General features: G+C 41.0%; 1 protein-coding gene across 1 annotated transcript; it reads right to left on the reverse strand.

Moving 5' to 3' along the window:
• Nucleotides 1-7237: 7237 nt before the first annotated feature.
• On the reverse strand, nt 7238-52486 carry elp3 (elongator acetyltransferase complex subunit 3). The gene is made up of 15 exons (XM_079571815.1): nt 52336-52486; nt 50638-50737; nt 49839-49977; nt 49677-49747; nt 49129-49192; nt 48959-49027; nt 48249-48403; nt 40310-40471; nt 37652-37778; nt 19865-20058; nt 15580-15670; nt 15090-15155; nt 11104-11331; nt 10949-11030; nt 7238-7671 (listed from the first exon to the last, which is right to left on the reverse strand). Exons 1-15 carry the CDS (start codon nt 52355-52357, stop codon nt 7580-7582), a joined length of 1662 nt encoding a protein of 553 aa, XP_079427941.1. The 5' UTR covers nt 52358-52486; the 3' UTR covers nt 7238-7579.
• Nucleotides 52487-52818: the final 332 nt, after the last annotated feature.

Genomic DNA, 52818 nt, shown 5'->3' on the forward strand with positions numbered 1-52818 from the left:
TTGGTAATTGATATTATGCATTGAATCCTATAATATAATCAATAATCGGAATGGAGACCAAACACAAACACGTCTTCCCATCCGCAAATGCACAATTATTCATAAACATTTGCATCTCAGCCCTGGCTTTTGATGATTTGCTGGATTTATAAGCGTCAAAGGAATATAGATTACTTAAACCTGCAAAGTTATCAAAAGGTTGTTAATTAAAGTGACCTCATCAGGGAGTTCACTCATCTCCAAACTCGTACAGAAGTTGTGGAGAAGGTTTTGAACTGTTGTGTACGAACTCTCCCATCATCGCTCCACTTCTCTTTAACTCCGCTTGCTTTACTTTTAGATTAAACCAAAGTTGTGCCTCGACTCCGCACAAGGGGAGGGAGGAGGAGGAGGAGGGGGGGGGGCAGGCTGTTCCGATTTACCGGCTGATAGCACCGGCGAGTGTGGAGAGGAGAGATAGAGGAGGAGGAGGAGAGCGATGGAGACGGGGTCCACACACACACTGCGTCAGGAGGACCGCAACGAGCAAAAACCCACAAGTCACGATTCAGGGGCCGCGTCCGGGAAACGATCGCGCTGGAGCCTATAGGAGGGTCCCCGGGTCAAAGCGTGGTGACCCCCCTTTCGCCGAGCAGTGATCCCTCACATAAATGACAGAGCCGGTTCCCGCAAGTTCATCATCAGAGACGAGGAGAGGAACGATCGGGGTAAATGAGGCTTTGCCAGAGGGCGGTGATCTCACGAGAGGCGTGATGAACACAAAGCCAGGGGGTGATTCACGAGCAGATGAGAGTCTTTTCTATGCATGGACTTCAGGACCAGGAATGTTGGTCAAAGATAGAATAACAATATAAAAAAAACTTGCCAACTGGATGACAAAGAAAGCAGCTAAATCTTTAAAACGTGTTGATTTTCAAGGGAAGACAACAATAAATCTACATTTTGTGGCATTTGATAACATTTCTATTCTTTTGTGTGCTAAATTTTGACATTTGAAGAGTGGAGCGGCTTCATGGGATTCCAACCTGGATAGACTCAAACAGACAAAAGCAACGATTAGAAATGGTAAATGGTCTCAAATTATATGGCGCTTTTCCACCTACATTAGGCACTCAAAGCGCTTTACAGCAAGGATCCACTCACCCATTCATACTCTCATTCATACACCAGTGTACGCAGACACTGGGGGCAATGTGGGTGAAGTGTCTTGCCCAAGGACACAATGGCAGTGTGCACTTGTTGGCATATGTATATTTTTGGTGATCAGACCCCGGCAGTAGACATCGGATATATGAAGTGAATTTATAATGAAGGGGCAGGTTAGAACTGGAGAGGTCTTTCCCCGGAGCCTGGACACTAGTGCTGGCATGGGAGGCCTGAAAACAGTGTTCATTTCGTCGACTAAAATATTTAGTCTTAATTTTAGTCAAAGTGATATTTTTGACGACTAAAATTGGACTAAAACTAAATTAAAAGTTTCTCATGAGACTAAAACTGTGACTAAAATGTCCAGATATTTTAGTCGACTAAAATAAGACTAAATAAAAATGAAAAGGAGAGACTAAAATCATCCAAACTTCTATTGAGCGTCTGAAAGAGCCTCAGATCATGTAAATTCTCTGCCAAATGATCAGCTCTGAGCTTTGTTCATGTGGAGCAGCTCCATGAAGCAGAGGAACAACATTAAATATGATTATAATGAATATTATCAATGCAATGTCGACTAAATTAGTCTTAAATTTCGACTAAAACTAGACTAAAATTGAAAAGTTTTTTTTGACTAAATCTTGACTAGAATTAAATTACATTTTAGTCAAAAGACTAAAACTAAAATAAAATATGTCGTCAAAATTAACACTGCCTGAGAAGATGCAGTAGATTGAAGAGGCGGAGATGGGGTGGAGGTGGGTCGCAGCACAGCTGGGAAACGAGTGAACCGTGAATGCTGTAGGCTTAAAGAGGGGGTATTCTGCTTTTGTCAGTCCCATAGCACCAGTCTATATCACACTACAATGATGACAAACCTTCTGTTGGTCTGTAAATGCAGTAAATTAGAAAAACTGCCTTGTATAAAATGTCTCTCTCAAAATGGCTGTAGTGAATGTCTTGAAATAGGCCTCTGTCTCTTTAAGAACCTCTGAGCCTTTAGACACGCCCCCTCCACACGCTGTCTGTGGCATCAGTGGGGAGGGGGTTCTGCTGAGGAGCAGTGGTTGGTTACTCGGCTGGTGACGAAAGCTCGGAGGCGTCTCCAGGAGGTGGGGGCGTTCCTAGGAGGACTCAGGCAAACCTATCCCTAAAATGGCCGCCATCAGAGTTTTTACAGATTACTCAGAAATACGTGAATGTGCCAAGGCAACACTTCAGGCATGTTTTAATGAGGGAGTGACAGAATAACATGATGGAAAGCTTGAAAAAGTCCATTTTGCATAATACCCCCCACTTTAAAAGCAGAACCGACTGCGATGATTGGCTGCTATGAAGGTAAAATTTACGCCTAGGCTTCATTAGGTTGTAGCAATGTGGGCATAAACAAGATGAGGGTATCTGTCACATCAACAATTAGCTTCACTCTCCTTATTGGTGGAGTCGTCAGTAGTGGTTCTCAACTGACCCACTTTAGACGATTCATGACAAGTTGCGACCCACTTTTTAAAACTTATTATTAAAACAATTAGCAGTTTGCCCTGTTTCAGTTGATCTCATAATACTGTATTGTATAAGCTTCATTCATCGAGTCATTTTCCATCGAAGACAAGTACAGGAACAACTCGGTCCATTTGCCGACCTTGAAAACCTCTTGAGAACAAAACGTCAATAGCGGGTTCAGGCAAAGTATCACAACCTGCCAGTCGAGAACCGCAGGTCTATAGGAAGCAAAGGTCAAGGCACGGACCTTTTGAAAGCAGCCCACAAATGACAGGGCCAGTGCAGAGATGAGAGAGGAACGAACAGATCCCACAAGAGGTGCCTTCACACTGCAGCACATTAACACAAGCATTAACTCGAGCCAGGGGTGGACTGGCCATATGTCCTGTAGTCTGGAAGAGCACAGAAGGGCCACTGGCTCTCGGGCCACCGGGCTGGCCTCTGAATTTTCTCCTCTACCTTTTACCCGTGTGTTACGGCCCCAGGCCTCCAGGTTCCCTCCTTGTTGTATATTTTTGTTTGTGTGGCCTAAACCCGCTTTTTTCCCAATGTAAATTTGCTGCTGTGGTCCTGGGCTGCGATTGGTGGAGTGCATTGGGGTCCTGGCCGCCTGATTGGGGGAGCAGCTCAACACCTGCGGGGAGCTCGTCAAAGCCACCTGTGCCAGCCACGCCTATAAGAGGACTCCACCATGGCTCATTCGGGGCTGCTGGTCTCTGTGTGACCAGTATGCCAGTTGTACTCTTGTTTAGGTAGGCTGCTGGTCCTTGTCACCAGTACGCCATTTGCATTTGCTTTTGTGTCTGTGTTCCTTCGTGTCTGTCATGACTTTGTGTTTTCCAGGAACACTCGTTTTAGTTTGTGTCTCATTTTGCTTGTCACTCGTTTTGTTATTAGGCCTTTTGTGACAAGTTTTGGAGACACTCGTAAGCTTTTGTCTAGTTGGTTTTGTACACTTGTTTTAGTAACTTTGTTTTGGTTAACCTTTTGTAAAAAAAAAAAAAAAAAAACCTTCGTGTCTGTCATGACTGTGTGTGTCCAGGGAACGCTCGTGTTTAGTTAGGCTGCTGGTCCTTGTTGCCAGTATGCCGTTTTGTGTTCTGTGTCTCTTCGTGTAAACTTTTGTGTTCAGAGACACTCGTTTCCAGTTGTGTCTCTCGTTTGTGTTTTTTCTGTGTCACTTGTTTTTGTGTAGGCCTGTTTGTGACACTTCTTAGTTTTGTTCGTGTTGTGTTTTAGTCTCAGTACCTTTTTTGTTTCGGTTACCCTTTGTACTTACTGTAAATAGCCTTTGTTCTTATGGTTATTTTTGCCACTCCTTTGTTAAATTTATCTTGTACACTCCTTTTATTAAATTACAACTTTATTTTACCATTTTACATCTTGGTTTTTGTTAGGTCCTTAACTAGCAGAGCCGGGTCGTAACACCGTGCCTTAAGGAGACTAGATGCAAGTTGGTCATTCTTACACTCACTACTGCCACCTCAGGTCTTATGCGTAACTGCAGCTTCTATATTAAACTTGTGCATGACGGCACTTCAGACCCAAAGTAACACCTTTTTGATTTTAGAGGCAGTTGTGGTGAACAGGTCTGAGCTCATTCTACACATTAGGACCCTTTAACCGAGCTTTACCCAAATCTAAAAGCCATGTAAAGCGTCTTCGAGTGTCCAAAAAAGCGCTATATAAGTTTATTATTATTATTATTGTTAATAAAAGAAAAGCATCAAAATAGCGACAAAAACGAGGAAGAAAACAGAACAAAAATGTGCCGGAAAAGCAATAAAAACGACACACACAAAAAACAGCAAAAAAGAGACTAAAACACGACGACGAAGCAATGAAAAAAGTCACAAAAATGTGACAAAAACGCGGTGACGTGACAAAAAGTTACTATCTCTTTTGTAGGTCTCACTCTGGCGTTACTCTTTCGAGAAGCTTTAGATTTGGGTAAAGCCGAACTTGAGACAATGCGCTCATTAACATATGTATTTGTGAAGTGTCACATTTACGCTAATTTGGGCCAGGCTGGTCAGAGTCCAGGCCTGGTTTTCAGTCCCAGTCCGCCCCTGACTCGAGCCATGGCCTTTCCCGTTCCCCAGCCTCTGCTCTCCTTCAGGGCTTCATGTTATGTTATTATGGACACGATTTCAGCAACAACAACAAAAAATCCAGGACAGACATACCCTGATATACTTTCTTTATTATAAAAGACAAAAATATGCCAGAACTGACAAAAGAAAAAATAAACAGGATTAAGTGGATCGGCCTTGAAAAGCGATTTATGTAAGATGTAATTTCCAGGCTCATAAAGGGATTACGCAAGAGCTGCCCAGCGAGGACGCTCGTCATTCATCCGCAGACGGACATCTTTGAAGACTTTTATTTTTAACATCAGGCCCAATTGTGATTTTGAGTAACGTTTCCAATGAGGGTGTGATTTACAGGGGACTCGGTTTCAGTTTGTTCATTGATATTTAGACATGTAAAGTCATTTGCAGTTCGAGTAACAAAAGATGATCAGTTTTAGCAAATTCCCTCTAAGCCAGGTGTGTCCAAACTTTTGAATGAAGCGCCACAAACCGAAAAACATCCAAAAGGACAGACCATAGTTTGGACGTCCCTGAGGTAAGCAGTTCAAGTCATTTGGAGTCACAGAAATTATGAATAGAGCTTCATCACATTGCCCCTCATTTCACACAACAGATGTATTTCATTTCCTGTCAAAGTGAAATTTTGCACTTGCACCACTATTTGGATGCGAGCCAGACAAACAATACTTTACAACTTAATGGTGCAATGCTTAAAGGAACAGGCCACCGTTTTTACATACTGAGATATGTTCTTACCTTAGCTTTGACGAGTTCTTTAGGACCTGTCTGATCTTCCCCCGTGCCTTCAGTCACGTAAACACAGCGCAGACGGCGTTAGCATTTAGCCTCTCCCTCTCTCCTCTATAGCTCCAAAACAGGTCAAGATAGAAGCTACCAAGCTCTTCCACGTTTTCCCTATTTAAAATATGGTTTTATAATTACACAAAATTAAACAATGTGGATTTTCTAAGCGGAAAAAAGGGGGAACTATATTGTAAGGCGTAATAATACCAGGAGTAATTTGGCATCTGCGCAGTAATCTTCACTTTACTGTGCGGATGCCAAACTACTCCTGGTGTTATTACGCCTTACAATATAGTTCCCCCTTTTATCCGCTTAGAAAATCCACATTGTTTAATTTTGTGTAATTATACTTTGTAGTGGAACACTTCACGTAACCGTATTTAAATAGGGAAAATGTGGAAGAGCTTGGTAGCTTCTATCTTGACCTGTTTTGGAGCTATAGAGGAGAGAGGGAGAGGCTAAATGCTAACGCCGTCTGCGCTGTGTTTACGTGACTGAAGGCACGGGGGAAGATCAGACAGGTGCTAAAGAACTCGTCAAAGCTCAGGTAAGAACATATCTCAGTATGTAAAAACGGTGGCTTATTCCTTTAAAGTACCATTAAAAAAAAAAACATTTCATCCACTGCCCTGATCACCTAAGTATTTGCAGGTGGCTACAGGTCATTGGCCGAGAATGAGAGCCACATTTCAATCATTCTGCCCCAATCAGCAGCAAAAGCATAAAATTGAACAGCCTCGACAGTAGATTTTGGTGTAACAAAAAGGGTTCTCCTCTCGACTGGGCACAGCCGGCGGTTTAAGGCGAGACGCTGCAGGTGAATAGGGAAAAAAATGTTTATTCACAGATATCAATTTGAAGCTTTTGCTGTCGATCACTGGCATAAATGTGTGGGAAAAAAATACATGGCAAGTTTTCTGTCAATTTATCTTTTCATATAAGAACAAGGTGTTTTATGCCTAAAAATGCCCCAAATTTCCCATCTTTTCGGCGACGAAATCTGAATTATGGAAAGAGCTACATTCAAATGTATGGTTTCATTTTATTGATGAATGAGTTACCAAGACTTTCTCAGAGGGGATTTTGGATTTCTTGTTTAGTTTTAAAATAAGCTGTTTTTTAGTGGAAAAATGTGTAAAAATTCAATTTTCGCCTTATTTTTTGACATTCAAAACTCAATAAATGGGGCTTAAGGGATTAAATAATAAAAAATCCCTCTGAAAAAATCTTCCAAATATTGTTCAGTCCAAGGCTGGAAAATGTGAAGTCTTTAGGTCCGACTGACGTGGACATAGTGTCGCCACAATGACAGAAAAATGTGTTTTGAGAAAAAGGCCCTTGAAATTGCATTCTCCCATATAAGTCTATGGGGGAACATTGAATCAGCGCAATATTGAAACATGTCATTATGAAGATTAGTCATGTTTTCTGTTTCCGGGTGAAAGCTTGTATGTTCAGAGACCAATTTGGCCCAAAAACCTGAAAACTGAAAAAAAAATTGAGTTTCGCCTGTAGTGGTTGAGGCTGCCGACCTTGGCGTTGAGGGTTCGAGTCCTGACGCCAACGGTTTGCTGAACATCTCTCCCCGCTCTTCCCCACCTTTCACCACGAGCTGTCCTGTCGAGCAAAGCCTACGAGCGTAAAAATCCTTAAAAACATTCCAACAAAAACCTGTCACTTTCGCGCTGTGGTAGGAACATCCTCGTATGAGATGCTTTCACAAAGGGCCGAGGCACTGAGGCGCCTCTTTGTCATCGCCTGAACCCATTTATCCGAGTGTATCAGTGACGTGGATCCCTTCAGAACACCTTTAAAACCCCGCTGACCAATAAACATCCCCATTGTGTCTTCATCCGCTCTGTCCCATATAAAAATACCTGATGCACTTTCTAAAATAAAACCGCAAAGCATGATCGTCACGTCCCATAGAGTCCAAGCCAACAGCCTCTTTTACGGCCGCCGTCAAACGCAGTGTGAACAATGTCCCATGATGCATCTGTCCAGATAAATACAATGATTTGCGCATCATCCTTTCACTCCATCTCCGCTCCATAGAGATCCTTGACCATATAAGGGCCTTCCAGCTCGTAGCCCATCTTCCTGTAGTAGTTCCTTGTGCCGACACCTGCAGGACAATGACGGAAAAGAAGATAAATCACATTTACAAATAAGTATGAAGATTTTTGTCAACTTTCAAACTTTTAAAGATGTATTCCTTCAAAAAACATTGGAATAACGGAAAATAGGTTGCGTTCACGTGACGTCACAACAGCCTACAGCAGCGGTAGGCAACGTCAGGCCCGGGAGCCAAATACGGCCCCCCAGCACAGAACCTCCGGCCCCCAATATGATTTTGAGAAATATGCAAATAAGGGATCAAATACCTGTTAAAGTACTCTAAAAAGTGTCTTTTTATAGTGTATGTTTTAAATGTTGGTCATATATAATGTAAAACAGTGATTCTCAACTGGTGGGTCGGGACTCAAAAGTGGGTCACGAGCCTACAGGGAACCTTTTTTCAATATTTTCCATGTGAAACTACACAGAAACACACTGGAGGCGAGTATTATTGGGTTGTTTTGATCATTTGGTCTTAAAAGCAAATATACGGCTTCTTCAAATGGTGGTAAATGCAATATTTTTTGCGATATATGACAAATTACAGTTTTATTTGGGTCGCAGCTTGTCATTAAAGGAACAGGCCACCGTTTTTACATACTGAGATATGTTCTTACCTTAGCTTTGACGAGTTCTTTAGGACCTGTCTGATCTTCACCCGTGCCTTCAGTCACGTAAACACAGCGCAGACGGCGTTAGCATTTAGCCTCTCCCTCTCTCCTCTATAGCTCCAAAACTGGTCAAGATAGAAGCTACCAAGCTCTTCCACGTTTTCCCTATTTAAATATGGTTACGTGAAGTGTTCCACTACAAAGTATAATTACACAAAATTAAACAATGTGGATTTTCTAAGCGGATAAAAGGGGGAACTATATTGTAAGGCGTAATAACACAGGATTAATTTGGCATCCGCACAGTAAAGTGAAGATTACTGCGCGGATTTCGAACTACTCCTGGTATTATTACGCCTTACAATATAGTTCCCCCTTTATCCGCTTAAAAGAATCCACATTGTTTAATTTTGTGTAATTATACTTTGTAGTGGAACACTTCACGTAACCATATTTAAATAGGGAAAACGTGGAAGAGCTTGGTAGCTTCTATCTTGACCTGTTTTGGAGCTATAGAGGAGAGAGGGAGAGGCTAAATGCTAACGCCGTCTGCGCTGTGTTTACGTGACTGAAGGCACGGGGGAAGATCAGACAGGTCCTAAAGAACTCGTCAAAGCTAAGGTAAGAACATATCTCAGTATGTAAAAACGGTGGCCTATTCCTTTAAGGTATTGGCAGGTCTCGGAGCCGGACCACTTTCAAACCACTGATGTAAAACATTGGCATTTGCAGAAAATGTCTTTTAACTACTATAGTGAGGTTCGGCCCTTGGTGTTTTGGCTATGATGAAAATCGTCCCTTCGTGACGCAAACTTGCCGACCCCTGGCTTATAGTTTAAAATCGAGGCGGAAGGCAACTGAAAAGTCCATGGTGGTAACTATGGTAACGATCGAACTGCAATTATTTTTGTCTTAGCTTTTGGCTCATATTCCTGTCGTTATTGGGAGAATCAACGTCCATCGTCTTCTCTGTCAGGGCATATAAACCAAGGTCCAATTATTGTCTCTGAAAGGTGTCCAAAAGTGGAGACAATATTTAAAAAAAATACAGTATGAGTGAGATCTCTGAGATCTCTGATATAAAAATAATATGACGGGTTTGTCGATCCAATCACAACCAAATGCTCTTCATTTTCTTTTTGGAGAACTGTATTTCTCTCATTGAGTTGCACCGGCCCCTGCCCTGCCCTCCACTTGACATAATGACATCATCAAATACTAGAACATGAATTATTCCTGTTCAGGGTCAAGTTTATCTATATCAGTGGTTCTCACTTGGCATCACTCCAGTGTGACAAGCCGTGATTTGTTATATAAAGCACTGTAATTTCCAGACAGATTATAATTGACTAAGATGAAGATGATCAAAACAACTCGATAACAGTAATTTTCCCAGACTCCGGTAGTGTTTCTGATAAATCAGAGGGGAAACATTGAAGGAACTGCTCCCTGGGAAAACCTCACGACCCACTGATAATGGTTATGAAGCTCATTTACAGAAATCTATGGAACTAAAAACGGTCTGAATCAAAGATAAAACCACGGCTAGTCTGTTCTTTGCATTTATACTGTCTTTAAGTTAGAGTAAATCAGACTTGAACTGCAACGAAGCACCACAAGGGGAGGCCTGCGTACCTCCTGTGCTGTGCCACAGGTTCAGAAACATTATTGTAGAGTATTGATCGACCAGAAGAAAAACCATGTCTTTACAGAAAACAATCAGGTCTGAACCGACTTCTATTATCAGACAATTTCAGCACCTCACGACCCGTAATGGTACATGTTACAACTAAAAGAACAAGACGTTTCATTATGCTGTGCAATCTTCTGAAGGGTAGGGCATCTTTGTCCTTAGGAGGGACATTTACTTCTATACCGTAAATTCTCTAATACTGGCCTGTATTCCATTAGTGGCCGGGTCTCTAAAACAGGCCGGGGCTTTTATTAGAAACTATAGTGGTAGAAATATTCCCCATGTTAGGAATTTGTCTCATACTGGTGTAAATGAAAACTCGCTGCGGAGGAGCTGATCCGAGCGTAACTTTGACACAGATTTAGCCACTTTTCAAACCTCCTGTGACGATATTTGGAAACAGGGGGAGAGTTGTGTGACCCTCCAGGGTTTTAATAAAGTCTCCATTGCGTCTTCAAAGCACGTCCAGCTGCTCCGTGTGCAGGTCAGTCCCACGCCTCAAAATAACTCCTCCCATCAGCGCGAGCGTCTCGTCTTCTCTCGGGTCAGTCTCATGATCGATCACAAACACAAACGCTCCGTCTAAACTCGCCTTTTACACAAGATAACAACAAATAATCCGGTCCGCGGTAAAAACGAAACAGAAACCTGCAGTGACATTGATGTCAAAGCTCCGCTAACAGCAACGACACACTTCCTGTTGTCCCGACAAAATAAAAGGCGTCAATGTTCCGGCCGCTGGGAGAGGGTTTGAAATGTTAATTAATAAATGAACCTAATATTTTAGGTGCAAATGGACACAAATCTCGTTTTTCTTCGTTTTCCTGGTCGTCCGTTTTGCTCAAATAGAAATAAAGGCCTGTCTCGAAATTGTGGCCTGGTTTCAATAAAGGCCTGGTCCGAGATGCCCTTGAGTAAATAAAGGCCCCGGCCTCTATTAGAGCATTTACGGTATTTGGACAGAGAACAGTATTTTTTACCTGAGATGACAGCCAGTTTATTGGAGCCATGTTCATCTCTGGCGATCCTCTCCGCCTCCTCCATCAGCATCATCCCAAAACCCTACACAACCAAGACACAGTTAAGAGTGAGGCACTTTTTTCGCCGTCCTGCATTTCTCGTTTAGGCCCCAGACCTGATGCTGGAACTTGCTGGGGTCCCGGCTGCTGACCGGGACCACGCTGCCGTACACGTGCAGCTCGCGGACAATGGACACGCCCCCCTTGAGCTCGGGCCTGAAGGTCTGGGGGGAGCAGCGGCGCAAGCGCAGCAGCCCGATCAAAATGTCCTGCTCCGGATCCTCGTAGGACAGGAAGGTCTCCCAGCCCCCGTTGGCCACGTAGTCCCGCCTCACCAGCTCCACCTGAGGGTCCAGGCAATAATGCAGTTTAAGGAGGCGACAAGAGAAAACGTGAACAATAACAATGCCAAGAATAAGAAGCTGGTGAAGACAAAGACAGCTGCAGAAGAGGCACAATTTGAAGTCGTTTGGTTTTCTTTTCAACTTCTCATTGATCCAAGCAAACAATGACAGTGTAAGAAAAGCTATGATTGTACAATAGAAAAGCTATTCATCCCCAAGAGAAACACAGACATACATTTGAAAATGCTCTTTATCTGCTTGTGTTTGGGGAGTGAAGAAACTTACCTTAAACTTTCCCTTCAACCCCATTTTAACATTATTACATTAAGATGAAAACTTTGTTAGTTATCTGCAACTGAGATATTTTGTTTGGTCTAATTCTGATTGTTTCCCTATGTGTCCCTCTCGTTCACTGGTGGACAAACTTTTGGACGTTCGGACAGACACCAAAAAGGTTTTAAGCAGGATCTACTCTCTGCTTTCTTCTTACCACGAGACCAACCTGGAGGATCTTAAAGGGGGGGTATTATGCTTTTTTCAGCCATATAGCACCAGTCTCTAGCACACTACAATGATGACGAAACCTTCTGTTGGTCTGTCAATGCAGTAAATTAGAATAACTGCCTTGTATAAAATTGCTCTTTCAAAATGGCGGTAGCAAATGACTTGAAATAGGCCCCTGTCTCTTTAAGAACCTCTGACCCTTTCCGACACGCCCCCTCCACACGCTGTCTGTGGCGTCACAACACTGCGCTCGTTGTCTCAACAGAAACTACGATCGGTGCATTTAATTTTTATTGTTGGAAAGGAGCTACTGTTTATCACTTTGTGAACAATGGCCACACAGGATATTATTTGGAGACGAACCTTCCACACCGGACGCTTGGAAGGGGCTCTTGCCTGAAAAATAACTGCTGTTTGGAGGCTCTCTCTTTGCAACTGCCATGCCCTATGGATCTCTAACTATACCCCCATGGACGACACCAGGATCTGCAGGAGCCCATACGATTCAAAAGACGGACATTATCTGTGCAGGTGGACAATGGTTTTTCGAGGTTACCCGTTAGCTTGTTATAATCGACTACAGCTCATTGTTGATGAAAAGTCTGCAATAAACCACAAATGTGTAAAGCCAGGCTCATTGTGTGATCATCGTAAAGGCTGCTTCGAGTAGTTGCTGCTTTATAGACGTTATTTGTGCATAATATGCTGCCTGTTTTCAATGAATGTTGTGAAGGTGAAGGTTGTTAGCTTGTCGCGGCTAATAGTGCCTTAGCTCCGGGAGAAAACCACTCGGCTACGACTCACTGTAGATGAAATGTGAGCAATAAACTACACAATCAACAAGCCCGGCTCCGTGTGTGATCGTCATAAAGGCTGCTTCAAGCAGTTGCCTGTTTTAGTGACGTTTTCAATGCATAATATGCTGCTTGTATTCAGTGAATTTTCCCGTTAGCTTGTCGCGGCTAGCTTGTTAGCTCCGGGAGAAAACCACTCGGCTATGACCCATTGTAGATGAAATGTGAGCAATAAACTTCCAAATCAACAAGCCTGGCTCCGTGTGTGATCATTGTTAAACGGTTCTTTATGTGTGCGGTGGTTTTATTGACTTTATTTGTGCATATTTCTCGTTTTCACGTGATGACTCGAGGTTTAGCTTAGCATTAGCTTTCTCCGGAGGCTCTGTGCATCATCAAGGCCCAGCGCAGAACCAGACACTGAAATAAGTGTTCTTGTCACCGGTTTTAATCCTGGGTGTTTCGGTAACAGAAACACTGATGTGTGTCTTTGTAAAAGTCTGCTGTGGCTCCGGTTCACAACACATGAAGCTAATCCTCCATGATGACTCTGTTTACATCTTAGGGCTAGACACTGCGGGGAGGGGGTTCTGCTGAGGGGCAGTGGTTGGTTACTCGGCTGGTGACGAAAGGTCGGAGGCGTATCCTGGAGGTCGAGGGCGTTTCCTGAAGGAATCAGACGTTTTATCCCTAAAATGGCTGCCATCAGAGTTTTTACAGATTACTCGAAAATACGTGAATGTGCTAAGGCAACACTTCAGTCATGGTTTTAATGAGGGAATGACTTACTAACATGATGTAAAGCTTGAAAAAGTCGATTTTGCATAATACCCCCCCTTTAAAAGGAAATGGGAAACTGATTTGAATGACACTATATCAGACACAGTGTGGCAAAAAGTCATACAGAACATCCATTCCTCTTCGGGCTTCACTTAGACATGCGGTTGTGCAGTTTAAAGTGGTGCACCGACTGCACTGGTCTAAAGACAAGCTGTCCAAAATCAAGCCTGACCTGGATCCTTCATGCAACCGTTGCGGACAAACACCCGCTACGCTTTTTCACACATTTTGGACTTGCCCAAGACTTTGTGGTTATTGGCTTTCTATCTTCGAAGCTTTCTCCAGCCTTTGTGGGAGATCAGCGCGCCCCTGCCCTCTGACTGCTTTTTTCGGAGCGATATCTGTAGACGCTCCTTTTGAGAAGCGTCAAATAAGCTTGATTGCCTTTTGTTCACTGTTAGCTCGAAGGCTTATTTTGTGCAAATGGAAAGATCCATGCCCTCCAACATATGGACATTGGATGAGAGAGGTTATGGGCCATATACATTTGGAAAGGATCAGATACACCCTTAAAGGTCATACTGGTAAGTAGGGCTGCTCGATTATTGAAAAAATAATAATCACGATTATTTTTGTCATAATTGAAATCACGATTATTCAAACGATTATTTGTTACCTTTAAAAAAATCCATCAAAAAGTGACAAAAATCCATCAAAAAAGTGACAAAAATCCATCAAAAAAGTGACAAAAATCCATTAAAAAAAATGACAAAAATCCAGCAAAAAAAATGACAAAAATCCAGCAAAAAAATGACAAAAATCCATCAAAAAAATGACAAAAATCCAGCAAAAAAAAGACAAAAATCCATCAAAAAAGTGACAAAAAAACATTAAAAAAATGACAAAAAAACATCAAAAAAGTGACAAAAAAACATCAAAAAAGTGACAAAAAAACATCAAAAAAATGACAAAAATCCAGCAAAAAAACCATCAAAAAAATGACAAGAATCCAGCAAAAAAGTGACGAAAATCCATCAAAAAAAATGACAAAAAAAACATTAAAAAAAATGACAAAAAAACATTTAAAAAAAAGACAAAAATCCAGCAAAAAAGTGACAAAAATCCCAAAATTAAAAATTAGGAAAAAAAATGTGATAAAAAAACAAAAAAATTATAATCGATTTTTTGCGATTATGCTAATTTTGTAATCGTTTATTGTTGTAATCGAAATCGTAATCGAATTTCGATTAATTGCACAGCCCTACTGGTAAGTTTTATGAGCAATGGCTGCCATTTATGCAATATTTTAAGCTGCAAACCACTGTAATGTACAAATTAGTGTTTTGATCCGGTATAGCAGGGGTGGGAGGGGGGACTGTTTGTTTGTTTGTTTTTATTTATTTGTTTAAATGTATCAAAGTATGTTTAAAAAAGACACACAAAAAAGACCTTGATCAAAAAAAAGATGAAAACTTTGAGATATAGCGCTTTTGTTGAAGTTCAGCCCTTTGATGAGGTAGATCGTGTGTCGTGCCCCAGGACACAATCATTTTTTTTCAATCTGATCGGATGGAATCATCAATGTCAATTCAAGACCACATGGCTAATTACACATGATGAAGCCACATTCATGCCAAAGTTCTGCTTCCACTCTAAGAAGAGACAGATGAGCGTGGTTACCTGGTACGGCCTGACTTTGTGGTGGATCTCCTGAATGCCCACCTCTCGGGTTCGAACGTCTCGACACTGGGCAAAAACACAGCAAGTGACATAGTTTTAGATAAGTGTTTATTGGCTTTCAAACATGGCAAGAGTTCAACGAGTTTCAAACTCTATGATGAAGCTCAGGGTGAGTTCATGGAGGGGTCTTTATGTCATTGGAGTTTCCTGGAAAGGGGTCCTTTTATGAGGTGGTGTGTGCTAAATCTAATAAACATATGCATAGTGTGACAAAAGGTGCAAATATTCTGTGCTCCAGTGGCTATAAGCATCTCCACTGTCCTTCATCTCCACTGCATCAGCATATACGGACTATAAAATAAAATAAAATCCTTAGTTAGGGGGAATCTCTTTGGATAACAGCGGCATTCACTCTGCAGGAGTTTCCCGGACCCTCTTTGGCTCTCGTCCCGGACTGAAATGAGCTGAGTGGCTGTTCGGAGGGTCTCACCTCAGTGCCCAAGTCCTTCATCCGGGCCAAGGCCAGCTCCCGGAGATTACCATGCTCCACTCCAGAGCTCACCAACGGCATGGGGATATCCCTGATGAGCCAAAGACGAAAGTGAGACAGAAAAGCACAATGTGTTTTGTGAGTCACAGGACAAAAACAACACCAGCGGCCATATTGGACAATGGTTCTCATGCAAATAATGTCAAACTGAACCTCAAAGCTACAAACTGCTCATCCTGCCTTTCCACTTTTTTAACAGAGAGGCAACAAGAATGACTTCAACCATGGGATACAGCGACGTTATAAAGCATAAAAGCAGCAATATTCAAAAGTATTTTGCCTAAATGCTAACAAATGAGTAGCAACTGTGATTAGCTCACAGTTCTAATATAATGGAAAATATAAAAGTCTTGTGGCGACTAAGATGCTACATGTTTTGTCCGTTTCATGGCATTTATATAATTTCTGTGGTTTCTTTATCATCAACTGAATTTGAGCTAGCACTTAGCTCAGAGGACACTTTTAGACGCTAATGCTCACGAGGCTAACGGAAAGTATCCCGGACTGCTACTGGCTAACTGTCCACGAACGGCGCTTCTCCACTTTTATTTCTATGGCGCTGACTGGCTTGCATTACCATGGAGATTAGACTGAATTTGAGTTAGCATTTAGCTTAGAGGACACTTTCAAACACTAACTTTTATCTAAAGTAAAATCTCGAAAGGTCAGTACATTCGTAGATGATTTCTAACTAGGCTGACCTAAGTGTGGTCGATGGGTTGACAGCTCATAATTTGTGATGTTTAATGGCTAATGCTAACGGCTATAGGAAAAATACATTGAGCAGGCTAACGGAAAGTATCCCAAACTAGCCTACTTGCTAACTGTCCACGAACGCCACCTCTACTTTTTATTTCTATGGCGCTGACTGGCTTGCGTTTCCATGGAGATCAACGCTGATAGGTCAGTTTAAAAAGACCTGACAGGGATACCCAAAATCCGCTAAAAATCATGCAAACATTATCCTACAACTGTCACCGCTATTACTGTTTTAAAGAGTATCCCAATCCCACTGAGAAAAAAAGCTTTGCCTCGCGGTGTAAACGATTGTGGATCTTAACCCGGTTTAAACGAGGACTGGCCCCACGTAGAGAAGAAACACATTCAAAACGGTTGAGGCCACACCACAACTCAAAGACGCGACTCACAAAAATGCAGTAAAAATTCAAAGTTGGAAAAACCTCTAGCGAGATAATCGTCTAAATGTGTGGCCATTTGAGACCAGCATGAAATGGTCCGAGCGTTCCCCGCAGCAGTGAAAACAAATTAGCTCTGATGGTTCCATAGACTCGGGCTGATTACTTACGAAGCCCCTGAGAATAAAAGCAGTGAACTCGACTACACCAACGCAGTAAACAACTCGCGTCAGCGGCCTGTGAGGAGACCGTGTTCGTATGCAGTTACAAAGCAATAAGAGAAAGCAACTGAATATTCAATGAAGGAAAGAACAGACAGGGCTCCACAATATGAGGAAAACATTTAAACAGATTAGGAATTAAAAACCACAAAACCGGCATCTTAACAAAGCTCATTGAGATGCTTATTTTTAGCTTTCTTTTTGCAAGACAAAAGGTATGAGTGCGCTTAGCATTTACCTTGCCATGTTTCAGCGTTAGGCTACTCTGTATAAGGTAATGCAATGATCATTAAAGGTGCATTATGGAACTTTTTATGTGAAAAAACAATGACATTTATGCTTATTTGACCTTGTAGTGACCCAGTGGCTGTATGAGTGGTCAGTATGGCGCATTTACCTTCCATCACAGCGGTTTCTAAGACGCTCCAGGATCAATTGTTTGGATGGTTTTCTCTGCTGACGCACCCTCTCGCCAGAAAACCGACAAAACAAGTGATCCTGGAGCGTTGTAGAGACCGCTGTGATGGAAAGTAAAGGCGCCATGCTGACCACTCAAACAGCCACTGGGTCACTACAAGGTCAAATACTCACAAATATCAGCTTTTTTCCACATAAAAAGTTGCATATTGTATTGTATTGTATTGTATTATAAGATTTTATTCGGACCATGAACAAAACATAAAAACATAAACTCATACGAACTCAAAACACAACCTGCCATGATCGTGGCAGTTCTGAGCTCAATATCAGATGTGCAGCTCAAGACATTTACGTTTTAGTACAAACAATTTTGTTTTACCTTTTGCACATTTTAAATGAGGCTGTCCGAAAAGGAGTGGGGGGAAGTAAACACTTATTAAGTCCCACCCCTTTTAAGTACTGTCAGTATCTTGTTCTATTTACTTTTTAGGCTTCCTTAAAACAATAATCTGAGCACTGTGATCTAAAACAAGTTGTCATATGCAGTGTGAAAACTCCCTACCGATCAACATCAGGTTTACAACAGCTGAACATGAAAAGTCAGAGATTTTCTTCCGATACTTAGAGAATATCCATTCGTTGTATTGATATTTAAACTGTCTGATATTTGGACATGGTTTGAGGTCTACGTGTCATTTATTCCATATTTTAGGACCACAAACGGACACACACAAACCTTTTCTGGATGTCCGGGGCAATTTTAAAGTGATCCAAGCCCCTTAAATGATATTTTCCTTCTCTTTCAGAAATCAACTGCTGAATCTTTAGAGGTCGTTGCTTGTTTTTAGCTTTGTACATTAATTGAGCAGTTTTAAACGTGTCTTGAAGTTTTAGAATCTTGGCTTAAATAAACAGTGGATTGGTGTGGTCTCGGTAACCAGCCCCTTTAATGCACCTTTAAGCAAAAGGCCACAATATTTCTACATTTTGCACACAAAAAAAGAAAAAAAAGAAAAAGAGAAACTTAAAAACATGCATAAGTTCAGCATTAGCCAAATCAGTTTCATGTGTTGTCCCTCATTTAGTGTTTCCATTGACCTTTCTTTTAGGTAACTTTTTCTTTGTTGCTTTGGTATTAATTGTTTAACTATTAATGCTATAATAGACAGACACATTTAATCCCACATTTGTGACACAATATGACTCATCACCATTAACTCGCTGGGGGCAACGGAGTCAGAAAATTGCTTCAGAAAACTCACACCGTTTACCGTACATTGCGTCTAAAGACATACATGGGTCGCCCTGCGTGGGTTTAACACAGTGTTGTGTTAAAGTCTGTTAAAGCGAAAGCAATTATGAGCTTTGATGAGAATTCTATTAGTCAGTGGAAAGAAACTCAGGACTTTTGTTCATACTCAGTCTTTAAGTTATGAGAAATCTGGTCATAAACTGTTTTCGTGCTCATTCTGCTCTATTCCAGTGTTAATTTTGACAACATATTTTAATTTAGTTTTAGTCTTTTGACTAAAATGTAATGTAATTTTAGTCGAGATTTAGTCGAAAAAATCTTTTCAATTTTAGTCTAGTTTTAGTCGACTGAAATTGCATGTCAATTTAGTCGACTAAATTTAAGACTAATTTAGTCGACTTTGCATCGATAATATTCATTATAATCATATTTAACCTCTTAACTCCCGCCTGAACCGAGAGCATTTTCTCCAGTTCAGCTTTACCCAAATCCTGTAGGCCAGTGTAACACCTCAGTTGAAAGACCTACAAAACTAAATTGATCTTTTTCCTCACATTATCAGATTTTTTTTCATCACTTTTTTTTGTTTTGTTGGGAAGTCATCTCATTTTTGTCAAATTTTCATGACTTTTTTGTCACTTTTTCGTCAAATTCTTATCACTTTTTTGTCCATTTTTTCTTAATTTTTCGTCAAATTTTTCTCACTTTTTTTTATCAATTTTTTGTCACTTTTTCGTCAGTTTTTTCTCAGTTTTTTCCACATTTTCATCCTTGTTTTCGTCTCAGTTTTGTTGCTATTTTCACACCTTTTTTCCCAGAAGCTTTTAGATTGGGGTAAAACTGGAGAAAAAGTGGTTCAGGTGGGAGTTAAGGGGTTAATCTTGTTCCTCTGCTTCATGGAGCTGCTCCACATGATAAAGCTCAGAGCGGCTCCAATAGCAGAGAATCTACATGATATGAGGCTCTTTCAGACGGTCATTTGTAGTTTAGTAGTAGATGATTTTAGTCTCTCCCTTTCATTTTTATTTAGTCTTATTTTAGTCGACTAAAATATCTGGACATTTTAGTCATAGTTTTAGTCTCATGAGAAAGTTTTAATTTAGTTTTAGTCCAATTTTAGTCATTCTTGTTACTTTCATCGAAGCTTCATCAATATTTCATGTCTTGAAAATGAGTTTCACCGTTTGGTTCCTCACCTCTGCACCCTGTACACTCTGGTCCAGGGGGGAACCAGCGCCAGGATGCGAGCCACCAGATCCACCAGGGCGCTGGGGGAGTAGCTCTTGTAGCGCCCCGTCTTCCACAGCTCGTACAGACCTGTCCCGCGGATCACCAGCGTCGGGTACAGCTTCAACCCGTCCGGCCTGAACGCTGGGTTCTCGAAAAACTCCTGCAGAAATGTAGAGAGAAATGGTAAGGACTAACATACTCTGGTCTTGTCTTTTTCTTTCTGGCTTGGACCCATCCTTCCATAATCCACACTGCGGGGACAAGATACATGTTTAGGTACGTCTTTGGTGCGTTCCAATGACTGGACCCCCAATTTCAAGGCTGCTGTGGAAGATGCTACTTCAAAAATGGCCTAATCCTGGTCTAAACTAAGGCAACAGCAACACAAATCAAGTTTAAAAGTGGAGTCAAGACGACATTTTCATTTTTTCATTGAAGATGGACAACTCCTGTACGACTGAGAGCCCACACAGACAAGACAAAATTAACAAAACATAATATCAGAATCTCAAATCATGGGACCTTTTAACCAATACTGTGACAGTTTGGAGAAGCACTATAGAGTAGCATTCATTAATTGTTTACGCTGGGTATGTGGAGATTAATAAAATGGAGTTGCCATTTTTGTCCGTAATATCTGTGACCGGGTTTTGCCCTGATCATTTTTAGAGCGGGACAGCAAAATTCCCTTATTGGCTGAAATTAGACAGTCATTCCCACAGTAAATCACGAGTCACGTAATCAGGATAATTGTCTTCAGTCTCGTGCAGAAATGGAGAGAATCGGTCTTCATTTACTCCCGCAGCAGCGAATTCAAAATGTATTTTTAACTTCAATATGCAAGAATTTAACAAACACCTTTCAAATTCCGTGGACACTGTGGAGAAGGAGGTGGACATGAAGAGGGTCTTGTTGTCGTTTACTGCTCAAAGTTTTGTGATCTTTCAAACTCCCCCACATGTTTTGTCACTCCTGCCAATGCACGTGTGGAAGAGATAAACCTTAGCGCCAACACCATTCAGCTACTCAGCTCCACTTTCTGTCCACTGTCATTAGTTTTGTTTCCTCTGCCCACTGACACAACTGAAAACAGCCTAATTAAACCAAACTCCAATATTTAAATTAACAAAAAGAGCTAAAATATAAAATTATGCTTTAACGTGCAACCAATGGAAATATGTTAAATCAATGTTTACTGAAATTTTGATGAAAGAATCTTGAATATTTAAAAACTTCTGGTCATTTCTCTTTTGAGGTCACACTGACCTCCATTCGTTTCAATGGAATGGGCGGGACTAAAGAGAGATGCTGATTTTGAACGAGAAACCGCTGTAAAGGTTATTGACGGAAGTGAGCGGGGGAAGTCTTTAGGAGTTACTGCGCGGACGTTTTGCTCCTCGTATCATTACGCCTCACAATATAGTCCCCCTTTTTATCTGCTTATAAAATCGACATGTTACATTTCTGTGTAAATATACTTCGCATGAAAACACTTCACGTAACTTTATTTAAATAGGGAACACGTGGAAGAGCTTGGCAGCTTCTATCGTGAGCTTTTTTGGAGCTATGTGACATGTGGGAGAGGCTGCGTATGTGCTCCGTTTGCCTGGCAGAGCGCACGGACAAAGACCAGACGGGGATATATTAACTCGGCTAAAGTGAGGTAAGAACATGTCTCAGTATGTAAAAACGGTGGCCTGTTCCTTTAAAGGTTAAACTCTACTAATTCACAAAATGTCAGTGTTTTTAGTTTGGAGAAGCACTATAGAATAGCATTCATTAATTGTTTACGCTGAAGTCTAAAGCAGCACATATAGTATACAGAGTGTAAAAGAGCAATACATCTGGAGATGAACTTGCACTAAACCAGGACAAAACAAGGACAATTTCAGGAAAAATCACGCACAAAACAGGATGTCTACATTGAGAATGAGAATCAGAAAAAAAATCATGTATGACCGTGGTGGCTCTGTGGTTGGCGTGGGGCATCGATGGGGCAGCTATGATTTTCCATTCTGCTCCAGCCGCCGTCTGTCTCAGTGAAAACCATGACGATTAGGGACGCTCGCTCACTCTCCAAAATAGGCCACTTTATTTGTAACTCATAATCCCTCCTCTCCTTCACGGCTCACAATCCCGCCCGGGCTCAAACCAAAGGAGGCGCAGAAGCTATATTCTCAGATAGAGACAGAAGAGGAGATTGTACACCTGCCGCCACCTTGTATAGAGTAAAATAGCTCCCAACGGTCGGTGAAGAGGAACCCAGTTAAGGAAGCCAACCCCCCCCGGGATATAAAGCGCCTGTCCCTGGCAGATAAGTGAGACAAGATCGGGGAACGGGGAGGAAGTTGTAATCGAATTTCATTATCGGGGCGAGAGTGATGGACGCGGGGAGCATGCAAACGCGCCTCGCCACTGCCCCCTGCCTGCTGTGAGGCCACAACCTGCTGCACATTAGGCGGCTAATGGGCTGTGGTCGGGCCAAGACACACATGACGGAAAGGCGGAAAGTTATGCTAAAACATTCGGCAAACATGGATTCCCATCTTGTCTACAGTCGTTTAATGTCTTATATCTTTTTCTTTTTATCAACTTGGACGCACAAAAAAGGTCACTTGCTCGGATGTTAGGTTGCTTTGATTACAAAACACATCATGGGCCTGATCTTGTGTGTCTAAATAGCTAAATAGCCTTCCCACGCAGACAGTAGCGGAACCTTTTGCGTTTAGTAGGAGAGCACTTAAGTGGGAAAAACGTGTGGTGGACAAACACCCATGGCCGATGGCGACGCTATGTGCAACAGCCTTTTTCTAGACCAGGGGTAGGCAACGTCAGGCCCGGGGCCAAATCCGGCCCTCCAGCACAGAACCTTTGGCCCACAATCAATATTATTTGGATCAAATACCTGTTAAAGTACTCTAAAAATGAGAGAAATAGTCAATGATTCTGTTGGCGATTTGTACACAAGCCACGACTTTCTCCGAGCTGCGGCTGCAGACATGTTTTTTTTAATTTTTTGATCTGAATTTATTTATTGTTATAAACGTTTATTTTATGAAACAGAACGACTGTTTTGGCACTTTTACAGGCGTTACTATCATCACAAAAAAAGAAAAAAAAATCACCTCAGCGTGAGCTCGAAAGCCGTGCCGAAAGTCGGTCAGAGCCCGGTGTCCGAACACCAGCAGATTGAGCGACGACATCTGCTAAAAGTTTGCGAAACTCCGGGAATAAAGTATTTCTGTGATAAAGACCAAACTCAGAGACAGTTGGAATATTTATGGATAAAAACGAGTCAGATGCGCTTTTACTTCACATGGATTTTACATGAATGGCTTGGATTATTCGAGAGGAAGCTGTCGGTCATTTAACAGCTGAAGCTAAAGGTTAGCAGCTAACGTTAGCATCTTTTCACCGTAACCGTTTATATTTAGGTCGTTTATTCATGAGAAACACAAACACACGACTGAAACAGCTGATTTACTTCAGTCGTGTTTAGTTCAAAGACCCGTCTCTGTCAGGCTTTTCTGCGACTCTCGCAATGCATTGTGGTCTATATTGACCCGTTTAGTGACCATCGATGCTCACTACTTTTCCAGATGCATTGTGGGAAATTTCGAGTGGACTACTTTTTTCTCACTGGGGATTCGGACACCCCTACAAAATGTGACCACTATATAGTCACTATATAGGGGATAGTGTGGACATTCGGATACAGCCAGTGTCTTTTTATAGTGTATTTTTTAAATGTCCTTGCAAAACATCCCACTTGGTCATATATAATGTAAAACAGTGATTCTCAACTGGTGGGTCGGGACTCAAAAGTGGGTTGTGAGCCTACAGGGGACTTTTTTTTCAATATTTTCCATCTGAAACTACACGGAAACACACTGGAGTCTGTTAAAATTAATAATATTGGGTTGTTTTGATCTTAATTTCAGTCTTAAAGGAATAGGCCACCGTTTTTACATACTGAGATATGTTCTTACCGCGCAGTAATCTTCACTTTACTGCGCGGATGCCAAACTACTCCTGGTATTATTACGCCTTACAATATAGTCCCCCCTTTTATCCGCTTAGAAAATCCACATTGTTTAATTTTGTGTAATTATACTTTGTAGTGGAGCACTTCACGTAACCATATTTAAATAGGGAAAACGTGGAAGAGCTTGGTAGCTTCTATCTTGACCTGTTTTGGAGCTATAGAGGAGAGAGGGAGAGGCTAAATGCTAACGCCGTCTGCGCTGTGTTTACGTGACTGAAGGCACGGGGGAAGATCAGACAGGTCCTAAAGAACTCGTCAAAGCTCAGGTAAGAACATATCTCAGTATGTAAAAACGGTGGCTTATTCCTTTAAGGCGTCAGGCAGTGTATTTGAATATTGGATAATAATTTATTCTTGAAAATATGGAATTGCAATTTTTGGAAAGAATTGCAAATGAGATTTTCTTTAGAAATGTTGATTACGTTGGCAGAGTCCTTTCCTAAACCAACAACACTTGACTTAATGCTGACATCTTGAATTGCATCTCGTCCTTTTCTTCTTGTTTGAACTTGCTTGAAGTACAGGTTCTATTTCATTTATCCCTGCCTAATACCGACGGCCTTTGTGATCTTCCGGTCCAACGAGCAAACACGCCTTGTAAATTCATCCACGAACCACAGGTCTGAATTCATTTAAATGCCACTTATACATACTAACGGTCTGGGATTGTATCTTCTGTCGCCCATTTTCAGAGGAGCGTCATGCATTACGGATGGCGAAAAGTCCCGCAATGCTTAGTTTAGTTCCCGGTGTGAAGACGACTTTTAAAGCGCTGCATATTTCCGCCCTCCCTCACTAGAAAGAGATCTGTCATGGAAGATTAGATTTGATGAGGAGGAGCAGAGGGGCGCTATCTTGTGGAAGTGTCATAGCGATAAGAGAGGGGAGAGGGAGAGGCGGCGGTGAAGCCACGGTGGAGGGGAAATAGATGGCGAGACGATCGGGATGAGGGGGACGCAAAGAGTGGGAAGTTATGGCAGAGGGAAGAAAGCAATGATGGACATGATTTAAAGGGGGGTATTATGCAAAATGGACTTTTTCAAGCTTTCCATCATGTTATCATGTCATTCCCTCATTAAAAACATGCCTGAAGTGTTGCCTTGGCACATTCACGTATTTTTGAGTAATCTGTAAAAACTCTGATGGCGGCCATTTTAGGGATAGGTTTGCCTGAGTCCTCCTAGGAACGCCCCCACCTCCTGGAGACGCCTCCGAGCTTTCGTCACCAGCCGAGTAACCAACCACTGGGGCGTGTCGGAAAGGGTCAGAGGTTCTTAAAGAGACAGAGGCCTATTTCAAGACATTCACTACAGCCATTTTGAGAGAGACATTTTATACAAGGCAGTTATTCTGATTTACTGCATTTACAGACCAACAGAAGGTGTGGTCATCATTGTAGTGTGATATAGACTGGAGCTATGGGACTGAAAAAAGCAGAACACCCCCTCTTTAAAAAATAAATAAAAAAAAATCTGAATTACAAAACAAAACTATACCCTTTGGCTGAAAAAGTATACACCTTACAGCACTTACAAAACTGACCTCAAAATTTCAGATGCGGAAAGGGCTGACCCATTTTGGAAAATATTTAGATAAAAGGTTTTCTGGTCCATAGGCTTTATTAGATTTCATTTCATGAATTAATCACGGAGCCCCAACAGTATACAATAGTTAATGAAGTCTATTTCAACCTGGATAGACTCAACCAGACAAAAGCAACAATTAGAAAGGTTTTTTGGCATTTGTAGTGTATATATTTTTGGCGATCAAACCTCGTCAGTAGATCATCAGATATATGAATTAAATTTAGCATGGATGGGGCGGGTCAAAAAATGCCGGTCGCGGCCACACTATGTCTCCGTACGCGCATTCATTGAATTCAGTCACAACTTATTCCGCCGTCTTTACAGCAGGTTTTTGGCGTAAATATACGTCGGATTTTCATAAAACAAGCAGCGTTTTGCAGCTTGTGATCCAGAGAACGCTTTTGTGGAGCTCATGTCTCCTGTTTTCCACCGTATGTGCGACTTTGTGTGACTTCGCGTTAGGCCGACCTCTGCTCTCTTCCTCTCTCCCTCTTGCCCAGCGCTCTTCGGAGGGAGAGAGAGAGAGAGAGAGAGCGCGATGGTATGACACGCCGGTGCTGTTCATACGGATCATATTTGTAACGTGTAATATTTACTGGTTGCGGGGCGGGCTGTAAAAATAGAACAACGTTGCGGGGCGGGCTGGGTCGGGTTTAGGGCTGAAACAACTAAACGATTAATCGACAACTAATCGATTACTGAAATAGTTGTCAACTATTTCAGTAATCGATTAATCGTTTTCTAGTGAACACAGACTAAAATAGAGCAAAAATGACATGACAATTATGTATTTTGGATGAAAACCTACTTTGTTTTTAAAGTGAGGGTCTGCAGTGTTTTGTACATTGTAAATTTCCTAAATATCTGTCTTTGCCTCGTCCAATCAGAAAGCAGAATTAGCACAAAGAGCCTCCTACAAATGTTTACTTTAAGTTTACTCCATCAACATGTCCTCAAGCGGCGCCACTTCAGCTTTAAGTGGTCAAAAAATTGAAAAAATACAATTCCCATGCACCTTTCACAGCCAAGCGATTAATCGATTAATCTTGAAAATAATCGGTAGATAAATCGATTATCAAAATAATCGTTAGTTGCAGCCCTAGTCGGGTTAGAACCCGCTCCAAATGCGGGACCCGCGGGTTGGAAAAAAAACCTGACCCGCGCATCACTAGTGTGCAGGTTAGAGTTGGAGAGGTCTTCCCCTGGAGCCTGGACACTGAGAAGGATGCAGCAGGGACAGCCGTAGATGGAAGAGGTGGAGACGGGGTGGAGGTGGATCGCGGCACAGCTGGGAAGCGAACAAACCATGGAATGCCGGCGGCTTAAAAGGAGAACCGAGGGCGACGATTGGCTGCTACGAAAGTGTGGCTCTGTGCTGATGGGCCGAGGTGAAGGTGTGATCCTTACGGGCGCGGTCATTGGCTGGAGGTAGGTGGTCTCCCAGGTTGAATTGATGCCAAGGCTTCATTATTGGTTAAATTAAGTGCTTATAGCAGGCATGAAGTGAATTAACAAGTCCCTGCTCATCCAGAAAACCCTTGCAGACAGGTCCAACCAACATTTTCTATAACCTAAACGCCCTACGCTGACATAAAAGTGAACAGTAATATGTGGAAAACTGTGAAATAAAAAGTTTCTCTACGTGAGCTCACCAGTCAGCAGTGGCAGCAAAGGGCAGACGCCGAAAAGAACTGTCTAAATCGAAACTGTCTGTGGGCAAAACTGCAAAACTGCAAAAAAAAAAAAGCAAATTGCTGTAGATAAGAATATGGTGGGAGTTACACAAACAAATGAGGACAAAGCCAAGGGCAGAAATAAACAAACCAGATGGAGAGAACATGTTTGGACTCAGCAATGCAGGAACAGAAAGAATTTAACTTTGCCTGTTTCCAAGCGACGCCGACGGACAAAACCCACTGCTGACACAGGGTGGGAAAAGTTGTAAAGACGTTCGTACAACACTCATCATGACTGAGTTGATTCGATTGATTAATTTGCACGGTGTGAGCTTATTGTGAACTGCTCTTTATACCAGGGCTGCAACTAACGATTATTTTGTAATTGACTAATCTATCGACTATTTGTACGATTAACCGATTAGTCGCTTGGCTATGAATGGTGTAGGAAAATGTAATATTTTCAATTTTTTTATCACATGAAGCTAAAGTGGATCCGCCTGAGGACGTGTTGATGGAGTAAACGTAAAGTAAATGTTTGTCGGAGGCTCTTGATGCTAATTCTGCTTCTGATTGGATGAAAAAAGGGCCTATTCTGACTAATTTGTTTGTTGCTTTGTTTTACTATGTGAATGTTCTTTTGTTTTTATCTGATTTTATTCTTCTGTTGTAGTACGGTACTTTGAGGTTTCATTGAAATGTAAAGTGCAACATAAATAAAATGTATTATTATTATTAAATGGTAAATGGTCTCAACTTATATAGCGCTTTTCCACCTACATTAGGCACTCAAAGCGCTTTACAGCAAGGATCCACTCACCCATTCATACTCTCATTCATACACCAATGTACGCAGACACTGGGGGCAATGTGGGTGAAGTGTCTTGCCCAAGGACACAACGACAATGTGCACTTTCAGGAGGTGGGATTCGAACCCCCGACCTACCGATCATGAGACGACCCTCTCTACCATCCATGACACAAACCGATTCATGAAATTTACAATGTACAAAGTGCACTACATACACTTGCTATAAAGACAAAGCAGGTTTCCATCAAAAATATTAAATTTTCATGTAATTTTTGCTCTATTTGAGTCTGTGTGAACCAGAAAACGATTAATCGATTACTCAAATAGTTGTCGACTATTTCAATAATCGATAATCCATTCATCCATCTATCCATCTTCTTCCACTTTTCCGTTTCCGGGTCGTGGGGGCAGCTGTTGGAGCCGCCCAAATCACATTGCACCAGCCCACTATGGCTCCTCCTGCAGGTGGTGGGTCCACAGAAGGACGGCCTCACGATTAACCGGGCCTGTTGGTCTCTCATAAGGGGCTTCTGAACCGTTCTTTGTCTGACCCGTCACCTATAGGACCTGTTTGCCCTGGGAGACCCTACCAGGGGCACGAAGCCCCCGACAACAGAGCTCCCAGGATCATTCGGGTCCTCAAACCCCTCCACCACGATAAGGTGGCGGCTCCAGGAGGGATCGATTAGTCGTCGATAAATCGATTAGTTGTTTCAGCCCTACTTTATACATGATTCAATCAATCAATCAAATTTGATTTGTATAGCGCCCAACAACAACCAGAAGGTGCCCAGAGCGCTTTCCAGGATAAAAACAAGAATCACAGTAGACAGCAATAAATACAAAAACACATAAAAACAGCAGTCGAGTCGGTGGCTCTGTATCGAAGGCTTTTCTGAAAAAATGTGTCTTCAACTGTGATTTAAAAACACTCAACTCAGTGATGTTTCGAAGCTGTACCGGAAGTGCGTTCCACAGCTTTGGGCCTTGCGCGGCAAATGACCGGTTGCCCGATTGCCCTTTAGATGTTTTTTTTTCTCCATGATTTGAAATATTCAAAGCTGAGCGATGGCTGTTTTGTAACCTGTGATCATGTGTGTGATGTGGCCTGAATTTCTACCGGGCTCAGTCAAAAAGAAAGGGGCTTACTTTTTAAAATCTCTGTCTACATCATGTTTCTCAAATACAAAATGCATCCGATTACATGTTTAATAGAGCGAAATATGTAACATCTCTCAAGTCTCATTAACAATAGAGTGTTTCTACTTATTAATGCACAACTATGCACATACACTGCAAAAGGTAATTAACTAGATTAGTATAAACATCTCAATTAGAGCATAATAATCCAAATTTTAGTTGTTTTGACTAGTTAAGAAGTTCTTGGGCATTTTTCCTAGATTATTTCACTTGTTCGTCCTTATTTCAGGTAATTTTCTTTGCCAAAGGGGGGTAAGAAAAACGGTCTGATCTCATTGGCAATTTTACTTTCTTATTTCAAGCGAGATTTACCCGAGAACTGGTCTGAAAAGTCCTCAAACAAGCAAAGTAAACTTGGTCCGATCAGGAAAAATGTCTTAATTAGCGAAAAACGCTCAAAACAAGATACATTTCCTCAATTCAAGTCATTTAAGACAATGCTTGATATCTACTTTTTGCACTTACGCACTTTATGGACTAACTTCCGTACAGAAAAGGAAATGAGTTGGTGCGAGTGGCTACGAAACCACACTTTTGAGGGTGAGAAAATGGCAGGCCAAATCCTAGTGAGACATCGGTTTGAAACACAAAGAGCCACAATCGATGCCAACCTGCCGCCGCACTCCATCTTAAGGACGTTATTGTGCAGAAGCATTCAGGGAAAGGTAATGAAATGGATCCGAGCAGAGACACGCGCGCCCTCCACCAAACTAAATCCAGCGAGGGACGGTATAAAGAACAAGAGCGCTGACGGGACAGGACGACAGGCCGACGAGGACATCAGTATAAGCAAACCGAGCTACGACTGAGTTAAGAGCCAGTCCACTGTATTTATATTGAATGTGGCTCTATAAATGCAGAGCGGAGGGAAGCCTAACCTTTCTACTGCTCTACTACAGTAAGAATCTGGGTTGGATGATATTGATAAATGAACATCTTAATAAATATCATTTGCATTATTACTCAGATCTCCTAATCTAAAATCTCCCACTTAAAAATGCCACAATTCAATCAGACTGCATATTGATAGCTGCATATTTTGGTCATTGAGGCGAAACCTGGACAAATGCTGGCCTAGTCTTTAATTGTTTATTGATATTTCCTTTCATGAAGAGGGTGTTTTCTGCCTGAATAACACGGAGAACAAAGTGAAGCTGCCGCGGGGCTTTTTAATAAGAACATGATTCTTCAAAGTGGAAAAAAGACCCGGTTTCTTTTATTTAATGACAATGTTTTATAACACACGAGTGGCCACTAGCAATGAGGTATTCGCTTACATTCAGACGAGAAACTTTTCAAACTTTTAAAGAGGGGGTATTCTGCTTTTTTCAATCACATAGCACCAGTCTATATCACACTACAATGATGAGCAAACCTTCTGTTGGTCTGTAAATGCAGTAAATTAGAAAAACTGCCTTGTATAAAATTGCTCTCTCAAAATGGCTGTAGTGAATGTCTTGAAATAGGCCTCTGTCTCTTTAATCTCTTAACTCCCGCCTGAACCGAGAGGATCTTTTTCCTCACGTCATCAGATTTTTTTCCCATCATTTTTCAACTTATTTCTGTAACTTTTTGGTAATTTTTTTTTGTAATTTTTTCGTCAAATTTTTGTATTTTTTTTGTCAAATTTTTAGCACATTTTTGCCATTTTTTTTGTCACATTTCTGTTTTTTTTTTGTCACATTTTTGTCATTTTTTCTTCCATTTTTTGTCAATTTCTTGTGACATTTTTGCCACTTTTTCATACATTTTTCGTCACTTTTTTGTCACATTTCCATCATTGTTTTTGTCTCAGTTTTGTTGCTCTTTTCACAACTTTTGTCCAGAAGCTTTTGGACTGGGGTAAAGCCAAACTGGAGAAAATATGCTCTAAAATGTCTCTCTCAAAATGGCTGTAGTGAATGTCTTGAAATAGGCCTCTGTCTCTTTAAGAACCTCTGAGCCTTTAGACACGCCCCCTCCACACGCTGTCTGTGGCATCAGTGGGGAGGGGGTTCTGCTGAGGAGCAGTGGTTGGTTACTCGGCTGGTGACGAAAGCTCGGAGGCGTCTCCAGGAGGTGGGGGCGTTCCTAGGAGGACTCAGGCAAACCTATCCCTAAAATGGCCGCCATCAGAGTTTTTACAGATTACTCAAAAATACGTGAATGTGCCAAGGCAACACATCAGGCATGTTTTTAATGAGGGAACGACATAATAACATGATGTAAAGCTTGAAAAAGTCGACTTTGCATTATACCCCCCCTTTAAGACTTTTAAGATGGATCATAATGTTGCATCTGAATACTTTGGAGATTATGAGTAGACCCCACTCTACACTGTGATCCAGAATTCTTCTTCTCCTTCTTTCGTCTTTAAGCAAAGGCAATCAACAAACACACAATGCCTTCCCATTTTGTGGAAGCTCAAGTCGCCTCTGAACCGTTTGAAAATGTCATGGCGACTTGAAGAAGACAATCACGTTTCAAAGAGGACACTTTCACTGGCCCATGTTAGAACTGTCTGGTATGTAACAGTGAATGGTCACAGGGGCATAATTCTATCACTCAGTAAACCAGGTCAAAACATCTGGAATCAGAGGGGGGCGATAGGACGATAGAAGTAAGAAATCGGGATCTTCATATCGCGATTCAGTGTTTGTTTTTTAATCTAATGCAGCTCGATGCTCAAATACAGACACTTCTCGCCACTCACTGCTTCTGCTGCTCGGTCTCGTCAAGCTCCGAGTGAGTGACAAAGGGAATTTAAGATATCACAGTGAAGAAAAGGCGATATACAGAGACTTTGACCCAAAACCAGCCGGCGTAAACTGGATTTTCACAGATAAAAGTAAAAGCCTATCCTTTCAGTCTCTACCACCTTGAACAATATTAAAGAATCCGGGCGGCGGAAGATTCTGTTTTATAATATGTTGTTTCATCACAAGAGCAAAACATAGGCAAAATCGCCTGCGACACCAAACATGCTCCTAATGATCAGCGAGACACTGACAAGTCTTTTTGCAGTAGATTTTCAAACTGAAAACACATTGAGGAAGAAAGAAGAAGGAAGAAGAAGGAAGATGAAGGAAGAAGAAAGAAAGAAGAAGAAATAAAGAAGAAGGAAGGAAGGAAGGAAAGAAAGAAGGACGAACTAGAAAGAAGAAGGAAGAAGGAGGAAGAAGAAAGATGGAAAAAAAAAAGAAAAAAGAAGAAAGAAAGAAGAAATGGAGGAAGGAAGGAAGGAAAGAAAGGAAGGAAGGAAAAGAAGGAAGAAAGAAAGAAGAAGAAATAAAGAAGAAGGAAGGAAGGAAGGAAAGAAAGAAAGAAGGACGAACTAGAAAGAAGAAAGAAGAAGAAGGAAGAAAGAAGAAAGAAGAAAGAAGAAAGAAGAAAGAAGAAAGAAGAAATGGAGGAAGGAAGGAAGGAAGGAAAGGAAGGAAGAAAGAAGGACGAAGTAGAAAGAAGAAAGAAGAAGAAAAAGAAGGAGAACGAAGGAGGAGGAGGAGAAGGAGAAGAAGAAGATTATGCTTGGCTACCTGTATTGACAGCAAGCAGCAATGTCCTGCTCCCAGAAAACTTACGAATCCGAGGAGAGGCGAGACAAAAAAACATAAATGCTTGTATTTTTTTCTATTTCTTGGGTGAAACGCGAGGCAGTACGGCTTCAATTGAAGGGTTCTCTATCAAATCTCACGATTGCAACACATTCAAACAACCATTTAAAGAACCATCAACATGCCATTCTTTCTTTGCTGGTTTAATTTTCTTTTCACAAAGTACGTTCTGCTGACAACTGAAGTCACGACAGCAGATTTGCCTCACTCCGGAGCCCCCCCCCCCCCACGCCGGCTTTTTTTTTCCAAACAACCGAGGTCGCCTCTCCGCCATGTCTCCTAATTACTACTATTTTTAATTCTTTTGATTGGATTTATCAGCAGCAAAACAGACTAAAACGAGTGGAAGCAGCGTGCGGCCTCCCACCGCGCGCTCATCTACATCCTGCCGTTGGACTCGTTGAAAAAAAGCAGTCACATATGATTCTGTGCGCTCATAATTATTACATTGATATTTCCAATCAGGGCTCACTGTTGAGACACATCTGAGAGGACTCTGTGCTGGCACGCGTCGCAGCTTGGTCTAATATATTCTCGCTCTTCCATCGCTATTTTCAGAACTTGTGGAGCGGCACTTGTTGCTCCACCGCTGTGAAATGGGTAATAGTGACGAACGAGGAAAGATGCATCATCAGGTGCAGTACAGCAACATGAAGAAACTGTTTTTAATAAAGTAAAGTAACTTCTAAGAGAAATGTAGGATCTGCCACGTCTGCACGAGGAATTTGATTTCGGAGAAACCATAAAGGTTCATGGGCAGGAATTTCATGTGAAAAATGTATGGAACTGGCACACTTTCTACCACAAACTCAGCTTCATTGTAATTAAAGTGGGGGTGTTATGCAAAATCGACTTTTTCAAGCTTTCCATCATGTTATTCTGTCATTCCCTCATTAAAAACATGCCTGAAGTGTTGCCTTGGCACATTCACGTATTTCTGAGTAATCTGTAAAAACTCTGATGGCGGCCATTTTAGGGATAGGTTTGCCTGAGTCCTCCTAGGAACGCCCCCACCTCCTGGAGACGCCTCCGAGCTTTCGTCACCAGCCGAGTAACCGACCACTGCTCCTCAGCAGAACCCCCTCCCCACTGATGCCACAGACAGCGTGTGGGAAAGGGTCAGAGGTTCTTCACCCCTTAACTCCCACCTGAACCGAGCACATTTTCTCCAGTTTGGCTTTACCCCAGTCCAAAAGCTTCTGGACAAAAGTTGTGAAAATAGCAACAAAACTGAGACATGTGAGAAATGTGACAAAAAAGTGACAAAAAATTTATGAAAAAGTGGCAAAAATGTCACAAGAAATTGACAAAAAATGGAAGAAAAAATGACAAAAATGTGACAGAAAAATGACAAAAATTTGACAAAAAAATGACAAAAATTTGACAAAAAATGTCAAAAAAAAAGACAAAAAAGTTACAAAAATGAGTTGAAAAATGACGGGAAAAAAATCTGATGACGTGAGGAAAAAGATCCTCTCGGTTCAGGCGGGAGTTAAGAGGTTAAAGAGACAGAGGCCTATTTCAAGACATTCACTATAGCCATTTTGAGAGAGCAATTTTATACAAGGCGGTTATTCTAATTTACTGCATTTACAGACCAACAGAAGGTTTGCTCATCATTGTAGTGTGATATAGACTGGTGCTATGGGACTGAAAAAAGCAGAATACCCCCTCTTTAACTAATAATTATTTGTGGTGTTACTGTTAGCTTCATGATAGGATCAGTAATTCCAGAGAGTTAAACCAAAACCAGGTCAAAACAGCCAAAATGTGACAAAGCAAACAAACTTCACAACAGCTTAACAACCATAGATTTATTTGCTGCCCTCTTCTTTAGAATACAATAATCAGGTCACATGAACACAACCTACTCTTACGTTCTCGTCCGCCCCGATCCTGAGGAAACAAGGCGGCCAATAATGACTTTTCTTCAACACTGACACTATTTGAGTACACACATAATCTCCATTACCCATAAGCTTTGACTGAGACCCACAGAGTATAATGACCTAAATCACAGTAATAACAGAGTTAGCATGGAAAAATGCATGAACGCCGACGTCCCAAGAGCCTTTCTGTGATGAATAATACAAACAGGCAAGACACACCAGCGAGGCAGGTTTCCCGAGAAGTGAATTAAAACGTGTCCGCCTCAGTTGTCGACACTATCGCGGCAAGGCTTAAATTTATTCCATTAAAAAATAAAACATGCAGCAGCCCCAGAGGAATAAAGTTCTATGTATGTCAGTAGAGAGTGAGTTCTGAAAACGTGTCCACCCAAAAAAACAAAACAACAACTATTTCTCTCTTTTTGTTTTTTTACTTGACCCAATAAAGTATCCGTAAAGTATTTTCGAAACAGGATAAAACTAACAAATGAATAATCCCGAGGGCCTGTTCACACTTGTTAGGCTATTCAGACTTGGTTAATCTGCGTTAGTCATTGGTCCAGATCACGTTAACAGGGTGCAACAGCAAAGCACAAGCCAAACGGAGGCAGTAGGGAACAATGTCAGGAGATTCATATAACATTTGTCTTGGTCGTGTTATGAAGCCTAGGCGTTAATTCAACCTGGGAGCAGTGTTGTTTTTGGCCGCCCTTCTAGTTTTAGTTTTAGTCTTTTGGACAAAAATGCTTTAGGTTTAGTCACATTTTAGTGATTTCAAAATGTGATTAAAAAGGTTTTTGTCACGTTTTCGTCTGTTTCATTATAAGAAGCCATAATTAATTTCAATAAGTCTTGGAAATTGGGATAAATAATAGCTTCTATTGGCGTTTGACAAACAGATTACACCACGATAGGCTCTGGCAGAAGTGCTCGGCCGACTGTGAACAGGACTTTTCCCAAAAGCACCCGCTCTCCTCGTCCTCCGATCGTCGCTTCGGGATTTTTTTTAAATTTATTTTTTACCAACAGCGCTGTCTGCACATACGTAGCCGACCTCAACGTGCTTTCTGTGTTCAGACGCCACGGTATTGAAAACTGTCCTGAGAAACAATAAAGTCCCTGTGACCTGGATGTCAGACGCTCCGAGGAGGATGTGCGCGAGCAGTGACTGCACGCCACGGGGAGAGAGAGAGAGAAAGAGGCGCATCATGAGCATCACGGCGCCGCTCCGGGTCACGTTTACCGTGTGTTCTCTCACTCCGCGCACAAACGATCTGACGAAAAACTTTCTCCCATTTTTGTCTTGTCTCGTCTCATTTACGTAAACGTCTCGTCATGTTCTCATCCCCAAAGACCTAATTTTAGCTCGTCATCGTTACGTTATCGTCATTAAAAAAAGGGGCGTCAACGAAAAGATATCGTTATCGTCTTCGTTGACGAAAACAACACTGCCTGGGAGAACAATTTCAGCACCACCTACCCCCCAATGATCATGTCCGCGAGGGTTACACTGTCACCTCAGCCTATCAGCACGGAGCAACACCTTCGTAGCAGTCAATCATCTTTTGCTTCCCAGATGTGCTGCGACCCACCTCCACCCTGTCTTCCATCTACGGCTGTCCCTGCTGCATCCTTCTCAGGCCTCCCGTACCACCACCAGTGTCCAGGCTCTGGGGAAGACATCTCCAACCTCCCAATACTTACTAAATCTGATGTCTACTGCCTGATTGCCAAAAATATACATACATGTATGTCAACAAACCTTACAAATCTGTTGAGTCTATCTAGGTTGAATCAATGTTGTTGATGAATCTGAGCAATATAGAAATATACACATTTAATCAGCCCTTTTTCAGCTTATCTATATTCAAACGACCAATAACATGCCTGTGCTAGATGTATGTGTTTTTGTGACTTCTATGGCATTTAATAGACAGTCACATTCATTAATTTTTTCCCATTTTTGACATTGGGCGTCGTTGAAGATCACACAAAAGGAGTAAACATGTACAGCCTACATTTACAATAATCCCGCAACAGAGAAAAAGGAATCTACAAAAGGTCCACCAAACAGCGCTTCAAGAGGACGTACTATTGACCTGAAGTGGGGGGGACATGAAGTGGGAAGAGGGCAGTCACAATAAAAAGGAAATTACAACTTGGCTCCACAACAAAGTCAACAGAACAGCGATCGGTCAAGTGGTTCATATGACAGTAGCGCCCACAAAGCTCCTTAAATGAAAAGAATATGGTGTTTTTCAAATCATACTGTAAATAAAAAACAACAGTATATTAAAAAAAATGGGTTAAAGCTGGATATCATCAGGACTAGGGCGACCTTTTTCCAAATTGCCAGCCAGATTTGCCTATTATTGTGCATGTTTTAGCTGAGAGGAGGAAGCCTGGCGTTCCCCACAAGTATAAAGCAGCCACAAACTCAACTTTAAATGCATCTACTCCGTGTGCTTTGAGACCAACACGGCTCTGACTTCAAACAAGAAACAGAAAAACATTTTTTGAATAAAACTTTTACTCTTCCTGCCGGTGATGGACAGCGTGTGGCCAAACCCGCTATTACGGCAAAGCAATTCTCCATTCAATTTCCACTTTTGCCAGATTTCTTTCCTCATCTGTCAAAGTGTCCGTACTGCGGGACGCCTGTCACAAAACGGCGCCGACGCGTGTTTGAGTCGCTCCACAGAAGAAAGCACTCTCCGTCACCGAGGCTGCGTCACCGGCTCACTGAGCGAGCCTGCACTTCTGATGAATGAGGCACAGGAAGTTTTACAAAGTTTCCCTCAATGACAGCAGTGTTTCTAATCTAGACCATATACGGGTTCTTACTTGTATGGCAAAACCTAAATGTAGTTATGCGTAATGATGACGTAACATTATTGATTGGTTGGAAGCTCTTCACAATTTTTTCTCAGTATATATAATGTAAACTACTCACAATGAACTGCTCGATGTCCCGTTCCATTCCCACGTTGGGCAGATCTGGCATCATGTGGGCGACTACTTTGAAACCCGCGTCTTTGGCCAAATGGAAGGATTCGCACACGGCCTTCACTGTGTGACCTCTGAGGGGAGACACAGGGGAACATCATGCCGACATCATGAACATGTTTTGGACAGAAAAATGACATTGTTGGTGACTAGCAGTGTCGAGATTAAGGGTGTATTCAGACCTGCACTGTTTGGTCCACTTTAAACGGATCAGGGTTCGTTTTGAACACTGGTCCGGATTTTTTATTCAGGTGTGAAAACAACAAACGAATCCTGTTGCGGATCAAAGAACCGGACCGAGACCCGCTTTTTCAGGTGGTCTCGGTCCGGCTTCCAAACGGACTCTGGTCCAGTTTGCTCCAGGTGTGAATATAAACCACTGTTGATCCGAAACAACTTTGGGATACATGCGCCTTTTTGGACAAGCCACCGTGAGAAAAGTTATCCCTTCGCGGCTGCTAACACATAACCCTAACCCATTGGATGGATACTACAAACAATGAGCCGTGGACAGACCTGGAGCCTCCTGGATGTTTGGGCAGATGCACAAACACAACTGCGTTCGTGTTTAGCGAGAAAATGAAGCCGACGGGCTTCGAGCGTCTCCTGGACAGCCGCGGTCGCAGCAGCGCGGTGTCAAAGTGGAAAAAACTTTGCCAAACTTAAATGAAAGTACGAGATGCATTAAAGAAGAGGAGGATCAAGACCAACAGTTTGTCCCGTGGACATAATGGAAACAAACAGCTCAGCAGACGACCCTTCGTCCACACAAAACTCCTCTTCCTCAGCTGCTCCTATGAAGCTGAGGTTAAGGGTCAGTGGTTTAGCCTCTCACGTTTCTTTTATTATCATAGTAAGCGTCAAATTTTCATTTTTATTTAATTTGTTGTGGTCCTTGCTGTCCAATGGGAGCCTCGATCGTCACACACGTGTTTACAAAATATAGTTCTCTTGCAAAAAGTACAGTCTAAACACGAACTGCACCAAACGGAAAAAAAAAAGTTCGCTTCTGATCCGGAACAAACAAGTGGAGCAAAGGACTTTTCTGGTCTGAATACACTCTAAGAGTATATTTACACGTTCATTGTGTCTACTTGTTACTAGCGTTACTTTCAAGGTTGATTTCATCAGACACTGGGACTAGAGATGTTGAATTATTTTACCAGGCTTTACATGTTTCAACCGCGATCTGCAGGTCGTCCTCAGTGTCACTTAGCTGACGGTCCTGAAAGGTCCATCAGACTGAAGCACTGACACCATCGACACAGGTGATGAAAGAGCTTTTCTCCTGTCCCACACCTGGAACACCCTTCTTCAGAGGTCACGCCCTCTGTCGCCCTAAGGATCCATTCCAGAAAGCTGGTAACTGGTATTTTTCCCACTTGAAAATTACGACTTTCGACCTCAGAGCATTCAAGCTGAATAAAGTTGTATGTAAACAAAACGGCTAATGCTACAACAGTTAGCTAAGAAGATGCTAACGTTACATGATTGTTTCAAAATATGCTAAAAAACATCATATTGAAGGCTCTGACCAAAAGTAACTTTCACTTTTCTGGTGCAGTGGTTGTGTTTTGTGCTCTCGCATTAGCTGCTCTCCTCCACTGGGGGTCGCCATTACTGTCTTCATCTCGTATTTGAACTCGGAGCTCTCTGGACAACTCCGAGTTTTGTGTTGTAACTTGTAAATACGAGTTCGAGCAGCGTTCCAAGGCTTTTTTCTCATTGGAGAGTTGTAAATTTACCAGTTGCCTGTTGCCTGGAACGCACCATAAGACCACAGGGCAGAAGGGGGCGTGGCCAGTCTTATGGAGCAATCAGGACCATCAGCCTGGCCACGTGTGATGGTCCTGATGAACAGCTCTTAAAGAGGGGGTATTATGCTTTTTTCAGTCCCATAGCACCAGTCTATATCACACTACAATGATGACCAAACCTTCTGTTGGTCTGTAAATGCAGCAAATTAGAATAACTGCCTTGTATAAAATGTCTCTCTCAAAATGGCTGTAGTGAATGTCTTGAAATAGGCCTCTGTCTCTTTAAGAACCTCTGAGCCTTTAGACACGCCCCCTCCACACGCTGTCTGTGGCATCAGTGGGGAGGGGGTTCTGCTGAGGAGCAGTGGTTGGTTACTCGGCTGATGACGAAAGCTCGGAGGCGTCTCCAGGAGGTGGGGGCGTTCCTAGGAGGACTCAGGCAAACCTATCCCTAAAATGGCCGCCGTCAGTTTTTACAGATTACTCAGAAATACGTGAATGTGCCAAGACAACACTTCAGCCGTGTTTTTAATGAGGGAATGACATAATAACATGATGGAAAGCTTGAAAAAGTCCATTTTGCATTACACCCCGTCTTTAAATGAAACTTAACCGGACGCTAGTGATACTTCTGAGGACGACCTGCAGATTGCGGCTGAAACATCAACATCTGTAATCCTAGTGTCTGACTAAATGAATCTTTAAAGTTATTCGGGTTACAGTATTAGTGGAATAAAATTGTCTTTTTGTTTAGTTAGCAATATTCTTCAAAATATGCTGTATATCACACTCCAGTAATCCACTGATAAATGAGACCTTGTCTGTCCCGCGCAGTCTGCCCCACTGACCTGTTAGTGTCCCGGGCTACGTCCTCGTACACGCTCTGGACTCCGATCTCGAGGCGAGTGCAGCCGTAGCCCAGCATGTCGCTCAGGTGGCGCTTCAGGCAGTAGTCCGGACGTGTCTCTATGGTGATCCCCACACACTTGGTATTACTGCGCTCGGAATACCTGAAAAACGCACAAACCACCGACATAGTATCTTTAATTTAGCTGGAAGGCCCGACATGAACGAGACAGATCATTTAACAACAACCATTTAGAGTTTGAACAGCTCATTATGCAAACACTAACCTCACATTAAAAAGGATACACTAATGTAGTGCAAGTATACAAGAAAAAACAACGTAACGCACTGCGGGTTAATGGGACATTAATGGGCATCTGAAGGAACACAAGTTAGAAGCCTGAAATCATCTTGTTAGAATTTGAGGAAAGTTCTGATGGATAAATGTGCAAATTCACTTCAGCTTCAGACAAACAAACTCCGGCACGTCAGTTTACCCGCGCTGAACGTGTCATTTGCAAATGGCCGTGTTCACAGACTAGAATTGGATATCGAAATCTCACACAGCAGGGGTCAACAGCAGTTTTGACGACACAATCCCAAACTCTAAGTATTCTGGCAACACTGGTACATTTAAATAAATAATAAAAGAAGATATTTCAAAATGCAAAATGGCTTCTCGAAGTTTTAAATTATATTATACTATGGACGAAAGTTGCTCCACCTAAAATGTCACTCTAATACAGGGGTGGCCAAATAGTCAGAGACCAAGAGCCGAAATTTTCAACCTTGATCCTGTGAAGAGCCACAAAGGCACCGACCATTAGCGAGATCCCCGGGGCGATAGTTTATTGTGATTAAATAGAATGTGACCGTTATATTTAATCACAATAAACTATAACTTCATGTCTTTTGCTTTTTTTTGTTCAATAATTGTGTTAGATTGAATGGTTTTACTCCTCACCAAGATTGAAATACATGAATATTAACTGAAATCTGCTCTGACTGAGACAGAATTAGATGTTTGTTTGTTTTTTATGCTGGGGTGTGTTTGTATGTGGGGCCCTGCCAACTGAGCCCCCTTCTCTGATCCGCCCCTGGCCTGTGCGCTCAGTGCCTGCAGCTTCGTCCTGACTGGACTGTGCAAAGAACGCACTCTAGGCTGCACAAAGTTCACAAACTTTAACCAGGAGCCTCTGGAGGATCTGAGAGTCTGTTTTAAGTTGTATTTGCACTTTATTAACTCTTCTTCTTGAACGCCGACTGTAGCAAGTGAATTTCTCCTTTGTGGAATCAATAAAGGTTTATCTTATCTTATTTTATTTGTTACAGTTACAGTCACATGTGGAAGAAAAGTCATGAATTTGCGTATTTCCGCGTTACGATGTCGCGCTTCGTATCATAAGCTACATAAGAGCTCCGCTTTTTTCCATTTCCTAATTTTGATCTTTTTCTGTGAATACGATTCCAAATTACATCAAATAAAGAGTAGCTGATCAGGAACCTGAAAAGCACAGAAGCTGATCCTAGTGCCACGATCTGCCTGACTGTTGTTCAACCTACATCCTGCTTTGAGTGAGGCTGCTGCACCTTTTACACGCCGCCTCGAAAAGGAGGGAGATACAGACTCTCATTCATGTAGAGATAGAAACAGGGTCTGTAGGACGATGGTTGGATTTTTGGTCAAAGACAGTTACAGTTTATGGGAAATATTTAACAACTATTTTGCAAAGAGCCGCATTGTATTAAACATATCCAATCATGCAAAGAGCCGCACTCTGATTGCCCACCCCTGCTCTAATATATTGTTACGTCCCATTTTAAACCAAACAAACCAGACTCTAACACAACTCTATGCGTGAGGAACAAATCATGCATTTTAAAGTGACTGAAAACACGATTTGTCCCAGTAATTAAAGAAAACATGAAATTATGCCAAGAAAACTGCCTGCAGATTTGGGCCACGCACTTCGTCACCTGGAAATGAAAGGGTTTCTGAGCCGGGAGAGACGTTCAGTAAAGCGTTTGAAGCCGAAGCTTGCGCCCCGAGGCCTCCACATACATAACAATTACTCAAACATGAAAAGAGAACATGAGAAACAAACATTCTTTTTCGCTTTTAATTTTCTCATTTAAAGTTTGTCACCAGTCAGAGAAGACAAAGCCGACTGAGCGACGGTGGAAAAATTGCTGCTTGCTTTTTTTCTCCTTCCTGGCGTTTTAAGGACTCGAGGATGAATGGTAAAAGTGAAGCTCACTGTGATAAGAAAAAGAAGAATTTTTTCCCATTATGTGCCGTCTGTAGCCTCATAATAACAGACCTAAAAATGAGCTAAGCGCCGAAACAGATGATGTGCTCAATACCTCTGAGTGTTTCGTGAAATCTATAGAGGCAGAACATGAACAAGTGCCTCTCCAAACACATTTATGATTGAAATCCCCTGAACATAGCGTGAGGGTACACAGAATACTTGTCATTTTCTCCATTCTGGGCTCCTTGACCACTCTCTCCCCCCCCCTGCCTCTGCTGTCGGCTATAAATGTCCGTCTTTTTACAGTCTGCTGGTTGATTTATACCAATTACGCTGGTTTATGCTCCACGGAGGATGCTCAGATTGTATGAAATGAATCAATAAAAAGTCTATTATCTGGGAGCGATTATCCCGGGGCGTCTTGCTGGTGTGATCAGATTGCTAGCGGGGCGAGCAGACGTGAGAATGATAGCTTTCGGCTATAGCTGCGCATGAAGTTACATTCAGGCAATTATTTCTGTTTCACCACGTTTTGCACTTACTTGGAAAAAATACTGATAAATATTGTTTCAGATGTTTCACGTTAAAGAGTGAAAAGATTGACAGAAAGTTTGGATTTCTTGTACTTTCTTATAAAATCATCAACATATAACAGATTCTTGCACACCTTCTTATAGGATCCGGTGAGCCGAGACCTGAATGCTAAAAGTTTTGGTGAGTATTTCATGAACATCACTTATCTATATCAAATGGGAGCAGTGTTAATTTCGTCGAGTAAAATATTTAGTCTTAATTTTAGTCAAAGTGATATTTTTGACGACTAAAATTGGACTGAAACTAAATTAAAAGTTTTTCATGAGACTAAAACTATGACTAAATGTCCAGATATTTTAGTCGACTAAAATAAGACTAAATAAAAAGGAAAAGGAGAAACTAAAATCATCCAAACTTCTATTGACAGTTTGAAAGAGTCTCATATCATGTAAATTCTCTGCCAAAGGATCAGCTCCATTTTTATTTTATTTTATTTATTGACCTTTATTTAACCAGGATAGTCCCACTGAGATTAATAATCTCTTTTTCAGGGGAGTTCTGGCCCCAGAGGGGAATCTATTATACATGTTTTTAGTGGTAGGGGAAACCGGAGTACCCGGAGGAAACCTACGCAGACACAGGGAGAACATGCAAACTCCCCATCCAGGTGGGAATCGAACCCGGGACCTTCTTGCTGTGAGGCGTGAGCGCTAACCGCTGCACCACCATGAAGCAGGACCTTGATTAAATGTGATTAAAATGAATATTATCAATGCAAAGTCGACTAAATTCGTCTTAAATTTAGTCGACTAAAACTAGACTAAATTTGAATTAAATTTTTGTCAAAAGACTAAAACTAAATTAAAATACGTTGTCAAAATTAACACTGACTGGTAGAAGGTAAACATGGTCAAATCCAATTTTACTGATAGTGATGCTGGTTAATTCAGATTTACACAAAAGTGATGAGAAAGTTGTACACGTTTACTTTTGTGGATGGTTCTCAAGATAATTATCCAATCAGAAAGCTGTTTTGGAGCTATAGAGGATAGAGGGAGAGGCTAAATGCTAACGCCGTCTGTGCTGTGTTTACGTGACTGAAGGCACGGGGGAAGATCAGACAGGTCCTAAAGAACTCGTCAAAGCTAAGGTAAGAACATATCTCAGTATGTAAAAACGGTGGCCTATTCCTTTAAATTGCATCGCCATAGCCACCGGACATTACAACATCGTAATCGTCTGTATGGTAAAGGTCTAAACTATAGGGAGACAGGACATTGCGCTGTTTAACCTCTTACCAACTGCCTAAACCAAATGCATTCTGACCTCTTCTTTGGTAACACCTCATTTGAAAGCTAAGACCCACAAAACTGATATTTTTCCTCGCGTTGTTGTTGTGTTGTGTAACCATTTTATGTTTTGTTATTTTTGGTCACATTTTGTTGAGTTTTTGTCATTTTTTTGTTGAATCTTTGTCACATTTTGGTTGTAATTTACATCCTTGTTTTCTTCTCATTTTGGTGCCTTTTTCCCAAGAAGCTTTTTGATTAGGGTAAAGCCAAACTGGGTAAAGCCAAACTGGAGAAAATGGGATCCGTTCAGGTGGGAGTTAAGAGGTTAAATAAGACATTATTTAGGGAGTTTGAGTCAATCGAAATTAGACTTGTGGCTAATTTATTTATTTTATTCATGGTTTATTTGGTAGGGACAGTGCAAGTTAATGAACAAGCCACACCGGATTGTAGCTTTAGGCTAATTTTCATCCGTCGTCCCCCATGCGCACTCTCAAACACACTCTCATACATCCTGGCCTATTGTACATGTTTTTAGTGGTAGGGGAAACCGGAGAGCCCGGAGGAAACCTACGCAGACACGGGGAGAACATGCAAACTCCACACAGAAAGGCCCCGTCCCTGGTGGGAATCGAACCCGGACCTTCTAACTGTGAAGCACGAGCACTAACCGCTGTGCTACTGTGCCGCAGTCAGTCTTGCCACAACGCAAAAATCTATGCGTCACTTTGAAGCTGTGGAAGCTCATAGGAAGAAAAAAGACTCTGTGATAACCTCCACCTGTGTTTAGCACATTACACAACCTCAATTACCCCGGGTTGGGCTGATAGGAGGAGAGGGCAAAGCTATGCAAACCTCGGGCCAATCACGCACCGCCCCACACAGTAGCATTCTTATCAGACTTCTGTGGACAAACAAACAAAATCAGCTCCACGGAGAAAGCCATCATTTGGTCCAATCACCTGTAAAAGGACCATCAACAAACGCAGCCACTTTGACTTTGAATGCTTCTTCGAAAAGTTGCTCTCATAGTAAAAAACCGTGGCCAATTTCGTTTAGAAGTGGCTGGAGCGGCTGAGAAAGAAATCAATGCCAGTAATTGAGGTAGATTTTTCGGAACGACCTCTACCCGTTTTTCTCTCCGATTCTGAATTGCCCCATTTGAAGGTTAACCCTGTGACGAAGGCATCCCTTGAAAGATAAGCGGAGAGATACACGTAGGCTCGTTCTGCAAACATTCTGCATATTGTTGCAGGCAGTTCTTCTATTAGAGTGGTTTTCAAATGGTGGCTCTGGTCCCGCTTAGGGCCACAGGTTTTCTGTTTGAGTTCAGTGCTCGTTACCGACTTTGAGAAGATTATTGTTTTGTCTTAATTGCAATGGATAGTTCGAGGTACTATCCAAGTCTTGATGCAGGTGTGACCAATCTTTTTGTGATCATTTCTTTAGTATTTGTGAGACCATTGTGACCAGTACATGCATTCTATTTGGACATGGATCAATGACAGCCATGCCAAGTTAGGGGGAAGGAACCCAAGGTGCTGAGGGCGCTGCAGCACCCCCTGGTGGATAGTTTGTGAACTGCAGGCAATATTAACCCCTTAACTCTCACCTGAACCGAGCACATTTTCTCCAGCTTTAACCCCAGTCCAAAAGCTTCTGGTAAAAAGGTGTGAAAATAGCGACAAAACTGAGACGAAAACAAGGATGAAAATGTGAAAAAAGTGAGAAAACATTGACGAAAAATTGAGAAAAATTTGACGAAAAATTGAGAAAAAATGGACGAAAAAGTGATAAGAATTTGACAAAAATAATTGGATAATTTGACGAAAAAGTGGCAAAAAATGGAGAAAAAATGACAAAAAAATTGACAAAAAAGTGAGAAAAATTTGACGAAAAAACATGAAAAAATTGACGAAAAAGTGATAATTCAACAAAAAAATGCGAATAATTTGACAAAAAAGTGACAAAAAAGTCACGAAAATTCGTATCACTTTTTCGTCCATTTTTTGTCAATTTTTTCTCACTTTTTTCTCAATTTTTGGTCAATTTTTGTCAATTTTTTGTCACATTTTCGTCAATGTTTTCGTCTCAGTTTTGTTGCTATTTTCACACCTTTTTTCCAGAAGCTTTCGGAAAAACTTGACGAAAAATTTAGAAAAAAAGGACGAAAAAGTGATAAGAATTTGACAAAAAAATGCGAATAATTTGACGAAAAAGTGACAAAAAAGTCACAAAAATGTGACAAGAATGAGACGACTGCCCAACAAAAAAAGTGATGAAAAAAAAATCTGATGTGAGGAAAAAGATCAATTTAGTTTTGTAGATCTTTCAAATGAGGCGTTACACTGGCCTACAGGATTTGGGTAAAGCTGAACTGGAGAAAATGCTCTCGGTTCAGACGGGAGTTAAGAGGTTAATAAATAGGATTTATGCACAGAAAAAGTATTTTGGGGGTAAATTTTGTCCCTCAGCGCCCCCTAACTAAAATATCTTCCCACGGCTCTGCAAGTTAGTAACTTTATAAATCAGTGGTGCTCAAACATCTCTCACCAAGTACCACCCGATGAAATAATTGACCTCCCATGTATGACCAGAAGTAGAACAAGATCAAATTAAGACCATAACATGTCTAAAAAGAGTTTAAAATTGATCTAAATTACACACAAGAAAAACCTAAAACGTAAATTGCTAATGAACCAATACAATTACTTTGAATGAAAGCCTGAAATTGTCTGAGCATCATCAGAAAAAGCCAAAGTACCACAGTTTGAGAACGACTAATACTCCTTGGTTGCATTTTACAGCCTGCCCCCAGTATAGCCTTGCAGCGACCATACAAATCTGTTTTAGGACTTTTCTATTGAAATCATGGGTCACGCACATTACATGTATAACTGAGAATCATAGGGGGACAAGCTGATAACAGGAAGTATATTGTACAGGCAAAAATGTATTACAAAACAAGCTGTAGCTGAAGCGAAATTGATTGAAGGGCTCCCCCTGCTGGGCAAACTGCTGAACGGTGGAGTTTATAATGTGATTCTGTCATGTCAGCCTTGGATCGAATCCTCCTTTCAGTTCCTAATGTAAGGACTGACATGGGGAAAAGGCTTTTAAATATTGTGCTCCTTCTGATTGGAATCAACTGCAAAATGAGCTGCGTTTTCGTGAGCTGGTCTCTCTTGACTCTTTTAAATCTAAACTGAAAAAATGTGTACAAAGCCGTGATGGTTGCTGCTGTTTTACCTAAGATGTATTTTATATTTTGTATTATATTTGATGTAACTGTTTTATGATGTGTTGCTGCCTCTCAGCCAGGTCATAAATCTCAATGAGTTAAAATAAATATAAATAAATAATAATAATAATAATAATAATAAATAATGTTTTGAAGAAGAAGAAGAAGAAGAAAAAAAAAGAAGAAGAAAAAAAGAAAAAGAAGAAGAAAAAAAAAGAAGAAAAAAAAGAAGAAAAAGAAGAAAAAGAAAAAGAAGAAGAAGAAAAAAAGAAAAAGAAGAAAAAGAAGAAAAAGAAGAAGAAAAAAAAGAAGAAAAAAAAGAAGAAAAAACAGAAGAAAAAAAGAAAAAGAAGAAAAAGAAAAAGAAGAAAAAAAAGAAGAGAAAACAGAAGAAAAAAAGAAAAAGAAGAAGAAGAAGAAAAAAAAGAAGAAAAAGAAAAAGAAGAAGAAGAAGAAGAAAACAAAAAAAGAAAAAAAAGAAGAAAAAAAGAAAAAGAAGCGGAAGAAGAAGCAGAAGAAGCAGCAGCAGAAGAAGAAGCAGAAGAAGAAGAAGAAGAAGAAGAAGAAGAAGAAGAAATCATAAAATCCCTCAGGAACAGAGACCTATCGTGACCTGGCTCACCTGACGGACTCGGCCACGTTATTGGAGGTGTGTCCGGACAGAGCGTCGTGCAGGTTCCTGATGAAGTAGTCTCTGTACTCTTCTGCCAGAGCCATGAACGTCCCGCCCATCACGATAAACTCTACTTTGTCCACACTGTGTCCCAGCTGCTTCAACTGCAAAGGGAAAAAAAAATCTGGTTATTAAGGTTAAACAAGTCTTTGTTTTATAAAAAGGTCAGTCGGGTTTAGCGATAGTTTACATCAGATTTAGCAGTGATTTGAGACTTGTGGATAATTTCTTCTTCTTAGTATAAATCAGAGCAGAAAATAGAGCTACAATAAACCAATACAAGTGCATAACAAACTGAGATACAGCATAAATAGGTGGATAGGTTGATAAGATCTAAAACATGGCGGACGAATCTTCCATCTTCACAGAATATAAGCCCCAGAGTTAATGAATCTGTTTGCTCTGCTGCATTAGACTAATGTGGGTATAAATTTAAATGTGAGATAATTGGGGTCAGGTCTGGTCAGCCATTACTGTCGGCTGCTAAATATCTTATTGATGTTCATGACTTCTTGATTTAGCCAATTAGCGCTTGCAAGATAAGGATGGTTTAAAAAATATATAAAATCAGTGCAGTGTTTAACATTAAAAAAAAAAAAAGGATATGACAAAACTGTGAAAACGAGACGTTCTGATATAAAAGAACAACCAATGCTGACCTGTTCCACTCGATGTCTGGTCTGGAGGAAAGGGTCATAACGGGCTCTAATGGCTCTCATAGAGGTCGGCTGTAGCAAAAAACAAACAATAAAAACACAGCATGCACAAAATTAAAAAAATACAGCATATAAACAATGTAGTTTACCCTCATTACAATATGATCTCTTACCTCATAGCCAGTGTAGGACTGTGTGGAGTACTCAAAGTCAGAGTCTGGACCCCCAGGACAGTAACTGTACATATAAAATAATGCTGTATTTGGACACATCTTTTGTTCTTAATTGTGTACACTGCAAAAAGTAATTAATTAGATCAGTATAAACATCTCAATTTGAGCATAATAATCCAACTTTTAGTTGCTTTGACTAGTTAAGAAGTTCTTGGGCATTTTTCCTAGATTATTTCACTTGTTCTGAGATGTTTCTGACTCGTTTCGATACATTTCGTTCTTATTTCAGGTCATTTTCTTTGCCAATGGGGTAAGAAAATTGGTCTTATCTCATTGGCAATTTTACTTTCTTATTTCAAGCGAGATTTACCCTAGAACTGGTCTGAAATGTCCTCAAACAAGCAAAGTAAACTTGGTCCGATCAGGAAAAGTGTCTAAATGAGTGAAAACCGCTCAAAACAAGAAACATTTCCTCAATTCAAGTAATTTAAGCCAATGCTTGATATTTACTTTTTGCAGTGTAACAAACCAAACACGATGACACTTACACACAGATGTTGCCAGTGAAGTTGATGTGGGGACATCTGTGTGGTTTACACATGACTGCAACAACTGCAATCTGTTACAAACAATGTCAACATAAACATTTCTATAGGAGGATTTTTCTCTATGACATGGTTGGACACATGTTCCCTTCATGTAGCACATACCCCGCTGGCAGTGCGGATGGGTTTAGCTTTCAGTTTGGGCACCAGCGCACGACGGTACTGAGGCGGAACGGCTGCTATAATGTCCACCAGCCGAGGCTGATTCTCCAGACCATATTTAGCCGAGGCCTTGGTCTTCACTCTATCAAAAAACAGAACAAGACACACTTAGAAGGTAGTTTGTGAAATTATATTTTTATAACTGAGATCTAGTGAGAAACGCAAGTAAATCAAATATGCCAGAATTGTTTTAGGATAATGTTTATGGGTCATCTATAGTGCCAGAAACAAGTCATCATCTGAGTGGCAAAAGTTGGTTATTGATCTTATGAATATGTTTCATTCAGTTGTGATTGAGGTCATTAACCCACAAGATCTTCTGTGAAGTAGTAATATAATTAATTAATTTATTCATTTTATTTTAAACTGAATAAGAAAGGCTACCCAACAATCATGGAATGGGGAGAAAGAAATTAAAATAGAATTGGTTTCGACTTAAAGTATACAGTACATCAATACACGCCTTTCATCTGAAGCTTTTACTTTGTACACTGTGAATGCAACCAAATAAAGTGGGTCACTAAAAACAAACAAAAATAGGTAAATCCTCCAGCCAGGTGATTCTGATCAGCCTGGCTTCACATCAGGGGATGGGTCCCCGGGCGCTCCTTACGGGTTGCCTCAGGGGCATCGAAGGATGGGCCAAATGCAGAGGACAAATTTGCCCATGGGGACAATAAAGTATACACCAAACAAACAACAGTGTTAATGGCAGTTCAAATGACATCAGGAAATGACCCACTTGTTGAGGTTGATGTCTCTCCCCTCCTCATGAGCCTCCACCAGCTGCTGGATGACGTCTGTGATAGTCATCATCATCAGCTCCGCTCGACTCGCATCACCTGGAAAGGCATTAGCAACATTAATGCGGCAACTTCATTCAAAAGGAATTTTATATATTTTATTGTGGGGGAAATGTGAAATGGGAAGGAATGTTTCATCCTAAATGCTTTGGAATTTTCAAGTGAATAAGTAGAGGCGGCTCATGTCATGAATGATACTCATTGTCTAAGTCAAATTCTATGCTTTACATTTATTAAGTGTCTACGATGCTGTCGGACGGTTCTCGGCTATTTTGCCGTCACATATGTTCAGAGGCGGGTAGTACTCAGCTACATTTACTCAAGTATGAATACTTGAGTAACTTTATGAAGAAATTGTACTTCTTAGAGTAGTTTTAAGTATATGTACTCTTACTTGACTAAAAATAATAGTTACTTTTCCACTGTGAGTAAATATAAAAGCGTCAAATGCTTCATTTTGAGCTTTAAAATAGATATAGATCGTCTCATGCTCCATTTTCTTGAAATTTTCTTTGTAAATATTACTATTTATTTCCACATGATTGTATGTTTTGTTTCATACAATTAAAGACGTCATTGAAAATAAATCAGACTTTTTTGCTCAAACAGTTACTCAGTACTCGCTGTACTTGAGTAACAATTTCTCCAAGTACTTTTTTACTTTTACTTTAGTAATTATTTGAGTCACTACTTTGTTTTATTATTTCAAAGTAATGTTACTCTGACTTGAGTAAATATTTTGGCTACTCTACCCACCTCTGCATATGTTTGATATGGACAATGGACAAGAAAAAGGAAAAACATTATGGTTAAGGTTAAGAAAATGGTTTGGATTTGGTTAGGAAAAGGATAGGATTAGGTTTATTTAGTAATATATAATGATATGACAGTTTTAAATCAAGTTTGTCTCATAACTCATCTCTCAAACCAACACCGAGTGCATAAAATGAACAAAAACTGTTCAAGATCATAAAAAAGTGGTGTGAACACTTGGTCACTGGATGTCTTTTTAGGCATTATCATAAGGTCGGCAAAATAGTAAAAAGAGTTTGTAGCCGTCAGACACTATAGACACTGGATTAGACTTAATGATTTTTATATACATATTCAAAGCAACTATTAATTGATTACATAAACTTAGTTCCTTCTAAATTCTTATAGAGGTATAGAGTTATAATGTAATTACACTGACAATTCATGTTCACCATAAAACAGGTTAGTATAGTATTTTTTCCTCAATTGCTTTCCATCTATGAGTGGTTACACTATTTAACTTTAGACACTGTAAAGAACTTTAGTCAGTCACGATAAGGGAACCAGTGCAGATAATAATAAAAATGTAGTCAATAGTCATCTGGAATGCATTCTTCTCATGACTGTTTGCAAAAGCTTTCTTAAATCTTGACACTGGCAGAAACCGATGCTTACGCAGCTGAACACGTATCCTTTACACCTGTCATTACACAGACCTACCATCTATTTCGCATTGATCTAGAAACAACAGTACGACATCCACCATAAAGAAATCGAACAATTTAAAAGCTCAGTTAAAGTTGACATGGATTAGCTTTAGCAACAAGGCTAACACAAGCCGGTGCTTATTTGAGCCGCTTGAAAACAGTTTGTCACAGACTTACACTTTTTCTTTGGCTTCCCCATGTCTGCACGTTGGCTTTAAAATGGTTCTCAAACACTCTAAGGTTCAATCCGAGGTGTCTGCATTAGTTTTATGGCCGATAGAGCACTGTCAGAAGAAGTAAACAACCCCACGCCGTTGCTAAAACGAAACACGGCTTTTGTCGTATTCGGGTTAAAAATGTCGTAAAATGACGTGAATCAGAATGTAGTTTGAGTAACGTCGCGTCTACGTTTCTCCAGCTTCAAAACGATGAATTATGTACCGTGCTTACGTAAACAGTTTTTTCTTCTTCTGTGTATTATCCCCCGTATGTATCATTAATAAAAAATAAAAAGTAAAAAATAATAATAAAAAAATAAAAATAAACAAATAATAATAAAATGTTAATTTATCCCTTAATTATTCATTATTATGTTGTATAATAGCAATAGCATTAATAAAATAAATAAATAAATAAAAACATGCAATTTTTAATACTTTC

Source organism: Gobius niger, assembly GCF_951799975.1.
Source record: "Gobius niger genome assembly, chromosome: 15".
NCBI classification, from domain to species: Eukaryota; Metazoa; Chordata; class Actinopteri; order Gobiiformes; family Gobiidae; genus Gobius; species Gobius niger.

Coding starts and splice junctions, on each gene's coding strand:
- elp3 (XM_079571815.1), bottom strand. CDS start 52,357: ATGGGGAAGCCAAAGAAAAAGT. Junction 20,059..37,651: donor GGGACATCGAGCAGTTCATT/GTGAGTAGTTTA, acceptor ACATTTCTGCAG/GAGTTTTTCGAGAACCCAGC. Junction 11,332..15,089: donor ACAAAGTCAGGCCGTACCAG/GTAACCACGCTC, acceptor CTGGACCCTCAG/GTGGAGCTGGTGAGGCGGGA.